Source organism: Choristoneura fumiferana, chromosome Z (genome assembly GCF_025370935.1).
Source record: "Choristoneura fumiferana chromosome Z, NRCan_CFum_1, whole genome shotgun sequence".
Lineage (NCBI taxonomy): Eukaryota > Metazoa > Arthropoda > Insecta > Lepidoptera > Tortricidae > Choristoneura > Choristoneura fumiferana.
In genome coordinates this window covers 8,040,920-8,100,317 of record NC_133472.1, presented here as the reverse complement: position 1 = coordinate 8,100,317, position 59,398 = coordinate 8,040,920, and the positions used below count along the sequence as shown (strand labels likewise).

General features: G+C 36.5%; 2 protein-coding genes across 2 annotated transcripts; one reads left to right on the top strand and one right to left on the bottom strand.

Annotated features, from left to right (window-relative positions):
* Positions 1-34,375: 34,375 nt before the first annotated feature.
* On the bottom strand, positions 34,376-47,012 carry wds (WD repeat-containing protein wds). The gene is made up of 8 exons (XM_074111397.1): positions 46,647-47,012; positions 46,421-46,517; positions 43,733-43,878; positions 41,454-41,598; positions 40,371-40,473; positions 39,203-39,434; positions 37,186-37,389; positions 34,376-35,456 (listed from the first exon to the last, which is right to left on the bottom strand). The coding sequence occupies exons 1-7, from the start codon at positions 46,773-46,775 to the stop codon at positions 37,201-37,203; spliced, it is 1,041 nt and encodes a 346-aa protein (XP_073967498.1). The 5' UTR covers positions 46,776-47,012; the 3' UTR covers positions 34,376-35,456; positions 37,186-37,200.
* Positions 47,013-48,458: 1,446 nt separating this feature from the next.
* Positions 48,459-58,907, top strand: Pgk (phosphoglycerate kinase). Its single transcript, XM_074111358.1, has 10 exons — positions 48,459-48,696; positions 48,782-48,985; positions 49,485-49,711; positions 50,255-50,372; positions 51,600-51,738; positions 52,244-52,378; positions 53,925-54,046; positions 54,806-54,906; positions 58,120-58,218; positions 58,686-58,907. Exons 1-10 carry the CDS (start codon positions 48,635-48,637, stop codon positions 58,724-58,726), a joined length of 1,248 nt encoding a protein of 415 aa, XP_073967459.1. The 5' UTR covers positions 48,459-48,634; the 3' UTR covers positions 58,727-58,907.
* The last annotated feature ends 491 nt before the right edge of the window (positions 58,908-59,398 follow it).

Genomic DNA, 59,398 nt, shown 5'->3' with positions numbered 1-59,398 from the left:
AGCATAGCTCTCTCCATAGCTCGCTGACCAACTCTGCCTATTAATAAGGCTATAGTGAAGCACACGTCTCGGATTCCAATTCTCACTAACTGTAACACACATTTATAAAAGACTTTCGACTAAGGCACTGAGTCGTCTACTACTGCCAAATTTATTATAATTATGTCCTTGTGTACGGATACGATTTAATGACACTAAGCTCTGAAGGAAATTCACGTACAGACCATCTCATTTCGTCACGATTCCATATAAAAATCATTCGATTACAGTTAGCCTAAAAGTGAGGTGGCGAGCGACCAGAGCCACAATACAAGCGCCATATCCATTTTGTAATACGACATTGGACGATGCAAAACAAATACCTAGTACTCGAAAAGGACTTAATTGGTTACTACGATCATTTAAGCGCATTTGAAAGTAAACACATCATTTGTATTATATAAATAACCGATTGTATGTATAAAACTAGTAATACTATGTATAATTAATAGTTCACAGAGCTAGAGCAATGTAAATGTGTTTTTGTAATCATCCTGCAACTTATTTATGTATTTATCCAAGAGACATTGAAAAACATGTATAAAAAATATCAATTTAAAAACGCTAAATAATTATAACTACTATATTTAAAGTACCTACTAGTACAGTAGACGGAAAATTGCATCTCAAATAGATGAATTGAGTTGTATTTCGATAATTTTAATACTTACTGACCATTTTTCTGTCAGTTTCATTATCTTCTGATAACGGCAAGCGTAATGACAAGTACAAATAACAATGTGTTAGTTAGAAATTAAGTATACATAATATGTAGGTACTCATTTAAAAAACTATACAAATATTTTTTGAAATAAGGTAAATTAAGGTAGGTAAGGTTATAAACAAGGCATTTGAAAACAAACACAATAAACTATTTCTATTTTATTATCTACTCAAAGGCTGACTGGTAGAGATCCCTTAAAGGTATAAGTCCGTCTTTCTACAAGCATCTCAAAGTTCTACCAATTGTATTTTTGTTTCTTTTCTTTTGTACAATAAAGAGTTACATATACATAAACTATTTTAAAATAAAAGGGATGCTGGGGTATCTGAAGGTTTTAGTTCTTCATCTTGTATGTCCCACAGCTGGGCAAAGGCCCCCCTCTTGACCTCCACATCTCCCTATCCAGAGCCATATCGGCCACTCATTTCTGTGTCCAGGTCATCTTACCATCTCCGTCACTACCTGCTTGAAAAAAAAATAACACTTGTACTCATACTCGAATCTTAAAAATAATCATTGAACATCACAGCACTAGCGGACTCCGTCACGCCGTTAGACGGGGCGTGCCGGCCATTTTCCATTTATTACCGTGGTCATTTAATCGGAAAACTTCGATGACACCGGTTTTCGTTCCGCGAATCACTAGTGGATATCATAAGTTGTGCCAAACTTGGATATTAGCGGGCGAATGTTTTACTGTGCCAATAAACTATTGTACTGATGACGGGAAATAGATTTATTATGACGTATAGGGTAATGCGGTTGTGGGTTTAGTTTCGTATCCGTTTGTTTGATAAAACTTCATACCAACTTACTTCTTCAATATCTATGTATATGTGGCAGACAGGATGGTTACATACATCGACAAATTTTACGCTGATTATTGATTGGCGGTTTTTGGCAATTTTCCTGACTGTATGTAATTTTTTGACTGTACTTACTTGTCCTACACATCCGTAACAAGTTTCAAGCCGATGCCGATTATACTGTATTGTACTGTCAACAAACATACCTAAGTATGACTTCAATCATTCAGTCTCAGACAGTTGAATGAAAGCTTGTAAAAACAAACATCTGCTTTTTGACATGCCTGCAATACGGATGATCACAGATAGTAAAATTAGTCTACGTGTACCTAGCCATAACTAACAATTGAAAGAAATGTTTTTGGTAAAAATTACATTTTTAATACAAGCTTTTTTCTGACTGTACTTTTTGTTGACTGTACTTGCATTGTCACCCAAACTACATTTGCATACCAAATTTCAAGTCGATGCCATTAACCGTTGAAGAGTTCCGTCCTGTGGAGACGATCCTGGCCGGACTACCAGGATGTCACTATCAAATTATTGTATTGTCACCAGATTTACATAAGTTTACCAAATTTCAAGTCAATCGGACTACTGGAAGTGGGCCAAATTTGATTTGCAAGGTTTGACCCAAATAGATAAACAAACAAGGCAAGTTACATAAAACCTTGTAAAAAGAAATCTAAAAGAAAAAGAAAATTAGTCATTCTAAGTAGTTATGCGTAGCTAGAGGTAACTCTGGTACGGAAACTCGAATAATATTTTCAACTATTTTTTTACGTTAGTTCAACACTGGTAATTGTTTTACGGTCGGGCTTCATCCTACGTTACCCCCAGTAAAAATATTCAATGTTCGAAACGTCGAAACACAGAATAACAATCGGGTCATTTAAAATCAAACTCTACGGCCCTTCAAACGGAGCTGAAATTCTCTAACCTCAGTGAACCTGTTGCGTTCCATTACGAATGCAGATCTTATCTTTATAAAGAAAGCGTCCACATGGACGCTAAATGTTGTTCCAATCTCACCCTTGATACGCTTTGTAGAGTATTTATTTACGCGTTTACTATTTTGAGTTAAGCTGTTTTGCATCAATGAGTACACAGAATAGAGTGGTGTTTACACGACTCCAGCATACTTATGTGATATACTGAAAGCCTGGAGTATCTTCGTCGTACATTTTTATTCGGTAAACCTTATTGAGTCATGGCAGTCAGATATTCCGCAAGTCGGTGTGCTTTTTTAGTTTGCCGCTTAAGACAGTATAGGTACTGTTACAGATGCTCTGTACTAGCACGAAAGCATGCTACTATTGAGCAAATGCTACCTACTAGCATGTGTATATAGGCACGTGCTACTATTAAGCATGCTTTTTTAGTGACATACAGAAGGCCGCCTTACACATGCTGCCAATACCTGAAGTACCAGTATGCCACTAAGAAAGCATGCTTAGTAGTAGCAGGTGTCCTATGCACACATGGTAGTAGGTAACATTTGTTCAATAGTAGCATGCTTTCGTGCTAGTAACTAGCATGTGTAACAGTAGCTTACCAGTATGCCACTAAAAACATGCTTAATAGTAGTACGGGTCCTATATACACACATGCTAGTAGGTAGTATTTGCGTAATAGTAGCATGCTTTCGTGCTAGTAACTAGCACGTGTAACAGTACCTTATCTACTGTTCTTATATAAGTAGCAGTGGTAATGTTTGGTTTGCGTGCAATATATACAATACAGTACAATACAAGGTGCCTCTGAACATGGGGCTTAAAATGCAAGGTTCTATTTTATTTGCATAACTGAGCTACTCTTATTTTGTGGATTTTCAAGTACTTAATTTTAATTTGTATAATTTATTGATCCTCAAAGTTAAATTGTTATATCTGTGTATAGACATTGAGGTACAACAAAGGCATCCATGGGCGTTGTCCTGCGTTTTCAAAAAAAAAAGTACCCTTTCCTTTTTTTTGAAATATTGGAAAAAATATGGTTTTTCCTACTCAGAATCAAGAGCACAATCGATTTCGATAATTAAAAAAATACAGTTTTGCGTCGTTTTTTTCATAGACTCAGTATGGGCGTGACAAAACTGACTCATAAAATTTTGTATGAAACAAACGGGCACATTTTTTTAAACGATCGGAATCGATTATGCTCTTGATTCTGAGTAGGAAAAAACATTTTTTTCCAAAATTCAAGCCGATGCCAATTATACTGTATTGTACTGTCAACAGACATACCTAATTATGACTTCAATCATTCGGTCTCAGACAGTTGAATGAAAGCTTGTAAAAACAAACATCTGCTTTTTGACATGCCTGCAATACGGATGATCACAGATAGTAAAATTAGTCTACGTGTACCTAGCCATAACTAACAATTGAAAGAAATAAGTTTTTGGTAAAAATTACATTTTTAATACAAGCTTTTTTTCTGACTGTACTTTTTGTTGACTGTACTTGCATTGTCACCCAAACTACATTTGCATACCAAATTTCAAGTCGATGCCATTAACCGTTGAAGAGTTCCGTCCTGTGGAGACGATCCTGGCCGGACTACCAGGATGTCACTATCAAATTATTGTATTGTCACCAGATTTACATAAGTTTACCAAATTTCAAGTCGATCGGACTACTGGAAGTGGGCCAAATTTGATTTGCAAGGTTTGACCCAAATAGATAAACAAACAAGGCAAGTTACATAAAACCTTGTAAAAAGAAAATCTAAAAGAAAAAGAAAATTAGTCATTCTAAGTAGTTATGCGTAGCTAGAGGTAACTCTGGTACGGAAACTCGAATAATATTTTCAACTATTTTTTTACGTTAGTTCAATATTGGTAATTGTTTTACGGTCGGGCTTCATCCTACGTTACCCCCAGTAAAAATATTCAATGTTCGAAACGTCGAAACACAAAAATAACAATCGGGTCATTTAAAATCAAACTCTACGGCCCTTCAAACGGAGCTGAAATTCTCTAACCTCAGTGAACCTGTTGCGTTCCATTACGAATGCAGATCTTATCTTTATAAAGAAAGCGTCCACATGGACGCTAAATGTTGTTCCAATCTCACCCTTGATACCGCTTTGTAGAGTATTTATTTACGCGTTTACTATTTTGAGTTAAGCTGTTTTGCATCAATGAGTACACAGAATAGAGTGGTGTTTACACGACTCCAGCATACTTATGTGATATACTGAAAGCCTGGAGTATCTTCGTCGTACATTTTTATTCGGTAAACCTTATTGAGTCATGTCAGTCAGATATTCCGCAAGTCGGTGTGCTTTTTAGTTTGCCGCTTAAGACAGTATAGGTACTGTTACAGATGCTCTGTACTAGCACGAAAGCATGCTACTATTGAGCAAATGCTACCTACTAGCATGTGTATATAGGCACGTGCTACTATTAAGCATGCTTTTTTAGTGACATACAGAAGGCCGCCTTACACATGCTGCCAATACCTGAAGTACCAGTAGCCATTAAGAAAGCATGTTTAGTAGTAGCAGGTGTCCTATGCACACATGCTAGTAGGTAACATTTGCTCAATAGTAGCATGCTTTCGTGCTAGTAACTAGCATGTGTAACAGTAGCTTACCAGTATGCCACTAAAAACATGCTTAATAGTAGTACGGGTCCTATATACACACATGCTAGTAGGTAGTATTTGCGTAATAGTAGCATGCTTTCGTGCTAGTAACGAGCATGTGTAACAGTACCTTATCTACTGTTCTTATATAAGTAGCAGTGGTAATGCTTGGTTTGCGTGCAATATATACAATACAGGGTGCCTCTGAACATGGGGCTTAAAATGCAAGGTTCGATTTTATTTGCATAACTGAGCTACTCTTATTTTGTGGATTTTCAAGTACTTAACTTTAATTTGTATAATTTATTGATCCTCAAAGTTAAATTGTTATATCAGTGTATAGACATTGAGGTACAACAAAGGCATCCATGGGCGTTGTCCTGCGTTTTCAAAAAAAGTGTACCCTTTCCTTTTTTTTGAAATATTGGAAAAATATGGTTTTTCCTACTCAGAATCAAGAGCACAATCGATTTCGATAATTAAAAAAATACAGTTTTGCGTCGTTTTTTTCATAGACTCAGTATGGGCGTGACAAAACTGACTCATAAAATTTTGTATGAAACAAAAGGGGACATTTTTTTAAACGATCGGAATCGATTGTGCTCTTGATTCTGAGTAGGAAAAAACATTTTTTTTCCAAAATTTAAAAACAAAGAAAGGGTACACTTTTTTTGAAAACGCCCATGGATGCCTTTGTTGTACGAGCGCAAAATTTCACACCCCCGCGCAAACGTCAGCCATGTTCCATTAAGATTTTTGTCGCAATGTATTTGATAATAATAGTAATAGTTCTGCTGGTATAAAAACAAATCACATAAGTATGTATGAATACATGTTAAGAAATAGGCAAAATATAATCCTTTAATAAATAACGACGACTAGGTAAGTATATTTGTGTTACCAACGCTTGAAATGAATTTTGCAGTGAAAAAAATTCCGATGCATTTTAGTTTACTCTATCAAAATAACTGTTTGTTCGAAAAATTGGTAACTCCTAACACGGAGTACGCATGACTGGCGACGCGGCGTACGCGTTCTCTGTCCATTGCGCGTGTTACCTGATAACCACGTTGCAGCGAGCGTGTCGGCCGCGCAATGACTACAGAAATCAAAAGCCGCGACGATCGCAGGTAATCGTAGCTGGGGCGTAAAAGTTTCAGGCTTTATTCAGTTGATCCCGCGATTGTCGATCGGGCTTTAAAAAAACGACCAAGTACGTTTCTTGCTACGCGTACGTAAGGTATTAAGATACGTCAGTATTCAATTTTGATCGACTCGTTGACCTTTAAATCTACTTAGCCGTGATAGTTTTCCTTTTAAATTCATTATAGTACGGTCAGCATCAAAAGTAGCTGCATACTTTTATACTTTGTCGTTTTACAGCAACGTACTTTACATCATAAGAATTTGAAAAAATGTGTTATATCGACAGAGTAAAAAAAATATCCGCTACTTTTGATGCTAACTGTACCATAAACATTATCATTAAAAAATGGTGAATCGCTTTTTAGCTGACTGTTTTTAACTAAGCTAAGATTATGAAGTAAGTAATACCTCAATAGCAATTATATCTAGATAGGTAAGTTCAATTTAATAACGTGTAAAAGAGGAATCATAACTTTGTTCAGGACTTCACTTTATTTTTAAGATCTTTTAAACCTTACGAGAGGTCTTGTTTTGGATAAACCAGAGACGATCCATCTGCGTCGCGTCGTAACTACATAAGTCGTAACACAATGATTTATGACATTTACTTAATGAATACGATTTCGCATTACTTTTAGCTGATGCTTCGCCATTTTCGGTTCGGAAGTTTTGAACGAAAAAGCGATTTATATATTATTATACATACTTAAGTCGTTCAAAGTTTCGTTAATATGAACTAATTAGGCGACATAAAATTACTTTATATGCTTCTAGTGGAAAAGTATTATTCGTAATTTAGTACCTAGCAATAGAACAATTTTTGTACTGTTGCTATTTAATTTTCTTGCAATCGATATGAAAAGCAGAATAAACTCGAGCATTTGAACCGATTTCCCCTTTTTATCCAACCTCGCCGTGCCTACTCGGGTGGGTATATGAACGTTTTATGCTCTCGTTGCACAATCTGCTATTTTTTTACTAGCCAAGTACAGCCACACTGCTGGACAAATTATGCCTCTCCTCTTGACTTCCACAGATTTGGTGCAATTTCAGGCCAATTCCTGACGAGTAAAATTGGTAGGTCTCTCTCTCTCTTCTTCTTCAGCCCATAGCCACCCAATGCTGAGTGTAGGCATCCTGCATTACTTTCCCCATCTTCCACTTCCACTTCTTTTGGGTGATTACCTTGGCTATATCGGTAATTGGTAGGTACTTACTTTTAATTATTCATTGAATAAAACACATGAATGAGTTAATTCAATGTGTTTTAAGTAAAATACAAAATCGGAAAACGTGTCCTGGAAAAGGTACACACATAAAATTATTTTTGCTTATAACTTTGATGTCACGTGTGTATTAACATGCAATCGAATTGTACTATTCAATTCACATCACACGTATTCGGTAGGAATATGCATGAGGCCTACGGGGCAGACTATATGATAAATTTACGGACCACTTCGCTCATACACTGCGGAATTTAAATATACATGTCAAATATCTGCAGCACATTGTCATTCTAACTTACTTATTAAAAGGTACCTAACGAATACTAAGGAAATACTGTCAAATCAATTAAGAGGAAAATAAGCTGTTAAAAAAACATTTTACTAGCTTTTTTGCTGACAGCACTTCTCGTTGACTGTACTTGCTTTGTCGTCCAACCTACATTTATGGGCACTAAATTTTAGGTCTATCTGAACCCTGGAAGTGGGTCAAAATAAATTTACTTACAAGATTTGACCCAACAAAAACAAAAAGGTCAAGTTAAATAAATCTTGTAAAATGGTCAAACTTGTTTGAAAGAGATAATGATAGTGCTACTGGGCATTGTAATAACATAATAACAATTTATTTATTATTTATTTCTCAAATAACAGTAATTTTGGGTATAATAATAATTAATAGAAAATTCGTGTTTGCAGTCACAGTTAGTACCGATTTCAAAACAAAAATATTATTGGAATAAAAACCAGCAGCAGATATGACAGAAATTTCATATTCATTTTGGATGTACCGACGTAGAATATAATAATTATAATAATAATAAAATCTTTATTCAGTAAGACAAAATTGCACAAGAGAGGAAATAAACAATTACAAAGAAAAAGAAAACTTAGGTTAAACATAGCACAATTAAATAAGTTGAATCCCGACTCACAAACTAGGCAAGGTCTGTATCTTGTCTGTGTCTTGTTGGTCAGTGTTCGTCACGTATGCTAGCTAATAGAGTAATGCTAGGTATATCCAAGTAGCTACTAAATAAAATGAAACATTTTTATTAAGAAAAGGAAAAATTAATAATTAATAAATTACCTAATAATTCATTAATAGTAATATCATAAATCTTGCAACTGACGGAACAATACAAATAAACGGCTTTATGGAAAACTCGTAATGAAATGAAAGACGTTAAATTTTACATACCTAAGTAGATGCTAAGTATTTAGTTCTTATTTAAGAAATTGTATCAATCTCTAAGCTAGAATAATAGAGGTCCGTAGATTTTCTAGCATAAGAAATATTTCCTGTGCAGATGTAGCAAAATATACCCTGCGTTGTTCTATTTTCTTCGTACACGCCTAGAGCACTTGCGGTAAAACTTCTTAGTCAATTAATTAACTACGGAGTGCAATTTAGCTGAAAGGATACATTATAATGTAAATGTAATACAAAACCCATATTATGAGATCATGTCACGATATTTCTGAATCAAAACATGCCGTTCTGGTGACTGACTTTGCTTGCAAATGTTTGTTTGCAGGAACTCATCGCTCTGGGAAGAAGCCTGAGGCTCATGATCAGCAGTTTACTGCAGTATTTCACACCAGAGCAGCTTTTTAGGGTTCCGTAGCCAAAATAGCAAAAACGGAACCTTTATAGTTTCGCCATGTATGTCTGTCTGTCCATCCGCGGCTTTGCTCAGGGACTATCAATTTTTCTTTTTTTTATTTGACTGGATGGCAAACGAGCAAGTGGGTCTCCTAATGGTAAGAGATCACCACCGCCCATAAACATCTGCAACACCAGGGGTATTGCAGATGCGTTGTCAACCTAGAGGCCTAAGATGGGATACCTCAAGTGCCAGTAATTTCTCCGGCTGTCTTGCTCTCCACGCCGAAACACTACTGCTTCACGGCAGGATTAGTGAGCAAGATGGTGGTAGCAATCTGGGCGGACCTTGCACAAGGTTCTACCACCTGCAAAATTTGTTGCGGAAATGTATTTTTTCTTAATTTCTTATTTAGAATAAGGATGCATAATGAAACTGATTCATATTTAATAACCTTTAATTTAAATAAATAAATTAAAATAACCATACTCTAGATGAAAGACGCTAAAAATGTCTAACGAAAAGGACTAAAAAGTAACAAAGTGGAGATTTTTCCTTTGGAATAAATCTAAAGGGCATTATATTTGGATATTCATGAGTTGTATGTATGCCATAAAACTGTTCTTAAACGGAATACATAAACACAAATAAAATACATTCACTGTATAAATAATAATTTTACTCTAAACACGTTACAAAGTGGAGTCCTGATCTGTAGAATGGTCACCAATAATTGTTTTTTTCTCATTTATATGTTGTTTTATAGTATATATTTTATGATATTATGCAAATATAGAGTCTAAGTAATGAATTAAAATAATAATTAATATTTAAATAACTGATGAAATAAAAAAGCATGCTTTTTGGTGGCATACTGGTAATTCAGGTACTAGCATGCTTATAAGCATGCTTGTTAGCATGCTAGTAACGAGCAATGTGTAAGGCGGCCTTTATTAGGATTTATGTTATCAAACAGAACATTGTTATAATAGTAGATTGTACAACAAGGGCATAAAACGAGCCATTTTACCTGAGACGTTCATATAGCCACTCGAGCCTGTACGGCGAGGGTGGATAGACACGTCGAGGGGAAAATAGGTTTAATGCTCAAGTTTTACACTGCTTTTCACTTCGATTGCGAGGAGATGAAATAAGAACAGTGGAAACATTGTTCTCTTACTGGGTACCTTTTATTTTTCATGCATTGCTAAATTATTATAAATATTTAGTTTTCTTGGTTTATTTTAATTTATTTTATACAGATTAAAAATTATTAAAAAAATATATAGAAACTTTTTTGTTTGTGGTTGTTTGCTGAGGCCTGATTGGCATGGTCTTAGACGAAGATTTTACTTTATGCACTAGAGCATAAAAAGTATTTTTATGTCGCCTAGATCCAGCATAAACACGAACTTTACGAGCATGAGAAGTGAAAAAAAAGTTTTTATACCTGATTGAGCAGCATTCGCTTTCTAGTTAAGTACCTATTCGTGTATTGGCTTCACGCTGAAAAGTTGAATCGGAAAGGTTTTAATTGGAAATTCACGCAATGCATAGGCGAAAGGAACATGATTTTTTTTGCTAATAAAATTGCGGAAGTCATAATAATCTTTTTGTAGAGCAACGCGTGTGTTTTGTGCTTTCAAACGTATATCATAACGCAAAAACCATGCTTAGTATTAATTTTATCATGGATTTTATTCAGCTTTCCCGTCATCAGTTTTCACGAATCGCAGATTTACGAATACAATCTTGCTTTAAATGACTAGTTTTACGGAAATACTTTTACAAAATGTTGAAAAACCTGTATTTACACTTCGTAATGTTGAGTGTTATTACATAAAATTGCGCATCTATCACAGAACTATGTACGTTTTCTACATATGAAAAAAGTTAAGTTTAACGGATTTCTACTTTTCTTCAGCACCACAAAAAGGAAAATAGATAGAACCCTTATAGCATCACTTTCTTCTCCGTCTGTCTGTCTGTCGGTCTGTCAATACCCTTTTTCTCCGCAACGCATAGAGGTATCAAGCTGAACTAAATAATATCAAATAATATAAAATCCTTGAAGCAGTCAAAAAATTTAATACGCGACTTAGACTTTTAAGTTAAATACGCAATAAAAACATTATACTGTCATTACAAAAGGTGTACCTATCTCTTATAGACCAAGTGATTAATAAGGGTAAGCTATACCGGGCAAAGTGATAATTATTATCTAATCTTCATTATTTATGGTATTGCCTGGTCATTATGAATATTGCTACATGATCGTTGGACAATTTGATTATAACTGATTTTTGGACAACTGTAGTCTGCTTCCGGAAAGTTAGGTGCGACGATGAACGCAGCGAGAAGGAGCGTGTTAGGTTCAACTGTGACCAAAAGAAGCGCGAGCCAAGCGAGCAAAGCGAGCGTGCCGCAACAGCGGCCGGTGAGTGGCAGAATTGAATTCAACCACTTACTTTACAGATTTTGATAGATATTTATTTATTTAGGTAAATGCATAAAAAACGGAGGAATTTTATGTCAAAATTAAAAATAATAGTAATGAAGCATATATTTTTATTACTCTGCCCAATAGGTGATCATTATGTATAATGCCCGGGCAATTTAATTGTTTGAATAGTTATTCACAAATTGCCATCTCATATTTGTCATTTTCATAACGCCTGCGGGCATTATGAAAAATGCCCAATTTATCACTTGGTCCATAACATCCACATATCCATACATAATATTATAAATGCGAAAGTGTGTTTGTATGTTTGTGTGTTGGTCCGTCTTTCACGCCGTAACGGAGCGACGGATCGACGTGATTTTTGGCATAAAGATAGTTTATGGGCCCGAAAGTGACATAGGCTACTTTTTATCCCGGAAAAATGCACAGTTCCCGAGGGTACAGCGCGCGATAACCGAATACTACGCGGGCGGAGCCGCGGGCAAAAGCTAGTATCCATATAAATTACCGTAAGCGTATTTAGTCTAAAGGGAACTTCCAGTTGGCGGTTGTGTTGTTAAAGACGTACAAATTGTGCATCTTGTTCCATTGTAATCAAGTGAAAAAAACCTAAGATACCCCTAACCGTATACCTATCTACAAATTTCTATAAAAAAAAAACTGGCAAACAAAAATTGTAGAGGACGCCTTTCGCTTCACTCTTATTTTACAGAAGCTTGCCAGCATAATTTCTAGAGTTCGGCATTTGGTTTTAGCTCCGCGTACCTATTTCCTTTTTTTAAATACGTTCGAATGAATTTCGATTCCAGCGCTTTTAATAGCGTATAAAAACTTTTTGATGGAACATTCACAGAACTACGAACATAGTTTAGTGCAGTTGAGTGGAGTGCAAGTGGATAGACCGAATGTAGGATATATGCTACGAATAAGATATATGTATAGAATATCCAGATGTTTAGTGATCCTTAATAATAAGCTGGGTAGCACAAGTTTTGTTAAGTTTAGTTTTATTTAGAGGTACATAGGTGGATAAGAATCCATACTAATATTATAAATGCGAAAGTGTGTGTGTTTGTATGTTGTCCGTCTTTCACGTCTAAACGGATTGACGTGATTTTTGGCATAGAGATAGTTTATGGGCCAGAGAGTGACATCTACTTTTTATCCCGGAAAAATGCACAGTTCCCGAGGGAACAGCGCGCGATAACCAAATTCCACGCGGGCGAAGCCGTGGGCAAAAGCTATATAGTTATCACTATAAATGCGAAAGTTTGTGAGTACGAGTATGTGTGGGTGGCCGTGTATGTTTGTTTCTTCTTTACTTAAATATTTGTCTAAGACCAATGTAATCTGGTGTCAAGTCAACAGCCACAAACAAAAAAGTTTCTATACGTAAGTATATATTTTGTTAATAATTTTTATTTTATGTTAAACTAAAAATCAACCAAAATAAATCAATGAAACTAATAATTTATAGTAACCTATTAGCAATCCATCTGTAAAAGATGTCAAGGCCTATTAAGTTAAGTAGTACAACCTACTATTTTTTGCCAACAAATTGGAAGCGACTACAAAAACCATGAAAATAATTTTCTACTATTTTAAAGTCGGGGCCTCAGCACGAGCCATTAGGAGTGATTGAATCTCAATATAATAAGTATATTGGTGAGGTAGATGATTCCATTCCTGCTGGCTCATCCTGATCCAGCACCAAATGATACTTTCTTTTGGTGGACCTGTCCAGTTCACCAAATGATACTTTCTGAACGCAAATGCTTGACTTGATGCTATAAAAATATGTGGCTATGTGCCTATAAAATTTGAGGGTTGCCCTGAATTTCCCTAGGATCCCATTATCGGATCTTTACTTGGTGCCAATAGGACCATTTCCGGAGTATACTCTTTCAAATAGGTACAAAAAGCATTTTGAAAATCGGTCCACTATTGGCGGAGTATTCGGTGAACATACTTACATATAAAAAGTGAAAAAAACATACAGTCGAACATAGAACCTCCTCCTTATTTTGAAGTTGGTTAAAAAGGAGGCTCGTGTGTCCAACAGTGGGGTGCATAGCTAGAGTCAATAATTTTAATGATGCCGCAGGTGTACGACGCAACGGGAAGCACTTAGGAAGCGGTGATACAAAATTTAATAAATATAATTTATTAGACTTAGGGGCTGTTTCACCACCCATAGATTAGTTTTATTTGATGGATAAATGTGATGCCATCTCCGTCTATTCGAACAAAACAAAAAGAGACGGCATCACATTTATCAATGGATGGTGAAACAGGGGGTTAATCTTGAACTGGCAGTCACAAAGAGCTTTTGCAAAACGAGTGCGTTTACCTTCAAAGGGATATTTTATGCTGTGAACTAGCGCAAAAGGCTCCGTATTAACGTTTATTTTGTTCTTCCTTTTTATTTTTACGGTGACTGCACCCTGCATCCTGTTCATCTTCATGCATTATCAGAAAGCTATATTATATTTATATTTCAATCTGCTTATCACTAAAAGAAATTTTAGAATTGGGTTTATAGTTTCGGCGATACAAACGAATGAGTTTTTGTAAAAAAAAAAAACATTTTTAATTCAAGATTTTTTTAGCTGACTGCACTTTTTGGCATCTGTCATTCAAATTACATAGGTACCCGTACTAAATTGCACGTCAATCCGAACTGTAGATAAATGAATCAAAACCAAAACCTAAACAAAGTATCAAGCATGTAAACAAAATAATAGTAGATTGTACAACGAGAGCATAAAATGAGCCAATTTACCCGAGACGTTCATATTGCCACCCGAGCTAGTACGGCGAGGGGAAATTGGGTTTAATACTCGAGTTCTACACTCTGTTTTTCACTTCGATTGAGAGAAACTTAAATAGCAACAGTGGAAACAAATTGTTCACTTAGTACCTTTTGCTATATAACTGAAATTTTTAGTTTAATACATTTATTTTGATTGATTTTATTGATTTTTAGGTTTACATAAAAAAATATGGAAAAAATATAGTGAAACTTTTTGTTTGTGGCTGTTGACACCTGATTACCTTGGTCTTAGGCGAAGATTTTACTTTATGCACTAGCGCATACAAAGTAATTTTATGTCGCCTAGATCCAGCATAAAATACCAACATTACCAACTTTACGAGCAGGAGAAGTGAAAAATATATTGCAAATCAAAAGGCTTGTTTGTAAAAAACTGATGAAAAATACTTGTGTGTCGTATTAGTATACTTACCTATAGATTAATTTATTCTCAACTATAATTGTAGAGCCCGTTCTATCTACTAGGCTATCCATGTCCATTCGTTTTTTGGTAGGTGCATGCCCAGAGGCCGTATTGCATAACGTTTCTGGCACTCGCGATCGCAATCAAATGACAGATTTCCCATACAAAAACTGTCATTTGATTGCGATCGCGAGCGCCAGAAACGGTAGGCAATAGGACCTCAGGGTAGGGATGTGTACCTAGCGGAAAAAACGGTAGCCTTTTCCCACCAGGGAGACATTAGTACATTGTGTCTTAAGGGCGGTAAATAAGGAATTACGAACGAGAGTCTATTAGAAGCCCGAAGTCGAAGACTGAGGGCTTTAATGAGTCGATGTTCGTAATTCTAGTACCGCCCGTGCGACATACAATGTTTTTCATCACATTTGCAAGTAAAATTTTATATTTGTAAAAGAAAAAATATAATTCTTCCAAATATTGGCGATACCTTAGGCTGTGCTCTTGACAGCGCCGCCCTCCCCCTTCTGCAGCATGTGCATGTGGTCCTGCAGGAGCGCGCGCAGCGCCATCAGTACGGGCACTGACTCATTTACCGACCTTGGGCTTCATGACAAGAAAATGTGTACGCGCAATGACTCATTTACCGACCACGGGTTTCATAACAAGCACATTAAGGTCGAGGGTTTTATTTGGGGGGTTGCAACTAAGGTAGCTTGCATGTTACGACACTGTTTACGAGCAAGTGTGATGAAAAAAATATTACGGACTACATACATAAAAAAATATCAAACAGAATAGATTTAGATTTTCATCCCGGAAAATATCTGAGTTTCTGCAATATATCGAAAACCAGGTTTTATGCAGATGAAGTCAAGTACAGCAACTAGATTAATGAGACTCCAAGCAGAAAGTGAGCTACATATTTATGACGATAAATCAGCCTTATGGAGACATAGATTTATAGAAAATAGATAAAGTGCAAGAGTTAATAAAGCTCCCAGGTAGAGTACATGCTTGGAGTGGGGAATGCTACCAATTTAATATAGTTTCTAGAAAATATTGCAACTCTCTAGTCTAGAGGTACTTACGCACGCTCTTTTCCTCATGAAAATAACAGGTATTAAAATCTAAAAGGCATCAATACTTACCTAAACAGAAACTTAAATCAAAATTGGAAAATTTATATTATGATTATTACATTATTATTAATAAATTATGATGATTACATTATTATTAGTAAATTTGGCTGTTATACTTGAGCAAGATTTGATATTATCATTGTTATTTACTAGGCAGTACTATATAGGAACGGTGTTTATTAACCCTAATGGCCTATGGGTATGGCATATTTTTAGGAGCCGGTGACCCGCGTTTCGTGAAATTCTCAAAAAGCCAATAGTACGAAAATGACTGTTGTTTTTTTAGGTTACTGGACTAAATAATTTAACTAATTTTAGGGATAAATTCCAAGAAAATATTCGGAACCAATGTATACCCACTTGATAATAATAAATAATAATAATTTAAATAATTTAATAATAGTGCTGCTGCTTACGTAGCAAAGTAGAAATAAGCAACCTGAGATATGTATGCATAGGAAAAATTCGTGTCTAGATTCCTGCAGTCCAGCAGTGGTGTACTTAGGGGTTATAGCACGCAGCACGGATTGCTGAGGACCTGGGTTCGATTCCCAGTGCTGGTTACCTTTTCTGGTTTTTCTGTGCATCCATGTCTCAGTTTGTATTTTCGATATGGTTTGGTTTGAAGCTGAAATAAAAAATACAAAAAGACTCCAAAAAACCAATCATAATAATAATTTTGTTAATAAATTCAATAATAATAAAAGCTTTATCGTTGTTGTACTTATTTACTGTGATTGTTTGTAAGTAGGTTGCGAATCGGCTGCGAAGATATTCTGTTACATGTGAAGTTCCCCATTCACAGTAGACCTCGTGGGACATACATATAAGCTAAGCTATCTTACTTTGAGAGTAGCATTTACTAATATGATCCTTGAGCCCTCAAGGGACCCTAAAATTGACAAAAACTCGATATTCATCCTCGCAAAATGTTGAACTTTCTATAGATGAAAAATAAACCCCGAGCCGTAATCACGTGTGCCCATCGAGTGCGTCGCGCAGACTTTTTAGAAGTCCGCTTAATTAATAATTATCAACGGCACTTTTACGCATAAAAGAGTGAAACGTAGTCAGTAATTCCGATTGACAGCAGTCATTAATTATAGGGTAATCCTTGCAAAACCCCACCTGGGTATGGGTCGCTGGAATTTTCGGCCAGTGATATGGCCCTTCTACGATATCATGCGACCGGTGACGTGGTGAGTTATTTTCTAAAACATTGCGTGTGTTGCCGGTTCACCGTTGCGTGGCGATAGTCTCAAACGCGTATTGGACAGAGAAGTTACTCGCCGTGCCGCATGTTGCACATAGCTGTGGTTGGGCTAGCTAACCAACCAATATTAATGTGATCTTATTTAGAAGAAGTTTTTGTTCATTAAAAATTATACCTACTAGATTTATTTTGCTGTACTACTCGTAAATAACATTATTATCTCTGTAACGGTTAAGGTCACAGCTCATTACAGCCACCCGGCACCCGACCAGCACCGCCTCGCCTCGAGCGGTTAGTATGCTTCGTATGGATTTGTATGGGCATGAGCTCACTACATCAACTCCGTAGCGTCACCGGATCGCCTCACTCGCGAGGTTGCCACGCGCGGACGACGAGTGGACCAATCGCTGCCCGCACGCTTGCGATGCGGCGCTCTCCAGTCTCCACCCCCTTCATCCTACTCGGAAATTCGTCGACCGCGCGAGGACCACTCGTTGTCAACGCGCCGTTCGCGCGTGGAGCACCTGTCGACAACGACTGGACGCCGAAAGTCGAGGCGGTGCTGGTCGGGTGCCGGGTGCCTCTAATGAGCTGTAACCTTTAAACATACAAACCTCAGCTGTCGCTACGATTGTTCTCATATTTAGATAAGATATTGACGTACCTACAGAACTTAAATAAGAGGAATACTTAGCATATCACGCGAGCTAAAATAGCGAGGTGCCCATATGGCTAAAAAGCCGTATATATTCATTTTCTGACATTATATAACAATAATAATGTATTCTAAAAACTCAATTAACTTACATTAAAAGTATTAATTTATTTTTAAAAGTATTAATTAATTCTTAAATATAAGTTACATTATGATATTTTATTTTTATTCTTTATGCATAGGTAAATATAAAAAAAGATGTAGTTCAAAGATTCGCTAATGAAGACTCCTATCAAATGCTTCATGCTGTCAAGGAAGGTCTGTACTAAAAATCCTCGTCTTTTATAATGAAGGTGGATAAACTACGAAAGCTCTTTGAAACTACAAGTATGAATACCGGTTGTTTTCTAATCTGAAGGCTGAACTGTCAGCACGATAAACAGCTAGAGAACAGTACGCACCTTGTACGCGCCAATAGTCGCAAGAAATAAGGCTTTGTTAACCCTTAATAAGGTAGAGGCGATTTAGCGACCACTTGCGTTGAGTTTGAAACTGGACCTTATTCATTTCATAATACTTCACAATTTCCATTGTAATTATTGAAAATACGACTAGCTTCAAAAATATTCTTTGTCACGTATGTATTCGATAGCTGCTTTTGATTCTGTGGTACTATGCTCCAATAAATGGGGCCTTATTAAGGGTTAAAAAATCTTTTTTTTTTCTAACGGCTTTTGGTGGACCATATTTGTGTTGTCATAAAATCTACATGCAGGGTGGGCACTTCACTAGAATTACCCGGTACCTGCTAAAACATTCAAATGTCTCTATTTTCAAAATTAAATAACAATATTTTGCACTGGCAGCCTATACATACAGCTAATTAGAAACAGAACAACTTACGTTAAGATAAAATAAAGCATTATGTTCGAAAGATTTTTTTATCAAACACGTGCCTTAGAATATCTGCCGCCTTTTAAAACTGTTTGTCATAAATTTTGTTTGATTATGTTGTAAAACTTCGCCAGAAAGTACCACAGCTGGACTGTTCGCCAATGGACAAAAGTTTTGTTTTCAGACGAGACTAAAATCATTTTAACAAATTCCGATAGCGAGTACGTCCTTTAGTTAACGAGGCATTAATAGATAGTACATAAACCAGACAGACGGTGAAGCATGGTGCTGTAAATTATCAAAGTGTAAGGATTGTGTGTCCCGTAAGTTTTGAAGGGATGTTAAGTAATCTTTGAGTCTTGGTAGGTAGGTACAATGCTGTCTAAGATGAAATCGGAGAATATCTCATTATTGGTGTGATACTCCCCAGAGATACCACGACGCTAAACAGACATGATACTGTTTTCTAGGCATGTGCTACGTTATGTTATACGGAACTGAGCTGCAACTGCGAGTTTTAACATTAAATTGAACTTTTTATGTTCGACTCGTCCACCTCTCGTCTCGGCAGCCTCCCCACAGGAAATACAATAAAAGATTGCACGAGAATCGTAGCGTGGTGGTTACTATACATGTAGTATAACTGTGTACGGTTTGTTCTGCTGTTGCTTATTATTGATACCATAGAGGAATGAAACAGTGGAAATATCAAACGACTTGTTTAGAGTAGGTAATTTTAGATTTGTACCGTTATCTAATATTTTTTGAGTTAGCGAGTCGCGTATTTTCGGTCGCGTAATTTCTGCTGCATTCGGTTTTATAGAACAGTTCAGTTTAAACCACACGGCGACTCAAAACGAGTTGTACACGAATAGACCTAAATATTGCAAAAAAAAACAAGATTATACAAAAAAAAACGCGACTCTTAACTCAATTTACGCTCGTCCGGCTTCAGTCTCAGGCTTTGCTCCAGAACGGCCTGAAAGCAGATTTAAGCTTGCTGACAGCGACTGCAAGTTAATTTTGAAAAAAATCGTTTTAAATTGTTTACCTAATAGTGTAACATGTAGTTATATAGGTAGATACGCGTCAGACCGAGTGAATAAAGCAAGCCGTGTGCATTGCACCTAATTTGAGTGGCCCACGCGCGAGAAGTTACATAGTGACGAATTTTTATTTATATCCATGATATTTTGCTTGAAAAATCGAAAAGCACTCCCAGTCAAACGGATGTTAAAAAAACTCTAACTGCGAACCAACTGTCTCGTAAGGATTCTCAAACGCTTTTATTGCCGTGCTTTTTTTTATGCCGGCGATGAACAAACCACGTTTGTAACAATTTTACAATGTCGTGCAGACATTTCACAACGTGTTATACAATTAAGAAATGTCCAGAAAAAATATCATCATCAGTGGCATAAATTATTATCCTGTTTCAAAAACTAAAAAATACGCTTTAATGTTAAATCTGGCTGACGTTCCATTATCAGACCCTGGTATTCTTGGTCAAATTACACCTGAGATTTTGTTTTAGAGGCTACATCACCAGATCAGTTCGATGGTATCCATTATTGTATTGTAATCAGAACCAAGTAAACGAGTTCTTGAGTGGAGACCGCGTCGCGGCAAACGTAGCCATCCGAGAAGGCTGGTAGAAACTGGACGTGTCGACCGATGCATTAGGGGAGGCCTATGTCCAGCAGTGGACTGCTACAAGCTGATGATGATTATGTTATGATCAGAACTACGTATAATAAGTACGGTTCGTATCAATACAAAGTCAATAAGAAATGGGTGTATGTAGAAGCAGTTCATAGATTCCGTTAGATACATACTTAAAATACTTAATTACTACATGTGTTAAAGTTACTTAGGTATAAAATACATCCCACTTTTCATAAATGATTGTGAAAGATCGCCAATGACTATTGATAAAATAATTAGAGGTAGGTACCTAAGTACTCGCGATTTTCTTATTGATTATGTATGAGCAATTATTTATTAGGTTAGGTACCTATAACATTTACGAGATTAATAAAAGTTCCATCAGCGCACATTTAACGATAAGTGACTTCCATATTTGCAATAAAGTCTATTTTCCGTAAGTATAATAAACATGGCTGTCTTTGTGAGCATATAACTTAATAACGCCAGGCGGGTGATTGCTTTGCTACAAGATGGAAGTTTAATCAAAGACTACAGACATTCTAATAATGTAGGTATCGTGACCCAATTTGTTACACAACGTAGATAATTTTCAGGTAAAACAAGTGTATTGTTTTGATAACAGTATGTCCCACATACGTTCGGATAAATGAAGAAAGAAATTTCTTGGGATTTTTGTAAATGAACTAAGTACATATAAACAACTAGCTTTTGCGCGCGGCTTCGCCCGCGTGGAATTCGGTTATCGCGCGCTTTTCCCTCAGGAACCATTCATTTTCCTGGATAAAAAGTGGCCTATGTCACTCTCTGGCCCATAAACTATCTCTATGCCAAAAATCACCGCCGCTCCGTTTCGACGTGAAAGACCGACAAACATATAAACACACACACACTTTCGCATTTATAATATTAGTATGGATGTTGAAAATAGCCTGAATGGGTTCGAGAAAAGTATGGTCCTTCACTTCCACACTGTAAAAACACACACAAATCCCACAAGCCCCACTATCACCACACTACACTGACGCGTTTAGAACATAACCAGAGTTCATCCTCAGAGCAATTGTAGTGTGGTGGTGGTAATAATTGGGTTTGTGTGTGTTCTTACAGCGTGGAGGTGGAGGGGCTGCAGGAAAGCACATTTATTGCAAAGACATATGTTAAGGGAAAGTGATCATTTAAAATACAAGTACGTAATCAATATCTCATTTTACTTTTAAATGGTACTTTGTTTCATAAACTTTGGAAACAGCTATTAAAAAAAAAACTTGAACAATTTCTTCTATTACAAACAAAAAAAAAGTACCTATGTTATCCTTTTTGCCCGCAGGGGCCGGGCAAAACGGATATGCCATTAGGGAAAAAAATATAACTTAAAAATAACTCAGTCAATCAAAACATTCATTACAAAAGTAGCTACCTACACCTACATATGATGTCCAATTTTCATGAGCTAAATTATGGCATTGGCTACACTGAATCCAATCTTCACTGGGCGATTAAGTGTTTATCGGCACATACCAAACAAAAAAAAAACAAGTTTAGAAATTTTGTTTTTAGTGTTGGTACATATATTTCTCCTCTTAGTTTTGCTAAAAGAAGCTTATTCAGATATTTTAGTATTTTGTTGTTTGCTTTTACATTTTTAGCAGCTTCATGCTTTTTAATATTTCATAATTATCCATCTTGCTTATATTCGTCTTGCCCATAATACCAATATTAGATCGATGATTAAAATTCAAATCGTCACTACTTGGAAAAAATCTCGTATCTAAAATGAACAAAACTGAACCTTGACATAATGTTCATAAAGTTCACTCAGAAAAATGATCTATTTTTAGGTGCGAGTTTTTTTTTAAAGTAGTGGCTAAATGTTATTTGTAGATTATGAAAAAACTACTTTCCTTTTTTTACTCTTCACAACAAACGCGCGCCTGCATTGTTTTGGTCAAACTGTCATGGCATCGCCGACCGCATGCCAAATCAAGGCGGCGAGTGTCAAAGCGCCATCTATTAGCGATATCTGGAAAAAAATATTATTCTTCTTACCCGCATTATGCGTTTTGGGCTTCCCCTAGCTCTGCTATCATAAGGTCGCGCGTGATTTCATTAGTATGTAATTATGGGCTTCCGCAAAAAGTAACGCCTATAAACCAATTAGGTACTCTTAGAATACACATTATGTTCGAAAAGTGACTCGTTCCATGGGTTGACATAATCTATAGAAAGTTTGTGATTTCCGTGCTTAGGTAGGTAGTAATTATATTCTGTATACAAGTTTTAAATAAATAAAAATGCTTCATTTCAGACCTGGTCGATCCATAATAAAATAATTTTAAGTTAAAAAAGAGACTTATAAGCTGTGTTAGTAAAATGTGACCACGGATCCGAGTTGCCAGGTCTTTTTTGAATAAATACCGAACAGTGAGCAAAAAAAAAACGCCTCATTCGTACTCGTAACATCGATTGACTCAATTGCGTAAATCATCGTTTATTAGGGAGACAAATTAATCGGGGAAAAAAATACCGAACCGCCCATACTTCGGTATTTTTGTTGTACCAAACACCTGGCAACACTACCACGGATCGCGGTAGACGTACTTTGTGTAGCGCGTCTGTATAAGGTAAACGTCCGAGTGCTCGACACGCTAATGTCCAATAGACGACACCCTGCTGTCATCTCTATTGCTAATGACATAAGATTAAAGATGCCAACTATTGGGACGGTGACGAGCACTCGTACGTTAATCTTAATTCAGTTTTGCAGAAATAATAAAGTAATAACAGTCTAGTCTATGCAGGGCATTGTAGGGTCATGACGTCGAAGAAAATGACTATCATATTTTTCATAACGGGAGCAAAAAAGACTAAGGTGCTGACTGACTGATGCCATCATGATTTTCATCATAACGGGGAGCAATAAAAAAGACTAAGGTGCTGTTTCACCACCCATTGATTAGCTTTATTTGACAGATAAATGTGATGCCGTCTCCGTCTATTCGAATAAAATAAACAGAGACGGCATCACATTTAATCAATGGATGGTGACACAGGGGTAAGTGTAAAATACGTGTGTGTGCTGCTTCCGCGTTAGGATGTATATTTATGGCGATATATTTTTTTTTATTTTGGCGTAAATTGTCATATTCATTATTTTCATAGTGACCATTTATTTATGCTGGTCAATAGTTGTATTTACGAGCATTTTTAAAGTCGCTACAGTCATTTAAAACAAGATTAATGCTTCAAAAAACCAGAAAAGTACCTAAGTATTAACAATCCCCATAACACTGGGGCAGCTTTGCTTTCAACGCCCTCAACTCGCATCTCATAAAACTGTTTAAGGTAAGTACCTACCTGTATCTAAGGTACCTATATATAATAATAATAAATTCATTTATTTCGGGCAACTTGGCCCATACAATAAATACCTTACAGACTAACATACATATTTATAATCAATATTATTTAAAACTAATTTGGTGACAAAACGGCGTGACCCCGTTGAGTCACCGTCCCCGACGTCACTATCATCTGCGGCATGGTGCCCCGGAACCGCCGGAACACGACGTCTTTCGGCCTTATGTATATATCTAATGTGGGAGGACATAAAGTAAGCCACTGACACTAATTCGCCGGTCCCTGTTTCGAAATCAGGTAACTTTTCTCATTTACTAATTTCCCTTAACTTTTCCTGCAAAATTTCGACGTCGGGAGGAGATTGAGCTTTAAAACGTTATTATTTGTTTCTCTCGAGCCGTTATTGTAGCGATTCCGTAATTTCGAATTTTTTGAAAGCTAATCCTTACTTAATTTATATGTAGACAACATAATCTATCTTGTACCTACCTATTATTTGTGCTCAAGTTATCTTACATCGATTCCTATGACACTTGAAATGATAGCTCTTAGAAAGTGATGTGATAACTTTTTCAAAATTAAAAACATTCGATTTCACACCTTTTGACCCTTTCCACATGAAACCATTTTTATTTTTCAATAAATAAATGGACGATGTCCTATTTCCGCTTCGTGCTACCCGCCATCTTCACAAGTGGTGACAGAGGCGGGCCCGGGAGACGACATCACAAAAGAAAATGGACAGCTTTTGAACTAAACTTATTATTGCTGAAAATAAACTGTACTTATAACATTATATTTATTTTATTCATATAGTTTAGTATTCTATAAATGTCAAAAATCCTTTATTTTTTGACGATGGCTTGCATACCTACTGTCCGAAAAATTGGGAAATGGTTACTATAGTGCTATCGTATAAAATCGTGTTAAAGTTTACCCGCAATAATTAAAATTGAGACGTAGCGCGAAGTAGGCACTCACATTATAAGATTTGCTTAGTTTGGGACTATGACCCATTTGGTGTTAATCGTCCGTTAGTGTTTGTTTAGTTGTATATCATTGACTCGAAAATGCCACGAATTGGTAGGTATTTACTTTCCACTTAAGAGAAGTCTCTTCGTTCCATTCTCCATACAAACGTAGTCCCTGTCTCATTTGAAAACTAGGCAACAGAAATAGATGACATTTTGTAAGTATGGACTAGACGTAATTATCTATGCCTTTGGTTTTTCAGATTTTCATATAAATGTGTAATATCAGAATCACAGGAGCTCAAAAGTCAACAAAAAAAATGTCAACTTTGCACGAGAACTACAGACTAATAAAGCATTTAAAAAAAAAAACGAAAAAACCACAGGCATAGAAAATACAATGAATATCTTGATTGTAAAATATCATTGATTTCTGTGCTATACTTTTCGTATAATATGAGGACAACGAAACCCAAAATTCGACCGCCCAAATCTTGAAAAGCCTACAGCTATCTCGATATAAATTACGGACGTCGTTGCGGAAGGCATGGGGGGACAGCTGCGAGCGCTTATGTCACGAGCGATAAAGACAGCAATTACGAGTACCTATCCCAAACGAATACCTGACGCGGCCGCGCGGCCGGCAGGGAAACTTCTCTTAAGCACTAATTACTTAACACTGAATTCCGCATTCGGCTCATTCACAGTGATAGTTACCTCTCTCGGCATTTGCCGCCAATTCGTGGTACACGAGCCAGCATGTGTATGCTATTTCAGCTACGTGCGTAATCGCTTAAACCTAGTAACGTGATTATGATGGTTTATTAATTTATTATTATTGTCCACAGCTTGAAACAATAATAAACTACAAGACTAACACATCAGAAACCGCGAGAACAAACAAAAAAGTTCTCTAAAGCCGAGTTTAGTTTAGACTTGCAAGAAAAATCGTGCACGTTGCATTACATTGCGAGGCTGTAAAGCCAACGAATTTGCAGTGGTCGATCGAGCGCCGCAATGTAATGCAACTTGCACGATTTTTCTTGCAGGTCTAAACTGGGCTTAGTTAATACCGTCAGAGTAACCTAACGATCAAAGGTTACTACGGGCTCGAGTCTACCGTAATACAACCTCCAGCAACAGGTGTCCAGACCAGAAGAGTAAGGGGTACCTAATCTCTGTGGAGCTACGTCAAATAAAACTTCAAACAGGAAAAGAAACTTCAGCAATAATAGTATGAAGTGGTTTTTAACCCCGGGAAAATGTAAGAAGATGATTGTGCAGCTCCAGTCCAACAATGCTTGTTTTCAGTGTACACCTATGCTTATTTGTTTTTATTTGTTTGTACGTACCTACCTACCCCCGAGCGACGCAAAACGAGGGGTGTTATAAAGTTTACGCCGACATCTGTCTGTCTCTGTCTGTCTGTGGCTTCGTAGCTCTCAAACAGCCTGGGCCGATTTCTATGCGGTTTCTTACGTGAAAGCAAGTTTTCTTGCGGTGGTTGCTAGCTATGTTTCATCAAAACAGGTTCAGCAGTTTTTGAGATATTGGAACTTTGAAATAGTTCATCAAATTCATTTCGGTACAAAATACAATATTTCCCTTAAAATCTATGTAACGTGTGCCTGAACTAGGATAATTCCTGTCTTAAGCTAAACGAGCTAACATTTACATACTAAAATAATCACCAAGAAAAATAAACAAAGTACGTAGTAGAAATGACAATGTAGGGAGTTTTTCAACTTTTCTAAGTAACTGACTTAGTTATTTAGTTAAGTATTAAATGACAATTATAGAAGGGGATAGAGATTTCAGACATTCCTCATCCCTTTCAACTAGATTAGATTAGATTAGATTAGATTTATTTATTACCTAATGAAAAAATACATTATAAATACATGTCAGGTAATTTTATAAAATTCACAAAAGGATCGTCAAATTGTATAAAAAAAATAGGTACTTATATGATAGTGGTAAACTAGACAATGGTTTCTTAGTTCCACTAGATATTATGGGCTTTTATTGTAAATCTTTATAGAACAAACTATTCCTACTTGACTTGACACTAACCTTTGTGTAACTTACAAGGTCCTTATATACTAAACATCAGTTAAATATTAATATTCATAAACGCCATAGTGCAATAAAGGACGGATTTTTGCCGTCTTCCTTTGTTGAACATTTAATATTGGAGGGAAAATCCGCAACGGGAGCAAAGTTAATTAAAAATAATGGTAAAAGTATAGTTCATTCGTAATGAGGTGAACAAAATAAAGCCGGGATCAATCAAATAATAATAATATTGTCTATCGTAGTAGTAAGTACAATTCCTAAATCTACGTCCGACAACTCCGTAGGACAACTTGATTTCAGCAAAAGTTTCACAAGCTTGCATTTAATTCATTTTGTTCGCCAATAGAGCAATGCAAAGGTCTTTTGAAGCGCTCCGCTATCTCTCTACCTCGTCATCAAAGGAGCGTGTATAAAAACTTTACCTACTCTTATTTATTTTGCTCCTTTCTACCACAGTTCAATACCTATAGGTGAGCGTCAAGTTGGCAGATCCATTCTTCCGCGATGCTCTAAGTTTCAACTTTGACCGCTTTCGTAAGTGGGAAACCGATTCATCTTTTAATTTTGGTAGCTATTTAAAGTAGTAGTAAAGCGTTTTGTTTGTTTGTTAGATGACAAAAAGAAAAAAACTGCCATTTGCTAAAAATACTTTAGTATTACCTAATTACCTATTAAATTAAATAAACCCGGATTTACGTCTAAAATCGAGTTACGCGCGACATGTTACGGACTCTTCGTAGCACTTCCTCTAGGAGCAACTCGACACAGCGGTTGTGGCGGCGGCGACTGCTCGCGCGAATACCCGACGAAACTAATACCAGCGCACAACTACCCACGTTTTCATAGTAATTTTTACTATTACTGCCAAATGTAGAGTAGCACACAACAATAACAACATCCCTCTGTAAAAGTAGGTACGTTCACACCACCTGTTGACACAGCAGGGCAGAAATACCGGTTTTGGCCACCTTAAGCCCGTTTTTGGCCAGTTGACATTTGAAGTCATATATAAGTTATAGTATTAAAACAATATGTTTAGTGAGTTTTCAAAAGTTTATACTGATTTATTACCTACTATAAATTTATTTCAAACGTATATTTAAACAATAAATGGCCACAAACGGTACTTCTGCCCTATGAGTATTCAACACTGTTTTCCAGCTCGGGCGTACCGACAAACCACCATCCCAGTTGAAATGTGGATGACGACTGATCTCATTGGCTTCACGCACTTTTTTTAATATAATAGGGGAAAAACGAGCAGGCGGGTCACCTGATGGAAAGCAATCACCGCCTGAGTGATAGGCTGAGTTATGCATGCGTTTTCGGCCCATTGAGAAATGAGTACCTAGGCTTTTGTATCACAACGGGATATGAGATAATGAGACTACGACCCAAATTCGAAATTTTCAATCCATGACATTAATATTGTATTGACCATAACCGAAAAGATATCCACCTTCTAGAGCACTTTACCTTTCATCCAACCCATGGTACGTCAAGTTATGCCAGCCTGACGCTCACCAATACAGGGACGGAAATAAATACGCCTAAAGCGATATGATGCCAAGATGCGAGCAAACGTTGCGAGTTCCATGGTATTAATTTTTCTCAACAAGCTGCGTGTGTGAGACTGGGGGAACATATTATGTATGAATACGTAGGTATACAAATGCAGTCAAAGAAGTCTCGTACACAGGGCGTCCCACGGCTAATATACCTACGTATGGAAAGTATCAAATAATGTCAATAGAAAATTTGACTGATGGACTTCGTTTCAATTTTAAAAACAATTTAAACTGCATGCAGATTTTTGAATAATTTCTTGTTTGACACGGGAATCAAACCCGCCACATGATAAAAAAAACACCCGGTATCTAATTTTTACGATACAATAAGGATTAGTTTTCAACAATGACAATTAAAAACAAGGTTCGATTCTACTCTCATAATAATCATTTTGTTCTGTAGGTAATTTAACTTTTTAAAAACAGGTCCAGTAAATGTTACTTTCGATGTATGCCAGCTAGTATGCCATAAATACAATGACACCATATTGATATTATTTATATTTAAATAACAAAAAATTTAACCGACTACAAAAAACCATGAAAATAATTTCCTACCAGTCTGAAGTTGGTCGGTGCCTCAGTACGAGCCAGCAGGAGTGGACCTATAGTCATCTACCTCACCTACGCACTTTATATTGGGCTTTAATCACTCCTGCTGGCTCGTGCTGAGGCACCGACCGACTTCAGACTGGTAGAAAATTATTTTAATCTTTTTTTGTAGTCGGTTAAATTTTTTGTTATAAAATTATTTTTCACACTTTTTAGTGTAGGTAAATAATCTAAGATGCAATAGTTTAATATCGACTGCTCGTCACCTTTTACGAAAGATTGCTTTTTCCGATGCAGAGACGTACATTATTGAGGAGTCCTGGTGCTTCACCACCCGTTTTACTAGCATTACGAGGATCATAAATTGCTTAGCAACTGTATTAAATAAAGTAATTAAAATTCAACCCGCGAAATACTTGTTATTGAGTAGTAACTCCGATGGTCAACTGTTGGTTTTCATCATCAGTTCCCCTTCACCAAATGATGATTTTCAAGAACAAATGCTCGAGTTATTACTAAATATATCTAATTTACCTACTATAGGTGTCACTACAACATTTGAAGAGTTCCCTCGATTTCCTTAAGATCCAATCATCAGATCCTTATTTGGTGCTTATGGGACCTAATTGAAGACATTCCTAGACGAACGCAAAAAAAAAATCGGTTCATAAATGACGGAGGGGTGACAGCTATTTACCGGACGTAGGTATAATACCGACATGGAAATACCGACATAATATTTTGTGACACGCCCATAGAAACTATTGTCAGTTTGACACCAGGTTTTTGCAGGTGGTAGGACCTTGTGCATGGTCCGCCCGGATTGCTACCACCATCTTGCTCGCTATTCCTGCCGTAAAGCAGCAGGCGTGGAGTAAGACAGCCGGTGAAATTACTGGCACTTGAGGTATCCCATCTTAGGCCTCTAGGTTGGCAACGCGTCTGCAATACCCCTGGTGTTGCAGATGTTTATGGGCGGTGGGGATCTCTTACCGTCAGGAGACCCATTTGCTCGTTTGCCATCCAGTCGAATAAAAAAAAACCAGCTTGTATGGGCGTGTACACGAAATATCGGGTCGGTATTTCCATGTCGGTATTATCGAATCATGAGGCAGCGACACCCGTAACACCGCCATGTCCGATACACTAATTTTATGTGTTGTTGTTGTTGTCGTCCTATGGTACCCCAGTGGTACAAAGGGCCTTCGTGAGACAAATTTTATGTACACCTACTTAATGATTAAACTTTTAAGGTCGATAAATTGTCTAAATTCAAATTATTTGAAAATGTTACAAAACAAAAGTAGGTACCTTAGTTAGGTTAGTTAGGTATGCGAGTAGAATCGAAGCTTGCGTTTAAAGCCCCCATGGTCCGAGGCAGCCTGTATAATATTGGTTATTAGGAGGAGTACCTGTAAGAGTACGTATAGATAGTAACAAAAATAATTAAATTCTTGAAAATTCTTTCTACTCGTACATACCAAAGTAGACGGTTTTATGATGAAAAAGATTCGGGACGTGGTCCCCGATAATCCTATTGTGTGTCGTAGCGATAATGCCTCAAAAGGGGTCCCTTTGATACTTGATTAACTACGCGGAATACTGTGACATCGTTGTTCTAAGTACCCACCTACGTAAACCAGAGCCACAGAATAAGTAATAGTACAAGAGCCCTTATAAGTATAACATTTTTATCGTAGGTAACAAAGACTGGGAAAAAGTATTTGGAAAACATTTCATTAACCGACTTCATTTTTAAGCAGCGTTTACATGAAAAATGTGCGGGGATGTGTTGCGAGGAAAGGGTTTTTACCCGACTGCCCGAAGGAGGGTTTTGTTTTTCGAGCGTATGTATTTATGTATGTATGTATGTGGGTATGTATGTCCATTTCTTTGGTCCTCGCAGCAGCCTAAACGGCTAGACGGATTTTAACATATCATTGGATTCTTCATAACTGTCGGAGTGACATAGGCTATATAATATTTCAATATATTATGGCGTCTGCGAAAAAAAATGGCGGAGGAATGAAAAAAAATGTATTGTAACAATAGGTATGGGTATCAAATGAAAGTTAATAATTAGCCCATTCTAAATATATATGGGATATAATACTTTTAATCTACCGTTTTTACATAAATATCAAAAGTGTAAAATAAAACATTAAATTAAAAAAAAATGTTTTATTCATGAACCAATAGAAGCTTCATTTACCTACCTATCCACAACAGCACATCACCGATTCCATCTCATGGTGGAAACAGTTGAGCGGAGCGAGGCTAGGTAAATGAAACGTTTCCATTGGTTCATAAAAACACATTCTTCGCACATCTCTGGTGGAAACGGAGCCTTAATACAAGCTTTTTTGGAGACTACTTTTTTGGGTAACAAATTTCAAGTCAATCCGGCTACTGGAAGTGGGATGACTTCCTAGACTTCCTTCCCTTTTTTAGGGTTCCGTAGTTTTATAATGTGGACAAAGCGCCTATTGCATCGACCTCTGTTCAGAGAAACAGACAATTAAACGGTCAAAGTAGGTATCTTTATTTGCCAACATAGGTGCGTGGATGCGTATAGGTGGCAACATAGGTGGTAGGTACGGTTCACGAGAGCTCTGTCATTGCCAAAGTGTGGACGTTAGATCAGGTGCATTAAGTGTCTACCGCGACGCCACCGACGCCCAGTGGCCGCCACGGGAACGGGGCACCTTTCAACGACGTGTTACCATGTTAGGCTGTCTGTCTACTGGAGCGTAGCGAGGAGGACATGCGCAGCGGAGGCAGCATGGAGGCAGAAGAGACAGCCACTCACATTCTTCTGGAATCTGGAATGCTCTGGTTTGGCGGACTACAGGGCACTACACCTCGGATCACCGGGGTCACTCCAGGAAGTTGTCGGCAACGTGAAGGGTCTGCTAGGCTTCCTCCACGAGCTAGGCTAGCATGAATAGTGCCTACAGCCTAATAAAATAAATAACGCAAAATAGGCGCACCTAGACGTCGAGTTGCGGAAAACAGCCCGCTACTACCTACATTATAATATTATTCTTTCTTTCTAATTAACCGGCAAAATACAATCGCAAATAGTTTTTTTTAGTAAATCCCTGAATAGTCCTTTTTTACGCGGTCGTTAGCAGTACGTATAAAATACAGAAGACATTATCACGGACCAACTCCCACGGCGCGAAGTGACGTCGGCGAAAATTACTTCGCGGAAAAAGGTAAAATCTTGTATCGGACGAACACCTGTTGAGACTTTTCGTAAATGAATTTTGTTTTTAGTGTTCCTTAGCCAGCGACACAGCCCTATTGCTCTCGGTGATTGCTCCGGCTGTAAGTCGCACTCGAAATTTTCAGTGTTTCTACTAAAGTTACCTACCAACAATATAATGACTGCTATATCTAATACCACGAACAAAAAAAAGTTTAAAAAGTAAAACAGTGAACGGGACGACCCACTTTTCTTGTACAGTCAGGTGCAAAAATATGTAAATATTCGAACCAACCAAAAATTTCACCACGCCCTAATTACGTATGAAAGAGTGTCACGACTTTATTTACTTAACACTAAGGGCGTGTATATACATATTTATTTAACTCTGGCCGTATTGATCTCTATATTCTCCATGTAGTCGACCAGCACATATTTACCTAGGTACATAATCAAGAGAGCCGCCAACGTGGTCAAGTAGGGGGAACACGCTCTAACGCCCTTCACAATAGAGTAATATTACTTTTATGTTTAAGCAACTCGGCCGCTGCTTTTCATTTCGACGGTGAAGTACTAACACCTCCTAGGTAACATCTCGAACGTGCAACTTAAGAGGCTTAGCTAGGGGGTGCTAAGGTCCTCAATCGCATGTCAAATGTCATTCAGTTAGGAGGTATTGGTACTTCGCCGTCGATTTGACGATAACTGTATGTACAGCTAACGTTATAAATAAGTAATCACTTTTATACCTTGTAGTTTTAACGTCATGTTTGAAAAGCCATACGAAATTGTGTACCAACTGAAAGCGACACGGTACAAAAGTGATCACTTATTTATGACGTTGACTGTACTATTGTCCATTCTGCAACTTGGTTCGAGAACTACGACGTCTATTATTTTGTGACGCGTAAAAAAAAGGTATGGTGCTCCTACTTAGTTAACTAAATATTCGTGAAATGAATCATTTGAATGCACTGTGATTTGCGCAAATCAGAAATTCGAAAATCGAAGTTCGTGTCGTACCGTCCCGACGAAGCTTACATAATTTAATACAAGTGAGAGGGACGGTATCATACGATCTTCGATTTGGGCATTTTCGTGTACAGATGTCCCTTTATTTATTTTTTTCACCTTTAGAAAAAATATGGCTTTTCCTACTCAGAATCAAGAACACAATCGTTTCCGATAGTTTAAAAAAATGACAGTTTTGTTACGTTTTTTTCATACGCTTAGTATGGGCATAAGCATAACAAAACTGACTCATAAAATTTTGTATGATAAAATGGGGACATTTTTTTTAAACTATCGGGATCGATTATGCTCTTGTTTCTGAGTAGGAAAAGCCATATTTTTGCTCAAAGTGAAAAAATAAAATAAAGGGACATCATCTGTACGCGAAAATGCCCATTTTCGACTCTCGTAGAAGCGCTGCAGCTTTTTCCTACAAGTAGCTATTCATGATAATAATACAAACTAGATGGCTCTGAAACCAATACACTTTACAATACAAAATTTCAGATCCAGATGTGACAATAGCGTAATGAAATGAGGGTTTTCACAGAAGCGAAATATCGCTAGATGGCGTTAGTATCGCGAGGTCAGTTTGATGTTTACTTGCGATTGGCTCATTTAGTTATTTAACCAAAGCGAACGTCAGAAATCAAGCGGACCTCACGATACCAACGCCATCTAGCGATATTTCGCCTCTATGAAAACCTTCATTATCCCAAACCTTGCCTAACATTTTATTACTCTGCCATAATGGCGTTTGTGGATTGTCTGCAAAACGAAAATCGGGGCAAAAAGTCTGTGAAACGGTAGGCTATCTGCAATGCAATAGATAATGGACTATGCTAAAAAGGTTGAATTTATTAGGCCCGAAAACAGGACTAAATTAAGCTTTCGAATACACGGTGGCGCCATTACCCTGTAATTATCAACTCTAACGTATACGTATAGTACTTTGGTCTAAAATTTCAAACGATTTCACCGGCCGTAAGCCGGCATCGACACCGGCTCACTGGAAAAACGAAGCCCCGGCGCCGGTGCCGGTGCACGGCCATGCCGCTGCCGTGCCGGTGCCGAGGCGACTAATGGAAAAACAGCCTAACGTAAGGAGGAAAGGCTTGATGCATCATGGCACTAGCATGGCACTGACTGATAGACAGTCACTTGGGAGTTATTAGCCCGTGAATATGGAAACTGGATACATAGGGTATAATGAATAAAACAACTGTTCATACAACTAGATTAATTTTAATTGCATCCAACAAGTCATTCTAATAAACTACAACCTTTTACCTTGCTACTTACTATTTATCAGATATCAGTTTCAAATGGCAGAAGCAATGACAGTCTAGTTAAAAGGAAGCAAGGGCGGATAGATAATAACATGTTTTACGCCTTGCCTTCTCAAACCACTGACAAATATATAATAGATCAAATAAATAAATTATATAGGTTGTTTGTCCAATAAGATTTACAGTACTTTAAAATTTAAAAATAAAAATGTTAAATAAGGCAACAATCGTACTTTGTACTCTTTGGAAATAGTTAAGGGTTGGGGGGGGGTATTCAAACATACTTGTAACGATTGTAATATATTATACGAGATATAAAGAACATATTTCATCATTATAAGCTTAACCATTCAGAACAGTCAAATTTTGCAAAACATTTATAGAGTCAATTCATTATTCGATAGATTGTTCCTATGATACCAATTCTTAAATTTTTGCAAAAAGGGATTGCGTCTTGAAGTATCAAAATAACGTACAGCAACAATTACAGTGTCAATAACAACAAGTTAATTTCGCTGCAAGCTCTTTTTTACATGTTCGGCATGTGACAAATATATTCATATATGTGGAAATGGAGGAGGGCAATTTTCTGCACGATATTTCATATTCGTCACACTGACGTAGCTGTCTTGCACATGTGCTTGTGAAGTAGCAAGATAATAGGTAGAAGTTCATCGGCATGGACCACAACATAATAACGTCCGAATCAATCAATTAAGTTATTCTTAAGCTGAATCCTATAAAACTCAATCCTTAATTTTACATAATCACTTAAAACACTTCTTACGCTTGCATTTCAGATAGAAAAATATGTATAATAATAAATCTTAGTAGATCGAAAATGCACAAATTCCAACTGTGATTGCCTAGTATCTAGAACGAAAACGATCGGCTTATGTAAAAGTACCTTAACTCTTGTGTCTTAAAATAAATGTATTCACAAGCCTGTGGCACTGTCCAAACTCACTATACGAAGCCACGTTTTACAGATCACGATCTGCCCACTGACGAATAACCCTGCGAACAAACAACCTACCATCAAGCCACACACCTACACAATTTCGCACTCTAAGGGGCTGTATCACCATCCATTGAAGTGTTAACTGACGGTTAAATGTGATGCCGTCAGACATTTAACAGTCAGTTAACACTAATCAATGGATGGTGAAACAGCCCCTAAAGGTCTCTACCCACTACACCGTATCATGCCATGACCGTAATAGGAACGTCGGAACGGAATGACAAGCGCATAGGTACATGACACGCGACGGCGACGATTGGCTAGGAAACGTGCTAGTGGGCATAGTCTCGCTCTGTTCAATACAAAGAATATATTTTTGCCTGACACATTGCTGTTACGGTCATGGTATGATATGGTGTAATCGGTAGATACATTAAACAAAAATCGTGGCAACAACAGTTGCTAACTCTTTGAACCCAGGTTAGTCCAGTTTTTCTATATAACTGAAATGATACATTGATTAATTGTTATTAGTTATAGTGACAGATTACGATAAACAAACAAATATACTATACTCAGCGGTTAAGATTGGTTTTTTGGAATCATTTTGTATTTTTTTTGTAATCTTTTGAGATTGGTTTTTTGGAATCTTTTTGTATTTTTTACTCAGCGGCACAAAATTGGGCCCACCCTTCATACAAAATTACCGATTCTGCATACATTTGAGGGCCAGATTTTTTGCCGCTCAGTATATTTTTGAGTGTCTATCTACACAAGCTTGCAAAAGATGTCAAATTAATAAATCGGTTTATCATTATTTAAAAAAAAAAAACACTAACTCCTTTTGGCACGGTAACATCCTGTTACTTGATAAAAGTATTATTTTATAGGGTACAAATCGACTAAAAGTTAGGTGTGACAGTTAAATTCCTTTATGGTCCATGGCTCATCTCCCAAGATGCTAATACTATACATTGCAAATATTTTTCTAACAAAGTGAACTTTAACGAATCTTTATTGTCTACTGATGTCCTAACTAACTTCCTATATTATTCATTAAATTGTTTGAAAAAAAAATACAGATTAGTAAATACTACATGTTTACCAAATGATGAGTTTATGAAATGATGCATTTGTGCAATCTTAATTGGTTGATAAATGATTAAAATTCCAAAAAAATCGACATTGATACATACTACCATGCTAACAGTACTTACTATGAATAAGATTTATATTACGATCGGATAATATAATGGTAGACAGGCCGGAAATACAAAACACTACAAAAATACAGATCTGGGTTTGACTAACCACCTTGTTTGTCTGTGAATGACAAAGGCAAATGTTAAAGGTCTTTGCCCACCACACCGTATTATACCATGACCGTAATAGGTGGCATTTAAAGACGCAAGTTAACGTACGCTTAACAAACATAATACAATACAACAATACATTATTCCTACAATTTAAAATAACCAGGCGTTGGACAAAAAGTGCCGATGACGTCAAACCACTTATAGGATGATTTCAAATAGTATTTTTGATTTTCATAAACAATTATCACTTATCATTTATCAACCTCTTTATTAAACGATATCGCCACTTGAAATGAGTAAGTACGTTTTTGACTGACACGATTATTTTGTTACTTCATTAATGCTACTTTGTCACTACATGTCACACGGAAGTTTAAATAAAAACATCATCTTGTGTGCAAGATTACGTAATTTTTACGTCATCCGCACTTTTTGTCCGACCCCTGAAAATAACTGATCGACCACTTACCACAACTACAGTGGTTTAAGTGTCGCTCTTCCACAGCTTGATGGTTTTGTCATTTTCGAGTGCAGCAGACGCGATAATGTTCTCGGTGGGATGGCAGGCGGTACAGAGCACAGTGTCGGTGTGGCCGGAGAGCCGCTGGACGATTTCCTTTGATTGCAGATTCCAGATGTACACGAGGTTGTCTTCAGAGCCTGACACTATCCACTGTGGAAATAATAATGTTATTAGTAAGTAGGTAGGTAGTGATAAGGTAATTGGTCATCATCATCATACGTGTCTGCTTTATTCTATATATAATATTTTAAGAGTAAACGGCACGTAGAATACGTCATATTGACATTCATAAATCTGACAGAGAAATTATTAATTTTAGAGCACCCTTGTCTGGGACGCAAATAGAGCTATGCTATGTCATGTTGAGATTCATATCTCTGTCCGAGAAATGATAGTGAAAGGCTCCACTCTGGTACGCGATTTAGTGTCCTTCACTGTACTAAGAGATATCGTTTCTCGTGTCGACTCTTGTCCGGGTGAGCGGTTAGTTCCAAAGGAATGCCGAAAAAGTTTGAGGGCTTACGGCATAGATGTCGCTAGCGTCGCTGCTTAAGTGACTAAGTAAGAAACACAAGCTGAGATATGAGGTGCATAGGGAAATTCGTGTCGGTACCGTTGACCATCAGTGGTGTAGCGGTATAGCACGCGGTACGGATTACCTAGGACCTGGGTTCGATTCCCAGTGATGGTCTTATTTTTCTGTTTTTTCTGTGCATCTATATTTCAGTTTGTATTTTCAATTTCGGTTTTACGGGATGACCGTAAAAGTAAAAATTTGGAATTGAAATAAAAAATACAAAAAGATTCCAAAAAACCAATCTTAACGGCTAATAACGCCTAGCAACCAAAAACGCTGAAAAAAAAACACGTTTCTTGTATGACGACCCCCTTTAATTTGTAACTTTATTTTATTTTTAGTATTTGTTGTTATAGGGCCACAGTAATACATAATCTGTGAAAATTTCAAGTGCCTAGCTATTACGGCTCAAGAGATATATAGAGCCCTGTGACAGACGGACAGACAGACAGACAGACAGACGGACAGCGGAGTCTCAGTAATAGGGTTCCGTTGGCACCCTTTGGGTACGAAACCCTAAAAACCTCGCCATATTGCGGAAAACCAATAGAACCAATTTCTTGCACTGGTAATACTAAATGCAAATGTCATCTGTCTATTGCTGTCAAAGTTTAACGTTGTTTGCGCGTGGTATTTTAAAGTGTTATTTTGTGTTTTTGTACGTTAAAATGTCGAAAGTAGAGAGAGAGTGAGGGATTAGAAATATTGCTTTAAATAACATCACCGACACCGTTGTCAATATGACTGATAGGGTATAGTAAGTCTTAAGAATGTAGCAATATAAAACGTAAAAGAAGTGCTTCCCTCGCGTCAGGTTTCTTATATTCCTGGTCAGCTTTTATATTCTGTATCCATTGGATTGCATCGTTGTCAAGGGTAAGCAGGTCTGCCGGCTGAGATGGATATCTCGTATGATTTTTTTTCTTTATGCCAAATTTCAGATTTCTAGGTCCAAAAGAAGGAAGGGAAGGGTTTCAGCTGGGTGTCCATAATAAAAGCCAGGTAAAGAGCAAAATTCGAACTTCGTATCTTGCCGTCCCGCTGACGCTTATATTCTTTAATACGAGAGTAAGATGGACGGTACGATACGAATTTCGATTTTCGAATTTCGTAGTAGCCCCTCAGAACTCTTCTTTCATCTTATACAGGTTGTCCGGAATAACGACGTAGCACTTCAAACAAGGAAAGATGCCGGTAGTAAACAGTATGTAGACAAAAAAAAATATACGCGTCGACTTGAGAACCTCCTCCGTTTTTTTCGTCAGTTAAAAAATATCGCACATTTGACTATAACATTTAGGTTTCAAACTTTTCCTAATACTGTTCCTGAACTTAAGTTCCGTACATCTCTAATCCAGACACATTGTATAATAAGAAGTATTTTACCTTTCCGCCTGTGACGCTGAAGTTTGCGAAGATACAATATTTCTCGTTCTTGTGTCCAGTATATGTTTTCAGACATTTGCCTCGGCTGTAGTCCCACAGTTTCAGTGTGTTGTCAAGGGTAGCTGCTAGTATGTACTTCCCGTTGGGTGAGAATTTCACAAACGACACCGGAGGGTTGTCGTCGTCAATCAAAGTCTTGAGGCATTGCCCGGATGCGGTATCCCAAATCCGGCTGCAAAAGATCATGTTAGTGTTTAAAATAAAGTTGATATCAGAGAGAATGAGATTCATGACAGGCGAAATTTTGCTAGATGACGTTAATATCGAGAGGTCCGTATAATGTTATGGTATTGCTTAAGATTGTCTTGTATTATTATTTAACCAATCACAAACATTGTTAAACGAACCTCACGGTACTGATATTACACGAGCCAGTCACAGAAACCCCCATAGTGACAAATTTGTTTAAGTCTATATTTAAAGAAGGTAAATTTAAGATCCTATCCAGAAGTAGCGTATTGCGTGCGAGGGCACTCGCGCGTTCCCGAGGTACTAGAGCTACATACACCCCGCGCTGATGCTCCCGCTGTGGAAGCGCGCGAGAGCATCTGGACGGGGTGTATGTAGCGCTAATACCTACGTCGGGAACGCGCGAGTGTTTACGCACGAGTGCTTAAAAATTACGAGAAAGCGATAATTAAATTTCGTACAAATATATAACTTTCAACATATACTAAATGTTGATTAGTTATTTACTTAGGAATAGCCTAGAATCTTGAAAGCATCTTTATTATTTGAACCTGTGATTTCAACAGATTAAACAAAGGATCACAGACAGTCATGTATATTCATTCATGTTGATCGATTATCTATAAATAGTTGTTTATCTCATCATGCTTCCCAGGTAATAAACAGCTTTTGTACGAGATACCGTCGTACTATCGACAGCGGAATATTGCGTAGGAAGAACGTCCCAACGGGTAAGGATAGGTAAAACCATGTAACACGTTTACACTTCAATTGTTTGACGCAAACCCAGCTCTTAGCAACGACATTCTAGCTATAAATAGATCATAAAATTACGACGCAAATGCTCAAGTATTTGTAAAGAAAGTTATAAAAGGAGATTCTAAAAATAAAATCTATTAATAGGTACTTTAGAACTTACCACAGGCCATCGTAACTGGAAGACACAATGAGACTGCCGTCTCTATTAAAATGGACTGCGGAAACTGGGTCTGAGTGCGCCGGCAGTGTCTTCAGACATTTACCTTGAAAGAGACAAACAAAAGTTAAGTTTTTTTTAACACAAGTATGATTGATGTAGACACCCTCTGCTCCCTCTGGCTCACTTGACGGAAAAGTGATAAAACACATAAATAGGTAAAAGAAACATGTTCTGATTGATGTAGACAGTAAATCTAGCAATCTTAAAGTTTGGACAGAGAAAGACCATCAACATCATTGCTCCATTACTGTTTAAGTGGACCTTTCAATTATAATTCTTGAATCTAATAAAAAGTGCGATTGAATAAAAAAATAAGTGAGAATATTCTAAAATTGCATAAAAAAGTATGGGAGAACTTAGAACAGCTGCTTTTCGTCATTAATACCGATCGCAGATTGACAAAAATATTGATTTGTTTGTTTTATTGTCAAGTCATGTACATTTTAATAAGGATGTTACATTAATAAAAGCGCACACAATAATCTTACTATCTTACTAATATTATAAACGCGAAAGTTTTGTATGGATGGATGTTTGTTACTCTTTCACACAAAAACTACTGAACGCATCTGCATATAGGTAATATATACCCTGGATTAACATATAGGCTACTTTTTATCCCGAAATAATGTATGGTTCCTGTGGGATCAAAAAAAGTTTAAGCTACGTACCAAATCTGCGCGAAAGAAGCTGCGGGCAAAAGCTCGTAACTAATAAAAGTAATAAACATCTAAAAATCGAATAATAATAAAGCATCATTAGGATGGTGCGTAAAACGTCGTGGCAGTTTCGTTTCATTACCGTAGCACCGGCTCTAGCCCTTTATAAAGTTAGAATGAGATTGTCTACATCACTTCCGCGCCTCACAAAATAAAATCACGATTTTATTTTGCACCGGAAACTGTAAAATGGCGCCGCTTGCACTCTGGCGCCTAGAGCAACCGCCTCCTCTTGCTCTACCCTGGGACAGGGTTTACAAGAGACCGATCAACAAAAAAAAGAAAAAATAAAGATATATCTCACCTGTCCTTACATCCCATATCCGTACACTCTCATCGAAACTGCCGGACACGATGAGATTACTCTGAGGGTTGAAGTTGCAGCAGAACACGTAATTGCTGTGACCTTTGAGGGTTTTAAGGCATTTCCCGGAACTAAGTTCCCACACCTGCAAAAATATTGAGCATACTGCATGGATGTGGAATTATCTTGTAAACAAAAATTAACTATGCTGAAATATCTCTGTCTCACTTTTGCAGTAAGACCAAATTCGCGTATTAGAGCGGAAATCTTGGCAATACATAAGTACGGCGAGTACCTGGGGGTCTACTTCCGAACTGCGTAGTGCGTACTTCGAAATGCGTAGTGCGTACTTCGAAATGCGTAGTTCGTATCGTACCGGTACACTATTAGCGTGAGCGGGACGGCATGATAAGAACTAACGATTTAATTTAGAAGTTATATAAAGACCAGATTTAGGCATTATTATTTAGATTTACGCATAGTCTGGTTCTCGCTACTGTTTGCTCATAATGGTTCCAACTTTATTAAATTTTAGTTTTATTAAATAGTTGCATCCAAGAGGCGGGAATTACATTATAACACAATATACATTGTCAATATAAATATACTGAGCGGCAAAAAATCTGACCCTCAAATGTATGTAGTAATAGGTCATTTTGTATGAAGAGTAGGCCAAATTTTGTGCCACTGAGCATATTATTAACATTGACAAGGTATATCGCACATTATTACTGCCATACAAATATTTAATCAAATACTTATGCCACTGTTACATTTGCTAAAATCAAAAGATCCTAATATTACCTACGATGACGCGTGCCGTGGTTCGTATTACAATGTCATTAATGTCTAGTTTTGACAAAATATAGCTTAAACATTGCCGAATCGAAGTCTGAGACTGTTGAATGTTCTGTAGTTAACCAGACTCTGGTAAGGCATGAAATTAGAATATTCTACTAATAAACCCACATACCTACCGATTGCGTATTCTGACTCATATCTAGCCTGCTTGGTGATAAGAAGTTCAATAACCGTGAGAAAACCCTTAATCTGTAATCTACATGGAGTGTCACTTATTTTGTACCTTTTTATTTTACCTACTATGTAACTGGCTAAGAATGTGTCATACATAGCCATAAAACTGTAAAACAATAGAATACAATGACTTTTTATTGTACATCCAGAAATAGTAAGTGATACAGAAAGAGGTACACAGAGAGAAAATTACAAGGTAAGCAATAGGCAGCCTGATCGCTTAAGAGCGATCTCATCCAGGCAACCTTTTAACAGAAAGAAGGAAGGACTAGTTTACAGCAGGTGGTGCATCAACAGTGGATCAGAATATTAAAACGCAACAAAAATACATCTACACATGTGTATATATTGCACATATAATGTGCTTAATATAATAAACAGCCACATATAAATAAATAAACTGTGATAAAGCTAATTTTTACAAGATGACAGATAGTGCTCCTTAAGCATAGATTTAAAGTGACAGAGATTTTGCGCGTCGTGAGTTAAAAATAATAATAATTACAATAATAGTGCAAACTCGAATATAGTAGGTATAAGAAAGAAGGCATTAATATCATCATTAAGCTAGTCTTAATCTAATCACTCCAAAGCTTTTATAAATGTTATCAAAGACCCCATACAAAATTAAGGGAATATACTTTAATCTTAATGCTAATTAATATATTAACATTATAATGATGCAAAAGTACCTAAACAGATTTTATGTCAACTTAATAATAACCACGCCACGCCATCTAGTAAGAGTCAAAAATCTCTGAATATAAATCTTATCTTACTTTTACGATCTTTCGTTCAAGTAAAATACTTAAAATATCAACTGTAAAGAAGTATTCAAAATGAGACCTCACACTGTGAGTTACTATTTGCCGAGACTATTTTTGAACACCAACCCACCGTTTGGTATTAAACAGGTCAAAGTCGCTCACTTTTACGGTGACCTAACGCGGCCGACAGACGCCGTTGTCGCACTACGTCGTACAACTTTTAAGGCAATCGAAGTTGTCACGATCGAATGCGGCCGACTGAGCTATTTTTATTGCGCCTGTGGTGGCCGCATGCGGATTGCTGTGGCCGCATACAGCCTGTGGCGAACTATACAGTGTAAATGTCCATTAAAGTGCGGAAAACGCTTAACTGCGTTCAGATGACTTATTAAAAATTGTAATTGATCGCGTAATTATCGCGGGCAAACACTATCATAAGTATCATACATAACATAGAAGTACATATTGCTATATTACCTTTAGTGTCTTGTCATCACTTGCGCTGACTATGAGCCGGCTGTCGGAAGACCACGCCACATCACTGATGCCCATTTTGTGTCCAGAGATTGTCTTCTCAAATTTGCCATCATAGGCACCCCACACTTTAATCAGCTTGTCAGCAGCTGTAAAGTGCATTACAAATAAAATACAAATCCAAAATACCTTAATAAAATGAGTTAGTACAATTAAGAGTAGGAATATAATGTTTGTACCAGTTTCCATCTAACTATCAAAAATCATTTGTTATATCATTGGCCCCTGTATAACATATTATTTTATAATGAAAACCTATGTACTATGTAGGTAAATTACCTTCTAAACCAAAATAGAATAAATCTTATAAATATTCATCAGCGAATCGTGGCAATTTGGTAGCACTAGTGATGAGACAAACTAAAACTTACTTTACTTTAATTATAAAAAATCAAAAGTCACTTTCATTACTGAGACTGCGACCAAAAGGTAAACGTGTTTATCAATTAATTATTAATTTAAAAATAAATTAAAAACATCCAAGATATGATATTGTACAATAAAAATAAAGAAATTGAAACCAAAGAGAACATCATCAAACATATGCTGCAACATTACAGAAGAATGCTTCTTGTACCCACCACATCAGTCGAAGTCGAAAGAATATTTTGTAACACCAAGTGTATTTTCTTAAATACGTATATATGATAACTTCTAAAAAAATTAGAACAAATATTAATTTTCTGTCACAAAAGTCATATATTCAATGATTGAAAATACTTTTTCTAATTAGTTTCTATTGCTCGACTCATACAGAAAAATATTGTCACATCACTAGTCATTCACAAACGTCAAATGCTACCTCAATGCCATGAGTTGCCGATGTTTAGTTATAAAACCTAGTAATGTTTAGGAAAACGCGCGACCACTCGCGAGACTTTAAATGCGATAAAGATCTTTATCCACATGAATTTAAATTATAACCTGAGGTATGAAACCTCTTTTATGTAAAGTTGGTTTTCAATCACCCTGCATCTATCACATTGTATCTCTGAGATAAAATGATACAAAAGACTTAAAACATAATAATTTATGACTGCAAACACTTGCATTCTGTCTGCACATTTTGAAATACATATATGGAAACAAATGAGCATATATTTCTTGAACAATGCATACCATACCAGTAAAACATGAAGATTTGTGATCCCTTAAATTTTTAATAATGAGAACAATAGCCAAGGGTACATTTTATTCACAGAATAGTGATTATTTTTTGGCAGTTACTATACATAACATTGAAGACCAAAAGTAAATGCATTAAGGCAAGTTATAGTCAAATACTTCCTTCATTGTAATCAACTTTGTTTTTTTAATATAAGCCAACTAATAATTTCTAGGAAGCCTGCATGATAACTAGTTAAGTAATTAAGACCAAGGGACACATCATATGCAAATTGTAAATAAATGTGTTAATATAAGCTTAAGTACAGTTTCTGAATAACTTTTTTTATTTCTAATGCTTTACTACTAATTACAACACAAACAAGCAAAATGCCATGCAAGAATATACTTAGGGCTAGGACATTATTGTAGCATAATGTAGTCAGTCATAAGTAGAATCCATGGAGTTGAATTTCTAAGGATATTTCTTTAACCACTTATATGCAGGAACTAAAAAAAAACACTACATTCATGTCTCATCTGTTTTAATAAGCACAAATTCTGCAGATTTAAATGAAAACAAAAAGATACCCTAAAATTTGGCAGAAATCTGAGTTCTAAGGATACCAGGGGTTAATTCTGGCCATAAAATATAATAACAATAGATGAATTTAAACTACTTAATAGCATTCAAAAATACTTTGATCTGTAAAGTATTTTATAATTAATAACTCCAAAGTGGCATATAAATCAAGCAGAATACACATTGTTGTGTTAAAAACCGAATAAGCTAATATATCCACAATTATAATACGAAGATAACATGTTTTTAATTATTTTGATTCAACATATGATAGATTTAGGGGGTGTTTCACCACAATTAACTTTATTTGACAGATAAATGTGCTGTTATATCTCTCTATTCAAACAAAACAAACAGAGATGGCATCACATTTATCCATCAGATAAATTTAATCAATTGATGGTGAAACAGGGGGATAACTTAACAAAAACTCACCAAGGCCAGTTCCTTTAACTGTAACTACTTGTCAGTACCATAATTACAAATTTTGGTTTTTGAACCATATCATTATGGCTTTTAAAATACTACAACTACCTAATAAAAAGGTACTTTATGTACGAACCTACATCATGTCTAGTATCTCTCTTTTGCCAGTAAAATATTAGAAGTAGTTTCAGTAGGTAGAATAATTATATTTTATTTAAATAAGTTGAACATACTGAGCAAAAGCATTTTAAATCTTAACCCAGAATAAGTTAAACCCTGAAACTAGGACATGTAGGATTGCCTTAGAGATAAAAGTATCACAAAGAATTATCTACAAATAGCCCCTAGCAACCAAGTAAGTTTAAGTCAGCAACCAATTCCTTAGTGTTAACTATTACTGATTAAACAGGTCGCAAGATTAACAAAAAATACCACAAGCAGTAATTTTAGAGACCAATCATCGAGTCCCAAATGTCATTGTAACGAACGTTAGCGTAATAAATATGCATAATACTCACAAGAACTAGCGAGCCATTCGCCGTTTGGACTGAATTTTACAGACGATACCGCCTTTGTATGGCCAGCCAGAGTAAATTTGAGCGTGTAGTTCGGCTTCTGAAAACCGATGGCATAAATGAGCGCCAAATCGCACGTGCTCAGACACAAAAGTTGAGTTACATAAACATGTGCAAGCGGCAACTGACGCAAAGGCGTGTAATTTTTAACGAAAAGCTGTGTACTTACCGCTACTGAAGACTTGTTAGACTGTGGTGCGCTCTGCGAGAGCGAATTTGAACCGGAAAGATTTGCGGAAGGCCCGCCGTGTGCTTGATGTGCAGCTGGGTGCCCCGGCCCGGGTCCTAGCGGCACCATGTTTCAGTTGACTTTCGACACACAATTTTCTTTGTTCGACACCTAACGCGACCACTTCTGAACAATAAATTATCACGTATTTTGATTTTATGATAAGGTACACAATTTAACTTGTAACTGAATGACGATTTTATACTTGTTTCCACGCAATTTTTTAAAGACAAATGTAAATCTGAGCGTCTCGATCTCACTGCGTTCATTTCGCGAAGAGCGAACAGTAATGCCAACTGCAGGAAATACAAAATGTCGCCCGTAGGCCCCCACACGTTACCTTCCTACTGCGTGGGACGCTTAAGGCTAGTTGCACAATAACCATAAAAGAAGATAATAAAATTCAGCTTTCTGGGTAAGGATTAAGGATGCACATTGCAAATGTGCAAGCAAATGTGTGTTGGATTGGATACTATAATAAATTTTATTATAAATATCCAATCCAAAATTATTGTGAACTTGAACCCCAATGGGTTGTTATGTGGCTATGGTTGGCTGATATTGTCATTTAAAGTATCTAGTTTATTTTTAAATAGGTACTATCTAGAGAAAAGATTATTATGACAAAGTACTCACATCATACGCATTTTTTGTTATTCATGTAATACTTACATTAAATATGGTTAGGTAGTTAAATGAAATTTTATTCGATTTTGAACTGGATCAAACTGAATAGCCCATTCGATCCGATCCGTCCTTCATCCAATCCTGTTTTTATTAATTTTGTTTCCTATCATATTATTGTATCTAATGTTGTGTATAATCTTCTATATATAAATATCCAATCCTTGTATTACTATAAAAACGAAATTTACTCTTGTCTGTCTGTTCGTCTGTTACGTTACCTCTTCGTGCTTAAACCGCTAAACCGATTTAAATGGACTTTCATAGTTTAGGAACTTTGAGACCCTGGAAAGGACGTAGGATAGGTAGTTGTTTTATCCCGAAAAATTTGTCGGTCGCAGGCACGTGTTACAGATCAGCATCGAGTAGCAGGCAAAATACAAATCATTTATTCAATAATAAATAAGTACCTACATTATTTATTTATTGAAAGCTAGTTGTAAAAAATATAAAAGTACACAGGTATTCATTATCTACGATATTTTTAGATCGTTGTGGTATAAATTGATTTTTATTTAGACAAAAAGTTCCCCACAGAAACAATAGATAACTTATTTTTCCCTCTTAACCACCGTGACCTTAGATAATTTAAGTCTTAAGACCGTGACACCGGGCCTACAGGGCTACCTACTACAAAATTCTAAAATCGAAGTTCGTGTCGTTCGGTCCCTCTGACATTTACACTATGGAATACGAGAGCGAGACAGACGGTACAATACCAACTTCGATTTTCGAACTTCGGAATCGGCCTTCAGTAGGCCCTCTATGTCAGCCAGCAAGGCTACTATGAAATTCTAAAATCAAAGTCAGTATCGGCAGTACCGTTCCGCCAACGGTTATATTATTTAATACGAGTGAGAGGGGCGGTTCGATACGAACTTCGATTTTTAAATTTCGTAGTAGCCCTGCAGGGAGTGCAAAGTCCGAAATTATAAAATCGTATATAGTAAAATAATGGTTTCGATTTCATGCAAGGTATATTTTCTTCTTTTTAATTATTAAATAAAAATATATTTGTTGTCCTAAATGTTTTTTATTCTACAATTTTACAACAAAAATGTTGGAGTACGACGATAGCGTGCTTGTTATAAGAAAAACACCTCTGGCTGATTGACAACTTTGACCTCTTTGACATTACTGAAGGTTAAATTAAACTTGAATTTGTTCAGATCTTGAAAAAGCGGTTGGCTTTGCTTGAGTGAAGAAATTTTAACAGTAAAAACTGTACTAAAAAATTGTATATCATGTCTTTGAAGAAACTTAGTATTGATGCTCTCGATTTGGCTGGAAAGCGGGTCTTGATTAGGTAATTTCTGTCTTCAATCATTATATTGGTCTGCAATTTGCTCAACCAATTGCTTGAAATTATGCCATTTAAATTGTGATTTCAGGGTGGACTTTAACGTACCGCTAAAAGATGGTGTAATCACAAACAATCAACGCATTGTAGCTGCTTTGGATACGGTAAAATATGCTCTTGAAAAGGGCTCCAAGTCCGTGGTTCTTATGTCACACTTGGGTCGGCCGGACGGCCAGGCCAACCCCAAATACACGCTCAGGCCGGTAGCTGAGGAACTGAAAAAACTCCTAAACAGGTAATTCTTTTAGTCATACTATTTCTTTGTTTTGTATGTTAATATCAGTTCCTTAAGACTTATTATGTCTACTTATATGTATAAATAATTATCTGGAAAAAAAAATTATAAAACTGTTTACAAAAAAAAAACTAATCAAAGGGAAATTAACTTGCCCCTCGTATGCTTAGGATCCGCGCCAGTTCATGAATTGCGTTAGCATGTATCCGTTCTAAAGCTATTATGCATAGTATGTTCACATTTTACTAAATTTTCTACTTTACTCCTGTAAAACATACAAGGTCAAAAATAATTTACTTACACTGTTTTCAAATGCGGCCACAATTGAGGTGTCAAATTGTGAAACCGGTTCCGCATATGATGGGTTAATATGTTTACAATGAGGAAAAACAAGTATTGTACAGACTAATAATTTATTTATAAAGTGGTAAATCAATGTGTAAATGAGATTAACATTAAAATTTTCACCTCTTGTTTACCCCATTTTTTTCCATAACAGGGAAATCATTTTTGTCCCAGACTGTGTGGGCCCTGAAGTTGAAAGTGTCTGCGCAAACCCTGCTACAGGCAGTGTGATCTTGCTGGAGAATCTACGTTTCCATATCGAAGAGGAAGGCAAAGGGCTGGATGCCAGTGGGGCGAAAGCTAAGGCTGACCCTGAAAAGGTTAAGGCTTTCAGAGCCAGTCTAAGGCAGTTGGGTGATGTTTATGTCAATGATGCTTTTGGTGAGTTAAATTGCTGATTTTCAATATTAAGAGAACTTGCATCCCGCCAATTTTTCATTGAGGGTCACTCAATTTAGTGAGAACTCTTTGAGTATTGCCATTTTTGTTTTTGTTGATGATGACACTTTACTTTATTTTATTAAAATTTTGTGTGATTAATTCTAAATTTTAATGGACTAGTTTACATGTAGTTATTATTTTAGTCACAATAATAATAAAATAAGTATGTGACAAGCATTGGCATGCAGTGTGTCAATTCGAGGGTAGGCAGATGATAGTGTGTGCCCGTGGCACTTGTGGTAGCACGCCACTTTCCCACATCAGATAAGGCAACACCAGCACTGCCTAACCTCAATACAGGCCTTAGGTTGCAAGGCACAACATGAAGGACTGTTTTAATTTTATGTGACATCTGTACTTATTTGTAACTCATGTTAAACATTAAATTACCTTCTTATCTTTTAACTCTCTATATCGATTTGGTTACAGAAAAAACAATTACAAATTTCAGTATGATATTGATAACATTAATTTTTTTCACAGGTACGGCTCACAGAGCACACAGCTCCATGATGGGTGAAGGGTTTGAACAGAGAGCCTCTGGATTCCTACTTAAGAAGGAACTCCAATACTTTGCTAAGGCTTTGGACAATCCTGAAAGGTTAGTAGGTAGTTTATTTTTTCTATGCAGGTGGGAAAAAATTAATCTTGTACCTTTACTTACTTAATTAATTAATTAATATTATTATTATTATTATTTCTTAGGTAATTTTTGTTGCCTTCCGTGAAGTCGCCAAGTGGTCACAGCAGAAGACCAGTGTTGGCCTACATGGCCAACACTATGCTGAGCTGAGACCCCTTCACCATTTCACATATTGTTTTATTTTTTTAATGTATTTTTATTATGTTTTATATACTTAATGTGCGATAAGCGAATAAAATATTTCTATTTCTATTTTACTTACTAAGTTATTCAATACATAGCTGTAACTCGAGGTCTATGAGGGAGCCTGAGGGAGGCCTATGTTGTCCAACAGTGGACGTCCTATGGCTGACATGATGATGATGATGATACATAGCAGTATATGTATTTCTCAGATTTTTTTGCAGGGAACAGCTAGACAGAAAAAACCTGCCATAAATGAAGTGTCTTTTCTAAGGGGCTTATTCCTTTTTTTCTCTTTATTTTTACTAAAAAGGTAGTTCTGCTTAAAACAGAAAATATTAATGTTCTTTGAGGTTAAAGTTCTAAAATGTCCCTAGCTCTTTTAAAAACTGTTCAAATATTTATCAAGGTTCGGATCAAAAGGGCCTTTGAATTATAACTTTTTGTAGACTTCGAAATTTGAAGCTGACTACTAAAAAATAAACAGGTAAACGAAAAAAAAGCGTTAGAAAAGTGTTGTTCATTGGAAGAATTTGAAGATATATTTTTTTATCATTTTATTATGATTATGACACCAAAATTGCTTTTAGATTTAACAATGATCGCTAGGTATATCAAAACCATTAGAGATCAAAGCATTATAATATTCTTATAATTGGATGAATAGAAATAAATAGAGAGTAGTTATTCGAAATTGGCTCAATTAGATTAGAACCTAACGTAATAGTTTTGCCACAATGAAATGGCTTAATTCCAAAAGTTCGCATCAAAAGAGCTTAACTCAGAAAATGTATGGTAATTTACGTAAATATTTAGGTAGATAAGGCAATGTATGTAGTGCCATAATATGTATATCAACTTACTTTAATACAATATTGATGATAATCTCCCAAAATAAGTTTAATTTGGAAATAAGCCCTTTTGCAAAGACACTCCTCAAATGCTTAATACATACACAACATGTATATATCGTTTCGCAGTGTATGTATTTCAATGTTTTAGGCCTTTCCTTGCCATCCTGGGAGGGGCTAAAGTAGCAGACAAGATCCTCCTCATTGAAAATCTCCTTGACAAGGTCAATGAAATGATCATTGGCGGCGGCATGGCATACACTTTCCTTAAGGAGAGCAAAGGAATGGCTGTAAGTTTCATAGTACAATATGTGCATAGTTGAAGGAACTGAATACCAGAATGGACCGTTTTCCTAGCAAATTTTATGTTGACATTTCATACATCTGTCAAAGAAATCATAATGAACTTTAATTGTAAAAAAGTTCTACCTGCATATGTGATTCAGTTTCTTCAGCTGTTGAAACAGAATGTTAATTTTGCTTTAGACTCGTCGGTTTTCTTCATTTTCCTGAAGATTCGAATTAGAAATAAAAAGAAAAACAATCTTCGAGTTCTGAACAAAGCAAACCAGTTTTAAGTGTATACTCATTTATTTACTTGTGCCAATACACTAAAGATGCATCAAATACTTTGCTACCAAACTTTACCACAGCATCTTGTTTGTTTTTATTGGCATCTTTTGTATACAAGTCTATTTAAAAATATTCAAGTAGTAGTGCAACCAGTTGCAGTCACTTAAAGAGTTGACAATTCATTGCCATTGCAGTTGTTAAATTGTTCTCAATCAATTGTAGATCGGTAATTCGCTGTACGACGCCGAAGGAGCGAAAATTGTGAACAAACTACTAGAGAAAGCTGCTAAGAACAATGTCCAAATTCACCTCCCGGTTGATTTCGTCACTGCAGACAAATTTGACGAAAACGCTCAGGTATGTAACTATTTGAATATCTGTCTTACTAAACGACTTTGAATGACAGTTCTCTATAAAACGAAATGGACTTGTCCTACCCCATCTGGCTGTTCATCCTTATTCCATAGTGAAAGGTATTATATTTTTCTCAAACATGATATGTAATGTTTATGTTGTGTTCCATAAAACAGGCATCAAAATATACCGTTGCAGGCCTAGGCCTGCAAGGCAACAGTCTTTTGTTTCAATGCAAAACATCAAATATCCACGATAAAGGCACAACTTGAAATTAATAATCTGAATTTCTATGGTTCATTTATTAGTTATTGAGTAAATTCACAGGACTATGAATATTCTATATGTAAAAATAAATATTAAAGACGCATTTTACGTCAAATTACAATTTAATTTACATAATAAAGTATTAATGTAGCTGATTAAATGGGCTGCAGTTCGTGTATAATGGCCCTAAAAGCCGAACAGCAAACACAATTAAATAAAGTTATGGCGGAAAAATTGACTGGAATTGAATTGACGGGATTTTTTTTTGATTGACTGGACTTGGGCTTTAGCCATTTTGCAAGTAATATAGCCGTGTTCGCCGTAATATTTTTGTGCACGAAAGAGATGCAGTATGTCTTTTCTAGCGTAAGCGACGGTGATACCAATAGCGTAATCCGAAAACGCAACGCCAAGTAAAGTGCTATAGTCCATTTGTTTAGGTACTTAACTAAATCTATAAAAGAGGCAGGTTATTAATTTTATCTATAGCTAAGTATTTAATATTTGATTATATTTGTATTATACTGTCAAGAAAGCATTATCGCGTATCAGAAAGGAACATAACCCAATCAACATAAAGTTGGAAAACCCTCGACATTGTCACTTCAAAAACGGCTCAACCGATTTTGATAAAACATGTCTAAAATCCATGGTTATAAAACCTGATTTCAAATAAAGAAACTCATTCAAATCAGTTCACCCGTTAAAGAGCTACGGCGCCACAGACAGACACACATAGAGGTCAAACTTATAGCACCCCTCTTTTTGCGTCGGGAGATAAAAACAGGCGCTACCACTTTACATTAAATAATACAATGACTTCTTTGGGGATGTCTACATGGCATTTCCTGCGACAAGGTTCCATTCTGGTACCTAGGCTATTTTATAACTAAATATACAATAAACAATAGAACATACGCATTAAAAAACGAACAAGTAGTACAGAAACCTTCGAATTTGTAGAGATAACTATGAATATCCAGTCTTAGCAGAGCCCCTCTCCAAGCGAAATACGCAGTTTAAGGTCATTTTAGATGGTTACTGACTTAGACAGATATAAAAAAATAAGGTTTCAGAATATTTTTTTTATTAGTTGTGCTATAAGACCTACATGTTACCTTTATATCTTTAAATTTTTTAAGATAATTGGAAGCACCTTTTAGTTCCCCAGCAATATGTATTAGTATTAGTTCTAGTTTTGACTCTCAGGTCGAATAAGGTATCGAATAATGGCACTGTCATTAGATTCTAAAAGCAAAAAGTAATATTTTTTTTAACCTAGGTTGGCTCCTCCTCCGTGGAATCTGGCATCCCGGAAGGCTGGATGGGTCTCGACGTGGGCCCACTATCCAGGGAGCTTTTTGCTGGCCCCATAAGCAGGGCCAAGGTCATTGTATGGAATGGGTAAGTCATGTGCTTTATAAATAATAAATAAATTTAAGGACGACGGTCAACGTAACATAGGTCACAGCTCATTAGACCCACCCGGCACCCGACCAGCACCGCCTGGACTTTCGTCATCCACTCGTTGTCGATAGGTGGTCCACGGGTGGACGCCGCGTTGACAACGAGTGGACCTCGCGGGGTCCACGAATTTTCCACTAGTCACTATGGCTGGGAGCAGCAGGCTATCACCGAGTAGTACACTCCCCGTCTGCGCGTGGCAACCTCGCGAGTGAGGCGATCTGGTGACGGTACGGAGTTGATGTAGTAAGCGCGTACCCATATAAATCCATATGAAGAATACTAACCGCTCGAGGCGAGGCGGTGCTTGTCGGGCGCCGGCCGGGTGGCTGTAATGAGCTGTGACCTTTATTCTTTTTTTGGAACATATTCATATAGTTTTATTTGACCGCAATCAGACTAGGAATAAACTTAATTTTACACATGTCTATGAAATGTAATTTCATCAAAAATCGACCGTTGTTTTCTCAACCTCGTATACGTTATGCCTATCCAATTTATTAAAAGTGTAAACAAACCGATTTCATCAAAATTTTTGTATAAATTGGATGTACCAACATCGTTTCCTTAATGTTACTGTGATTTCCATTCATTTATTACAGTTTTAAACCATTGCAATTCGTGTATTTCATTTCATTCATTTCATTTCGTCAACATTTTCCTACACTTTTATTTCATGGATTGTTATCTTCGAACCAGGCCTGCTGGCGTGTTCGAGTTTGAGAAGTTCGCTAGTGGCACCAAGAGTCTCATGGACGGCGTCGTTAATGCCACCGCCAAAGGGGCCACCACAATTATTGGTAAGCCATTTTGAATTTTCAACTTTTTAATACTTGGCCACGTAAAACAATAGTCAAATGAAAGCAAAATGACAGCTGTATGATCAGATCACAAACACCCCGTATAAGTGCCAGAGTTATTAGTAGCGATTATTTTTAAGTAATAGGCCTGAGACTTTCATTACATTTGAGATATGTACGAAATAAATTCATGTAAACATTTTTTTTTTAATTATGCGGAATCAGTTGTAGAAAGACTTATATTGATGAGATAAAAGTGGATGGCATGTAAAGGAAGGGGAGGCCATGGTATTTTTTTTAGAAACGATTAGTTTTATTTTCTCGTTGAAATGGAAATAATTTAAAATAGGTCCCATTTTAACCGAGTCAGGACCTGATGACTGTGTGATTTTTAAGGTTCCGTAGCGAAATGGGAAAAATCGGAACCCTTATGGATTCGTCATGTTTGTCTGTCTGTCTGTCCGTCCGTATGTCGCAGCCACTTTTTTCCGAAACTATAAGAACTATACTGTTGAAACTTGGTAAGTAGATGTATTCTGTGAACCGCATTAAGATTTTTACACAAAAATAGAAAAAAAACAATAAATTTTGTGGTTCCCCATACTTAGAACTAAAAGTCAACAATTTATTTTTCAAAAAAACCCGTACGTGTGGGGTATCTATGAATAGGTCTTCAAAAATGATATTGAGGTTTTCTAATATTTTTTTTTCTAAACTGAATAGTTTGCGCGAGAGACGGCGAAAGTGGTAAAATGTGTGCCCCCCCCCCCCTGTAACTTCTAAAATAAGAGAGCGATAAAAATATATGAACGAGATCTAGTAAGTAGTTTTTTTTAATACGTCATAAAATAAAACGGAGCTTAGTTAAATCTAAAAGTAGAAAAAGTACATTAACTAGAATCTAATCAAAAACTTATACAGTTAGTAAAAGAAGACGGCTATCGCTATACAAAGGATCCTTCTTATTTAACTTTCTTTATGAAACTTCAGCTCTAGCAAAAGGATGCTCTGCCAGTGCAATTTCAAAAGCTTTTTAATTTAAAAAAAAATACTGTTGCGGTGCTCGGGAATAATTTAGCAGGAAATTATTTTCTTGTTGCAATGCCTATCAGGAAGGCACTGCGAGTGGCACTCACTGGCTTTTTGCATTAAGTAAAGCAGCAAGTAAGTAAACAAATCGGTCAAGTGCGAGTGCGAGCGACTCGCCCATGAAGGGTTCCGCACCTCCGTACAATGTTTTAAAAACAAATAGTTCAGTTATATTTTGTAAAAAAATCTAATACAAGTTTTTTTGCTGGCGGTACTTTTTGCCCCTGGTTACCAAAGTAGGTAGTCGTCAAGACGAATCAAACCAAAATCAATGCGGACGTGTCGTTTTATTATAGCGTTATTATGGCCAACATCTAACTTCATCATCAGATCTAGATCTAGCTCTACGTCATAATAATATTGCATTGTCATCGGATTTATACATGCATGCAAAATTTCAGCTCAATCTGTTGAAGATATCCACTTCAAATTTAAGTTAAAATATGAATTTCACTCGAACAAACATAACTAGTTCCATTACATTACAAGTTAATAAAAACATATCACCAAAATGTAAGCACTAGGTGCAAGTATTTTGAATCAAGAACAGTTTTAAATTCTCATCCTCTTTGGCTGTCGCCCTGTCGGAGGCTGAATAGCGCTATAGACTCTTGCCATGCGCCGCGGCGCCCGCGGCAGAAAAAAAAGTGGCTAAACTCGCAAATTCGGCCGACACTTATTATGAATTAGTGAATAAATCTTGACCTGATTTTAAATTTTGACCTTGTAAATAAATAGTGTTACTTAGTATGAATTATAATGGGCATTTTCTAGTGTAAAAAACATTAAACACAGCGGCTGTGAGTGCTTTATTGTAGTTGGCTTTTGTGAAGTTTGTGTAGTGTGTGTCGGAGGTTTTCGGATCATAAGTTGTTATTTAGTCTTAATGCTGCAGAAAAAAATAAACGGTGTGGCACTCTTTCCCGGCCCGGATAACACCGACATGGAAATACCGGCCCTGTTTTTTGTGTAGATGCCCATAGAAACTGACAGGAAAAACAGGGTTCGGTATTTCCATGTCGGTATTATCCAGGCCGGGAAAGAGTGTCATCCAAATAAACCACGGTCTTAGAGACAATTATTATAATTATTGAAGGTTTTATAAAATAGCACTAATAAAATCGCAAATTAATAAGTAGTTAAACATTAAACAACATAGGGTCACGGGCGTTGCCCCTAGCAACTGACGGCCGTCATCTTGGCAGCCTAGCAACCAAAAACCGCTGAATGAAACACGTTTCTTGTGTGATGACCCCCTTTAATTTTTAACTTTATTTTATTTTTAGTATTTGTTGTTGTAGCGGCCACTGTAATACATAATCTGTGAAAATTTCAAGTGCCTAGCTATTACGGCTCAAGAGATAGAGCCCTGTGACAGACGGACAGACAGACGGACAAACAGACAGACAGACAGTCCGGACAGAGTACGGAACCCTAAAAATATAAAAACCCTATAAAAATAAATGATGCACAGATAGAGTACGTAGACAGCTAAGCCTAAACCGATTTTGATGAAACATGTCTAAGAATCATCGCTAAAAAACCTGATTTCAATAAAAAAAACGCGGTTTTTCAAATCGGTCCACCAGTTTAAGAGCTACGGTGTCCCAGACAGACACAAAGCAGTCAAACTTAACACCCTTCTCTTTGCGACGGGGGTTAAAAATGAACATCAAAAATGACTGTAAGAAAACTTTGACGCATATCAATCACGCCCTAGACACGGCCCCAAAACTCTCATATAACTTATGAGATTTGTCAAAATTGTTTGCAATCAATTTCGAATAAAACGTCATCTTGAATGATATTAGAATTTGGGTCCAATCAATTTGCTTTCAGGGTTTTTGTTATGGGTGTTTTTGAGATGTTCGAAATTTGAATGTACTAATAAATCGACTAGATAATGCATCCGATACCTACATCGTGTCCAAAAATGTCATGCTTACACCACCTAAAAATCAGACTTACTTACCCCATAATATCTAGCGGAAGCAGCTAGCAGTTACTTAGTTTAGAATATTTCTGTTTTTTTTTTACGTGCCACACAGACATTTGCCATTAGCCGGGTCTTTCGAGAAACATCCATATGTATATTCTATAAGGTTCTAATGTTCGTTACCTCAGGTGGCGGTGACACGGCGACATGCTGCGTCAAATGGGGAACAGAAGACAAAGTCTCTCACGTATCTACCGGCGGTGGTGCCTCCTTGGAGCTGCTGGAGGGTAAGTGATGTGAAAAAATATAACGAAATAGTATAAGCTTACGGTTTAAGCCAACGAAAGGATGATTCATTTTGTTTTGTTATAGCATTCCTAAATTTGCGGGGCTTGGAAAGGGGTTAAAAAGGCAGCTCTTTTAACACTTTTCCTGGCCCCTCCAATTTAGGAATGACATAATAACAAAACAAAATGAATCATAGTTTTATATTTTTAACGAATTCAATTGATTTTGTACCATATTCTAAGTTTAGCAAGGTCGAATATATGTATACATTTATGTGGTCAATATTATGCACTATGCCAGGAAAAGGGTTAATAAAGGAGGCGAGAAAACAACCTTTTAAACTCCACATTATTTTCTCGCCTTTGTATCGTTTACTTAAAAACTATCGTATTGTGAGTATTGTTGAATATTTTTATTATTTTATTGTACTGTAGTTATAATTATTTATTGTAGAATTCTCTTGCAGGTAAAGTTCTGCCAGGCGTAGCAGCGCTGTCGGACGCCTAAATTAGAATATAACACTATTTTATATACATTAGATGCCATAGTATATTTGGCAGTGTAATCGCTTTATGAGTCAAAGTGTATGTTCACCGTAGCTGTTTTAATTGTATGTTAAAGTGTTATCAGTCATGTTTCGAATAGCATAATATGTTACTATGAGTAATAATAAAGTTAATTAACAATATTTGTATGTTATGTATTATTATTATTAGTGAGTTTGGTTACCGTGATTTATTAATAGTATCATATACCACGATCTATTGGTCGGCCGTTACGGTTTCATATATATTATATGTATTCTTTTAGAGTTCCGTATAAAAGGAGTGTCCTTAATAGGAATAAAAATCTGACTGTCCGTGCCTCTGTCTGCCCGAGTGATATTTGAAAAAGAAAACAATTTTGTCGTGCCCCCAAATCAAAATTAATTTAACGTATCTATATGATGGTTTCTTAACCATGGTTGCGTATACTTGTCCTCGTACGAGTATGGTATGGTCAAGGGCATAAATACATATACGTTACCAAGACGTAAAAAATACCTATACATTTTTTTGCCACTAAACATAAGGTCGATGTTACATATTTTGCATTTATACACATATTGGCTGTATATATATACGCTTGAAACAAGAAATTGACTAAGCAAATTTTTTTTATGGGTTTAATTATATACGA

Bases quoted from the DNA above. Each gene is read 5' to 3' on its own strand.
- wds (XM_074111397.1), bottom strand. From the start codon at position 46,775: ATGGTGCCGCTAGGACCCGGGCCGGGGCACCCAGCTGCACATCAAGCA. The intron at 43,879-46,420 runs GTGAGTATTATG...TGCACTTTACAG, and splicing joins CGAATGGCTCGCTAGTTCTT to CTGCTGACAAGCTGATTAAA. The intron at 39,435-40,370 runs GTAAGTTCTAAA...GATCTTTTGCAG, and splicing joins TCCAGTTACGATGGCCTGTG to CCGGATTTGGGATACCGCAT.
- Pgk (XM_074111358.1), top strand. From the start codon at position 48,635: ATGTCTTTGAAGAAACTTAGTATTGATGCTCTCGATTTGGCTGGAAAG. The intron at 50,373-51,599 runs GTTAGTAGGTAG...TCAATGTTTTAG, and splicing joins GCTTTGGACAATCCTGAAAG to GCCTTTCCTTGCCATCCTGG. The intron at 58,219-58,685 runs GTAAGTGATGTG...ATTCTCTTGCAG, and splicing joins CTCCTTGGAGCTGCTGGAGG to GTAAAGTTCTGCCAGGCGTA.